This window comes from Phyllobates terribilis, unplaced genomic scaffold, assembly GCF_046119375.1.
Source record: "Phyllobates terribilis strain yellow unplaced genomic scaffold, ASM4611937v1 Scaffold_800__1_contigs__length_655948, whole genome shotgun sequence".
Lineage (NCBI taxonomy): Eukaryota > Metazoa > Chordata > Amphibia > Anura > Dendrobatidae > Phyllobates > Phyllobates terribilis.
Genome location: NW_027363560.1, coordinates 354,997 through 427,085, shown reverse-complemented (window position 1 = coordinate 427,085; position 72,089 = coordinate 354,997). Strand labels below are relative to the sequence as shown.

The 72,089-nt window shown below is 45.3% G+C and overlaps 1 protein-coding gene across 1 annotated transcript; it reads left to right on the top strand.

Annotated features, from left to right (window-relative positions):
- The first annotated feature begins 39,937 nt into the window (after positions 1-39,937).
- Positions 39,938-45,958, top strand: LOC141240133 (protein spinster homolog 1-like). The gene is made up of 12 exons (XM_073668605.1): positions 39,938-40,145; positions 40,318-40,383; positions 40,634-40,770; positions 41,119-41,270; positions 41,971-42,040; positions 42,658-42,797; positions 42,890-43,042; positions 43,216-43,405; positions 43,614-43,679; positions 44,357-44,455; positions 45,732-45,903; positions 45,948-45,958. The coding sequence occupies exons 1-12, from the start codon at positions 39,938-39,940 to the stop codon at positions 45,956-45,958; spliced, it is 1,464 nt and encodes a 487-aa protein (XP_073524706.1).
- The last annotated feature ends 26,131 nt before the right edge of the window (positions 45,959-72,089 follow it).

Below are 72,089 nucleotides of genomic sequence, written 5' to 3'. Positions count from 1 at the left end.
ACTGTAATGCCACAGCCATGGTGGTTGTGGCATTACAGTGATTGCCCAAATCGATGGGAACAGTGCTCACAGAGAAACATGAAAAGCCGGCAATTCAGCAGCGGCATACACCGGTACCGACAATTTAGAACAGAAAGAATAGAGCATCACACATAGATTAGATAGATAGAAACATGTCAGTCACATATATAATAAGTACAGTGACAGTGTTGGTTACTGTACTTGTTATTTAGTGTTAAAATAAAGGATTTATTAAAAAAAAAAATAATAGTGTTTTCATGCACCCGTCTCTTTAAAAAAGCCGGCCGGCAATTCTTCAGCGGCATACATCGGTACCCGACAATTTAGAACAGAAATAGAGCATCACACATAGATTAGATAGATAGAAACATGTCAGTCACATATATAATAAGTACAGTGACAGTGTTGGTTACTGTACTTGTCATTTAGTGTTAAAATAAAGGATTTATTAAAAAAAAAATTGGCATAGGGTTCCCTGTAATTTTAGTCTCTAGCGGAGGTTAAGCAGACGGCTGGGGCAGATGTCTGAAACCTGGGAAGGGGGTAATACCCACGGAGCTTCCCAGGCCACTAATATCAGCCCCCAGCTGAATACCTAGCCTTTACCAGCTATTAAAATGGGGGACCCCCCCCAAAAAGTGACGTGGGGTCCCCCCTATTTTAATAGCTGGCAAAGGCTAGGCAGACAGCTGGGGGCTGATATTAATAGCCCAGGAAGGGTGGCATGAATATTGGCCCCCTCCCAGGCTAGAAACACCAGCCGTCAGCCGCCCTATGAATGCGCCAATTCTGGCACTTATCCTCGCTCTTCCCACTGCCCTGTAGCGGTGGCAGTGGGGTAATAGGGCGGGCGTTGATGTCAGCTTATAATGCCGGCTGAGATCAAGCCCAGGTTAGTAATGGAGAGGCGTCTATAAGACACCCCCATTACTAACCCCATAGTCAAAGTTAAAAAAAAACACAAACACCCAGAATAAAGTCCTTTAATTGAAATAAACGCACAATTCTTTAATGTTCTAAATTAAACCATACTTACCATCACGCCCATTCCAGCTGAAGCCAATGTCTTCTGCAATAAAAGTAAAATAATAAACCAACCTCATCCTTACATTTCCATGGTTCCCAGGACGGCTCCAGCTCTGCTACATTCACATGACAGGCTGGATCGCAGCCGAAAGCTGAATTTCATGAAATAATAAAAAAAAAATTGACGTGGGGCTTCGCCCTATTTTTGTGTCCAGCCAGGTACAGCAGGCAGGAGCGGGCTGCCCCCAACCACCAGCTGCCAATTTGTACCTGGCCGGACACAACAATATAGGGAAGCCCTTTTTTTTCTTTATTATTTCATGAATTTCATGACATAATAAAAAAAAAAAATACATGGGGCTTCGCCCTATTTTTGTGTCCAGCCAGGTACAACTAGGCAGCTGGGGGCTGGAATCCGCAGCGCATGGAGGCCCAAGCTTTCTGCCCCCCCCCCCGCTGTAAATTGCAGTCCGCAGCCACCCCAGAAAATGGCGCGTTCATAGAAGCGCCATCTTCTGGTGCTGTACCCAACTCATCTAGGGCCCTGGTGCGGTGGCTCACTGGGTAATAAAGGGGTTAGGGTCAGCTTGGTATTATCAGCTGGCCCTAAGCCCGAAATTCATGGGGTCACGCCAATATTAGACATGACCGCCATGAATTTCTAGTAAAGTATTTAAAAAAAACACAACACCCAGAATAAAGTCGTTTAATTTAAATAAACGCACAATTCTTTAATGTTTTAAATTAAACCATACTTACCATCACGCCCATTCCAGCTGAAGCCTATGTCTTCTGCAATAAAAGTAAAATAATAAAGCAACCTCATCCTTGCCTTTCCATGGTTCCCAGGACGGCTTCAGCTCTGCTACATTCACATGACAGGCTGGATCGCTGCCGAAAGCTGCCATCCCGCTTGCCATGCCGCAGACTCTGAGAAGCGCAGGCATGCTTGCGCTCATCAGTGTATGGCTGTGACGGCATCCAGATGAGCCGAGTTCATGTCCAATGAACTCAGCTCACCTCATGCACGTCACTGACAGCGTGGGAAAATTCTCCTGCGCATGCGGTGAGCGTGAGAGAATTCTCCTGCGCTCACCGCAAGCGCAGGAGAATTTTCCCACGCTTGCGGTGAGCGCAGGAGAATTCTCTCACGCTCACCGCATGCGCAGGAGAATTTTCCCACGCTGTCAGTGACGTGCATGAGGTGAGCTGAGTTCATTGGACATTAACTCGGCTCATCTGGATGCCGTCACAGCCAGACACTGAGGAGCGCAAGCATACCTGCGCTTCTCAGTGTCTGCGGCATGGCAAGCTGGATGGCAGCTTTCGGCTGCGATCCAGCCTGTCATGTGAATGTAGCAGAGCTGGAGCCGGCCTGGGAACCATGGAAAGGTAAGGATGAGGTTGGTTTACTATTTTATTTTTATTGCAGGAGATCGTTGGCTTTAGCTGGAATGGGCGTGATGGTAAGTATGGTTTAATTTAGAACATTAAAGAATTGTGCGTTTATTTCAATTAAAGGACTCTATTCTGGGTGTTTGTGTTTTTTTTTAACTTTGACTATGGGGTTAGTAATGGGGGTGTCTTATAAACGCCTCTCCATTACTAACCTGGGCTTGATGTCAGCTGGCATTATAAGCTGACATCAACCCCAGCCCTATTACCCCACTGCCACCGCTACAGGGCAGTGGGAAGAGCGAGGCTAAGTGCCAGAATTGGCGCATCCTATGGGGTGGCTGACGGCTGGTGTTTCTAGCGTGGGAGGGGGCCAATATTCATGGCACCCTTCCTGTGCTTTTAATATCAGCCCCCAGCTGTCTGCCTAGCCTTTGCTAGCTATTAAAATAGGGGGGACCCCACGTCATTTTTTGGGGGGGTCCCCCATTTTAAGCCTTTACTAGCTAGGTATTCAGCCCCCAGCTGAATACCTAGCCTTTACTAGCTATTAAAATGGGGGACCCCAAAAAAAATGACGTGGGGTCCCCCATTTTAATAGCTAGCAAAGGCTAGGTATTCAGCTGGAGGCTGATATTAGTAGCCTGGGAAGCTCTGTGGGTATTACCCCCTTCCCAGGCTTCAAACATCTGCCCTAGCCGTCTGCTTAACCTCCGCTAGAGACTAAAATTACGGGGAACCCCACGCCAATTTTTTTAAATAAATCCTTTCTTTTAACACTAAATGACAAGTACAGTAATCAACACTATCACTGTACTTATTATATATGTGACTGACATGTTTCTATCTATCTAATCTATGTGTGATGCTCTATTCTTTCTGTTCTAAATTGTCTGGTACCGGTGTATGCTGCTGGTGATGAATTGCCGGCCGGCTTTTTTAAAGAGACAAAAACACTATTATTTTTTTTTAATAAATCCTTTATTTTAACACTAAATGACAAGTACAGTAACCAACACTATCACTGTACTTATTATATATGTGACTGTCATGTTTCTATCTATCTAATCTATGTGTGATGCTCTTTTCTTTCTGTTCTAAATTGTCAGGTACCGGTGTATGCCGCTGATGAATTGCCAGCCGGCTTTTTTAAAGAGACGGGTGCATGAAAATCGGAGGGCACTAGTGTGTTCCAATTGCCCTGCTATGTTTTTCACGCACCCTCCTATATACCTTGCCTGCCTGTCTGCCTATATATTCTGCCAGCCTGACGTTTAATTGAGCACTGTTCCCATCGATTTGGGCAATTTTTGACCTTCTGCAGACCGCCGGGGGGACCGCCAGAAAAATGCTCGAGTTTCCCATAGACTTACATTGGGCTCGTTGCTCGGGTCGAGCACCCGAGTATTCCAATTTGCTCAACCCGAGCTTCGAGCACCCGAGCCTTTTAGTGCTCGCTCATCACTAATAAACACTTGTTTCAAAACACACTGACACCTATGGGTTGGAAAAGGTAATTACACCTATGACATAAAAATGTTCTATCACATGAAGAACTTGATTAATAATGAATTACTATCTATTATTGTTTTATTATTCCAAACATAATTTATTTTAATATTTTGATAATAATTAGATGAACATTATTGATTGCTATGGTACCCTATGATATTATAGGTTAGGAAAGTTGCCAGATTTGGTATCAGATTAGCGAATGAAGACTTCAATCAAGACATTGCAATTATTAATTCTATCTTAATAAAGATTTTTCATGTTTATAAATTAAAGAGATTCTCAAAAGTTACAAGAAGAAGCAACCGATATACGGAAATCTCAGAAGGTAAAGATGTTGTGAATGCTGAGTGATAATAGACTGTGTCAATTACAATACATTCACACCACTGATAACCACGACTGCAGAGGACGATGATCCTATATGAACTGGGTTGTGTTCAAGTTTCATCATGTTCCAGTGGTTTCCTATCACCTGAAAGCTGGTGAATAATAACGGAGTGTCAGGATTCTGCCAGCCTGATATATGTGTTCTGTACATTAAGGATTAAGTACTGGTTATGGTGCTATATAGAGCAGGGAAGTGTCAAGTTAACCCTTGCTTTTCTGACCAAAGACGTCACACCTGTTCCAAAAGTGACAGGAGACCAGTGAGGATGACACGGAGGATTCCAGAATTATCCAAAGACAATCCAACGTAAGTCCAGGTGACACTGCACATATATTAAAGCTACATTTCATCCATGGACTTTGTTTTCTTATCAATTGACACACATGATCTTTCTAATAAAGAGTACAGTTTAAAGACTGAACAATAATGAACACAATTATGGACTGTACAATATCTACACGCTATAATTTATTTCAAAGGAATTTTCATCTAAAGACTGTGTTTTAAAAGAACCAAGAAGAAGACGAGACAAGAACCGATGACATCAGATGATGACGATTGGACCCGTGATTATTTCGATTTAGATTTAGGGAAGTATAATTATATATGTTAAATGAATAAACAGACTGCGACCCGCATAATAAATGACGTGGGTTAATGGTCCCCAGAAAAATTCCGACCCCGTCTCCACATAGCCCACTCAAGACTTATATAAAACTAGGAGAACAGCTGAGTGAAATCGCATGAAAAGACTTTATTGTAGACATAGTTCATTAAAAGACAATACATAGCATTAATAGTTATGACACAAAATTAAGACAAGCAGACAAATGGTCCCGCATATTTGTAAGTGGGTCTCTCCAGAGGTTCACCCCTAGAGTCAGAAGGGTGCATGCTTACACTAAAACAGGGAGAGGGACGCACAATCAGGGCAAGCAAAAAGGTCACTCCCATATGGACCATGCGGTCCAGAAAGACCCAAAGGTCATATTGTACCAAACTTACCCTAATGTAAGGGGCCCCAGACCTCTGGGAGACCACACAGGGACCAGATAGTGAATGAGAAAGGCCTCGACGCGCGTTTCGCCGGGTGTAGATCAGCTTTATCAAGAGGCGTGTGTGAGGGTGCTGCCAGGACCTTTAAATACGCCCAGAAGTGTCACATGATACATCATGTGGTCGTCCAAGATGGCCGCCAAGTACTGGATGATGGGCGGCGCATGCGCAACGGCCGTCACATATCCCGCGCACGCGCCCCAGCTGTCATGACGTCGGCGCGCAGACCGAAATGCAAATGAATGCTATTCCCGGCGGCGCGCCGAAGGCATAAAGACAGCCGAGCGCAGCACGGCACGGGACGGACCGGGCGCATGTGCACTACATCCATGTAGGAGGTGAGCTTGGGACTGAGTGCCAATAACAGAAATGAAACCACATAAAGGGAGCAACAATATCCCCACCAATCAAAACCCGGTAGCTATTCCAGCCAGCCAGCACAATACTAATGTTCTATAAAAGTTAATATCATGATACTAATAGTAGCAAATAATGCTGGTCATGGAAGTACAGCTCAATAGAAAGGTATGAAAGGAGGGGATGGTGCATTAGGTCAAAAAAAGAGGTACATATGTCTATACAATTAGCGTTATAACAGCATAAGTCCCCTTGCAAAAGGGGACATATAGTGCCAAAAAGTGCACAACTATAGATTTCTCAACATGGTTTCAATCAGTCACAAGTACCAGATATCAAACAGAATCCACAAGTAAAGTGTACATCCCGGTCAAGAATCAAGAGTGCAGTAGCAGTATCTGTATCAGAATCTCTTGTAGACATCAAAAGACGAAGGAGTTCAAAAGACAGATCGTCTGCCATAGATGTACATCAAAAAGAAGAGGTCCTGGGGCACAGTCACTGTCGGAGAAAATGTGAGTACAAAGAGAATAAAAGGGAAAATATAAAAATTAGAAAAGAATATAAAAACTAAAAACCTAAAGCCATGGTCCAGAAATAGACATATCATGGTCCACAGGGGAGCAGAAACACAGAACATATCATACAATCCGTCACTTCATTTCAGAGGAAGGACGAGAACCCCAAACTCTCATTGAGGCCCCGCGGAGCCATGGTGTCTAAAGTGACGATCCATCTGGCCTCCTTTTGGGCCAGAAGTTGCTTACCATTTCCACCCCGGGAGCCCAAATGTATGACATCAATGCCGCAAAACTTTAGTGTCCTCGGATCGCAATTGTGGACAGCCTTAAAGTGACGCGGCAATGTTTTGAGCTCCCTGGGGTCGGCCACCGTCCGAGCCGCGCCAATGTCCCGCACGTGTTCACAAACCCTGATCCTCAGCTCTCTCGTAGTGAGTCCTACATAAATTAATTGACAACCACATGTAGCATAATATATAACATGGGTTGTACCGCATGAGATGTAATTGCGGATTTTAAACTCACGAGAGCCATCAGAGAACGTGAACACCCAGCTGCGCAGGATATTGGCGCAGGCGGCACAGTGGCCACAGGGGAACGAGCCAAACGTGGGTCCGCGGGACACAAATGGATTCGTCAAGGGAGTTATATAGTGGCTGGATACCAGTATGTCACCCAGGTTATTGGCCCGCCGGGGGGTCATTTGTGGATAGCTTCCTAAAGATTCACGTAGGGAGGGCTCCGCGCTGAGCACACCCCAATGACGGGAAAGGATCCGCCGCATATTCCCCCACTCATGATTATATGTGGAGATGTAGCGGATTCTTTCCGTTGTCACCCGTTTGGATGAATTTGAGGAATAAATCAGATGGTTACGGAATGTGTTCCGTGCTCTCGAGTAGCCACGGCCGATGCAGTGGTTGCTATACCCACGTTGCCTGAAACGTTCTGCCAGATCCGAAGCCTGTCTCCTAAACTTGTAGTCGGTGGAACAGATCCGCCTCATCCTCAGGAATTGTCTGACCGGGATGGCACGAATTGTAGAGGGATCATGTGCAGAGGCAGCATGTATTAAGGAATTGACCGAGGTGGGTTTTCTAAAGACATCAGTCTGGATGGTGTGGTACTCACCCACCTCCAGACTGATGTCTAGAAAGTCAATCTGTTTATGATGGTATGTATAGGTAAGCCTAATGGAACGATTGTTTGAGTTAAGCTGCACCATGAAATCGTCAAGCTCCTCCACCGTCCCCCGCCACAGAAACAAAATATCATCGATGTATCTAAGCCATGACACGACGGGGTCGGCGCGGCGCACGCCCTCGTCGCCAAAAATGTCTCTCTCCCAGGACCTCAAGAAGAGATTGGCGTACGAGGGCGCACAAGACGCCCCCATCGCCGTGCCACGCCTTTGTAGATGCACCGTATCTTTGAATAAAAAATAATTGTGGTGGAGGACGAAGTGGAGGAGATCAAGGATAAAATTTCGTGAGAGGCCGTCCAGATTGGACGCCCCAAGGAAGAGGCGGACTGCAGAAAGGCCCAGATCATGGCTAATACATGTGTAGAGGCTCTCAACATCGGCCGTGACTAGCAGGATACCATCCGTCACAAGGACGCCATTAACGCGCCTTAAGACGTCCATCGTGTCCTGAATGTATGAAGGAAGTGTCTCCACTAATGGGCGAAGGTGGCTGTCAATATACTGGCAAATAGGACCACACAAATTACTTAGGCCTGACACGATTGGACGTCCCGGCGGGTTGAGGGCGTCCTTGCGAATTTTTGGAAGTAGGTAAAAAGTAGCAGTTTTAGGGAATCGAACAGGTAAAGCTTCAACTGTTTGCTTGTTAATAATTCCCTGATCACAGGCCCTGCCCAGGATCCCCTGGAGCGCGGCAGAGAAGGAGGCAGTAGGATTAAAGGGTAACCTCGAATATGTCTTGGTATCCCTTAGTTGGCGTAACGCCTCCCTCTCATATTTAGAACAGGGCCACAGTACAATGTTCCCTCCCTTGTCCGCTGGTTTAATAACCACATCACGAAGTGATTTCAACCGTTCTATCGCAGTACGCTGAGAATGAGTAAGATTGTCAAAGCGTCTGCGTGTGGAGAGATGTCTCAAATCCTCCGTCACTAGACGCACAAATATTTCAACTGCCGGACTCAGGGACAAGTGAGGGAACCTTGTGGATCTAGGATACCTCGACTGTGGTAACCCACCTGTATTTGGGGGTTGGTCCTGCTCCATCAAGAGGTCCTACAAATCCTTCAATGCCTCCATCTCTGTCGTGGTCACAGGGCCATCCTCACCATGTGGCCTGGAATGTAATTTTTTAAGAATAAGTTTACGTGCAAACAGGTGGAGGTCCTTCAGGGCAGTAAAAAAATGAAATGCATTAGTGGGTGCAAAAGATAGTCCCAGCCCCAGGACCTCCATCTGCTTGTCAGTTAGTACGTGGTTGGATAAGTTAACAATGCGGAGCCCCCCGCAAGCAGCACTAACCTGGTAAGGTGTGGCACGTGTTCTTCTATTATTGGGTCTTGTTTGAATCTTTGAAGATAGGAAGCCATCCACACCAGGGCGGCCACCTGGGTTGCCACCTGGGTTTTCTGACGGTGTTTGTTCGCCGTTAGAAGTAGTTGAAGCGACCAATGTAGTTAAATGAATATTAGTCACGGCTTACCATAACATGGATTCACATCATTATGCTATTGAATACATATAACAATAATCCGATATTGATATTATTATTATTATTATTAATATTGTTATGGACATTAAATGATATTGCCAAGGAAGAAGAAAAGAAAAATGATCCTATTATCCTAATGATGAACCTATCTACTTTGAGGATTTCAGTTGATGTCTGTCATCCTCAAAAGGGGGAATTGTTAAATATTAATTACGGATATTAATTTTATTCTGAATTCTGTACCATACATTGCATAAGATTGCATCAGCCATTGTGCTAGGGTTTCTAGGTAACATGCGCTATTTGTTTATTTTTAGTTAGTCCATTTCACAGGACACTGGACGACACATGGTGTCATCCTAACACACGTGCTGGACACAGACAGACGCAACCTACCATCCAGGATCCAAGGAAAAGATGAGTGAATCTCAACTATTAAGCTAATTATGGATAAATGGACAATCACTCTAACTATTTAACTATTTTATGTAACTATTGCAATCATTCTTTATAATGGACAATCCAAGAATAAATCGATATATTTTTTTATAAGAATATCGTGATATTGATACTTTGATCAATCGCATCTGATAAGAAGTCCTCAATAGAAAAATATACTGAAAGAAGTATTTTTTTTACACCTTCAGACATTTGTCCCATGGTTCACTCAAACCAACACTGTGGGACCATTTGGCTGCCAAAATATTATAGGGAGTCTGTTCCCAACCTGGTATCTCAATAGACTCAGTAACAACTATCTTTTTCTTAAATAAAGGCATGTGTGACATGCAGAAGGAATGCTGTTGCTTCAAAAGCATCCAGCAACTGTTACAAAATAACACAAGCACAGGAGACAGGAAGTGTTGTGCTCCAGAAGCATCCAGCAACTAGAGGGGTTAACACCGTCACAGGAGACAGGGAGTGTTTTAGCAGAGCCCCAGGGGGATTGTGGGGAACTTGTTATTGTAGTCTGGCTGAAGCCGAAGAGAAAGGTAGTGTGTTATCTGGATCTGACAGAAGGCAACTAAACAGGATTCAGATCACGAGAGAAAATAAACACATGTCAGATAAACTCCCTGAACTAACAGTGCAGAGTATTATCGGGCAGGAAGATAAGAACTGGAAGGAATTGTGTCACAGGGATCATCTCCCTCATCAAACCCTGCCCCCCTACATCTCCATGCAGGATACAGAATGCTGTTTACTATTGTGTCCTTGTGAAGGAAAAGCCTGTGGTTGTGTATGCATAGAAGTGTGCTGCTAAGAGATCTAATCTATGCTGAATTATGCTACTGAAGAGACTGTAATACTGTGCCTTGTGAAGAAACTACTGTATTGTTACTGGAGCCGGTTGCTCAAGAAACTCAGACTGTACTGTAATGAAGATTGTTGCTGTAATATCCCTGAATTGCACTGGCCGTGCTTCAGATTACATTCCACTGTTAAACTGTTAAAAAAGACTCTTGTTAGATGTGTCTGGTCAGCAATTGAATCTATCATGTGCCTGAGAGAAGCTTCTGCCTATGGTTGCCCTGAGTAACATTTCCCCGAGGATTCCAAAGAATTCATGAAACCGGTCTCGCCCTATCTGAACCTAGTGGCGTGCGTGTAACATTGGTGGCCCGTACAGGGAATCCTAAGTGGGAATTAGCATGTAGAGGGAGAAGAGGAAAAGTGTCTGGAAAACACAGCAGCAAAACACATCAATTCAACTCTGCTACACCAGTTAAAGGGGACCAGACCTAAAGAAAACTCACTAGCAGCAATGGATGTGGAAATACAAATGGACAGAATTAGTGAGCTGCTTCTTCAGTTAACCTGTGAAAAATTGAGAACAGTAGCAGAACATATAAAGATGTCAGAAGAACAGATTTCTAAAGCACACAACCGCAGGTAACTGTTAGCTGCCATTAATGCAAAAATGGATGAGCTGGGGAGAAAGAAGCTGAAGACGTCATGGGGACATTCCTCCAGGAGCTAACACAGTTTCTAACCTGGCTGAAGTTTGAGGATGGAGGGGTGGCACCAATTACCAAAAGCAGGAATCTCCATCCGCAGACAGAACTACAGGAATTTAAAGAACAATTCAAAGCCCTAACAACAGCCCTACAGGAATCAATCAAAACCTCTGAACGGGTGACAGACTCAGACACAACCTTTACCCTGCTCGGACTAGATAAATCAGAAAGACAGTCCTCTGTAACACCACAAATCACCATAAGGAAAGAATTCAAGATCCTGGGACAGATTTGAGAGTGTGAACAGAAAGAGAAACTGTCTTATATGAACTTGTTGCACCAGATCGATGCTGGCTTACAGAAAGGCTACAAGCCAGATGAGATCATTGAGGGGGTGGTGAAAGCGATCATCCCAGGACTGAACCTCCGTAGTATGCTAGAAATGAAGAGTCAATTGACCTTGCAACAGCTGAAGATGATTTTAAAAGGGCACTATAAAGAAGAGAGTACTTCAGAATTGTTCCACCGACTCATTAACCTCTCACAGAAAAATAATGAATCACCCCAAAGTTTCTTGTTCAGAGCAATTGAACTGAAGGAGAGACTGTTGTTTGCATCCAGAGATGTAGAAGCGGAGAAGAGGTTTGATGCTAGACTATTCCAGAAGAAGTTTTTGAGAACATTGGGAACGAGATTAATCAGCAAAGGCATCAAGTTGCAGCTGAAACAGTACCTAGAAGATCCTGGCATTCTGGACCAAGTCCTAATTGAAAAAATGAATGAGGCAACTTGTTTGGAGTCAGAGAGCGAACAGAAGTTACAGATAGGCTCTGCTCCTAAAATCACCAAAATGAGTCAGCTGAAGCTGGGGACCCCCGGTGGCCAGTCCGAAGATCATCATGGAGACCCTCCAGTGCCACCTCCGAGAGGGAACTTTAAATCACCAACAAAAGAGAGGACCGCCAACGCTGACTGGGAGGAAGTAATAGATCTGCGAGCCGAGTTGATTTCGGTAAAAAAGTTGATTCGTACCAGGCTGGAACCTGTATCCCTCAGACCCAGGAGTGGGTTCCAGAACAGAAGATACCCGACTTGTGAAGTGTGCCGTTCATCAAATCAGAGTACGGTGTGTGTCCACTGTCTAAGATGTGGTGAGGAAGGACATTTTGCCAAGGAATGCAACGGGTCAGAGATGGGTCGTTGAAGTAGCTGACTTCAATTCCAGCATCAAGTACAGGCCAGGAAAATGCAATGCGGATGCTGACGGATTGTCGAGAATGCCTCTAGAGCCTATGGAGTTCATGCAAAAATTCTCGGAGGAAGTCAGTCTGGAAGCAATTGAGAGCACTACCCAAGCAGTACAAGTTTATCAGGAGGAAGACACACCATTGTGGTGTCCGTTGACGGTGGAAACCACCATAAAAGCGGGAGAATAAGATCACCCCCTGTCTATTCAACAACTACCAAAAGAAAAAATCCATAGAGCACAACGGAAAGATCAGATAATTGGTAGAATACTACTTTATGTGGACCAAGATCGGTTTCCAAGTAAACGGGAGAGAGATAATGAATCACCAGCAGTATGTTTTAGTTAAAGAATGGACGAAGCTCTACCTCAGTGAAGACAGTATCCTGTATTGTAAAGGAGGACAAAACCGGCAGTTAGTACTACCCAGAGTATTCCGTAGGTTGATCTTCAAAGAACTCAATGAAAACATAGGACACCTAGGAGTGGAAAGGACCACCAACTTGATCCGTGAATATTTCTTCTGACCGTACATGCAGAGAGATATTGAGAGGTATGTGACCAGGGAGTGTGGGTGTCTGAAAGATAAACATCCCAACACATCAACCCAGGCACTTATGGGCAACTACAGTATGTATCCGTTTGAGATGGTCTCAATAGACTTTCTACATCTCGAGACGTGCAAGGGTGGCTACGAATACATATTGGTGGTGATGGACCATTTTACTCGATTTGCCCAAGCATATCCCACCACCAATAAAGCTGGTCAAACAGTGGCAGAGAAGTTCTTCAATGATTTTGCTTTGAGGTTTGGTTTCCCTACGAGGTTACACCACGACCAAGAAAAAGAAATTGAGAACCAGCTCGTAGACAAGCTAGGAAAATACTGTAGAATTCAGAGATCCCACACAACGCCCTATCACCTAGAGGGTAATGGACAAGTGGAACGTTTTAAGCGGACATTATTGTCGATGTTGCGCACTTTAAAGTGGTTGTCCACTACTTTTACATTGATGCCCAATTCGTAGGATAGGGCATCAATGTATGATCGGCCAGGGTCCCGCACGCGGCACCCCGGCCGATCAGCTGCTACTAGCGCCGGCGGCGGTGGCCGCAGGCCGGAAGTGATCACCAGCGGAGCTCCACCGTCAAATGGTAGTGGCCGCCGCGGTGTACTGCACATCCGCCTCCTATTCAATTGAATGGGAGGCGGATGTGCAGCACACCTCGGCGGCCACTACCACTTGACGGCGGAGCCCCACAGGTGAGCACTTCAGGCCGGTGGCCACCGCCGCCGGCACCGATAACAGCTGGTATGTGGGGGTGCCACGTGTGGGACCCTGGCCGATCATACATTGATGCCCTATCCTACGGATTGGACATAAATGTAAAAGTAGTGGACAACTTCTTGTCAGGACTCTGAAGAGGCAATTTGCATATTGTTTTCCTTTGGGACATTTCTGCCCTTTTTCAAGATGGCGTCTTCTGTATCATGTGCCCTTACCTCCTGCCCTTATTACTCCACCCCAGCCTCTAGTCTAGTGCTAGAGTATTTTGCCTGAGATCCTCCTTCTGGTGGCTTCCTGGCTTTCTGCATGCTCCCGAAATTCTGCTGGAATCATCTGTTCCCTGAGAGCCTGCTTCATACTCTAGTTTCCAGCATTTCTCGTGCCCCTGGCTGTTTTGTGCTGGTTCCTCTGCACCTCTGCCCTCCATCTGCTTTGGCTCTCAAGTAAGCTGCTCTGAGTTCTCAGTCTCCTTATTCGGATGGTTGCTGAGCATGGGACTGGTCTGCACTGTCCGAGACTTTACCCGGGCCTCTTTGATTGCTTCTGCATTGTATGGACTTGCTGATGTATAATGGTGAACTAACCTTGCAAAGACTCATTATTCTGTGAACTTAAGACTTTGAGATTTCTCTGCATTTTTGTGCAAAACACTGTGTGCTTTAATATAGACTTTTCACCTATAAACTGTGTACTGTTGTGTCTCGCTCCACGCAAACAGTCTCCTTAGTTATCCACTATAATTGTTACAGGATACTCTAGCCCCTTTAGGAGACTGCTGGAGCAATGACTGCAGAAAGCAAGTTAGAGCAGGTGTATGCCATAATTAGATCTCTGCAGAAAGATGTGGAAGGTGTGCAAAAGAGACTTGGAGGCCTTGAGCACAATCAACAAGTGTTTGGACAAACTTTACAGGACTTAAGTATCCGTATGGCGGCTCAGGAAAACAAACTTGCTGGCTTGGAGTCCCAATATGGACGGGCTTTCCAGGACTTAAACACGCAAATAGCGGCACAAGTGACTTTACCCTCTGGTAAACCGCCACTAGCCAGTCCACCTAAGTTGCCACCATTCAGGCTTAATGGTGATCGTGACAAATTTTGTGGTTTTGTGAACCAGTGTATGCTATATTTTGATGTGCATGTTGACCGTTTTCCTACTGATCGCTCTAAAGTATTGTGTGTAATTATGCTGCTGACCTCATGAGCGCTCGCCTGGGCGAATCCGATGATCGAGTCTCGTGATCCACGGTTAAATGATTTGGATGAGCTCTTGGCCGCTATGGCATTAATGTTTGATGACCCTAATCGCCGCGCAACTGCTGAGTCTGCTTTATTATCTGTACGCCAGGGTAAACGCTCTGTTATTGAATATGCGACTGAATTTAGGAGATTAGCGGTTGATACTAATTGGGACAGTTATGCACAATTGCCTATTTTTAAGAAAGGTCTGTCTAGCATTGTGAAGGATGAACTAGCCCGTTCAGAGTCACCACAAGAGTTAGAAACGTTTATACAGCATTGTGTACGCATAGACATTCGTCTTACTGAGCGTAGACAGGAGAAATTGGCTGTATTTAACCGTATGTCTAATTTTTCCTTTCCTCCAAAAGAGCCTTCAGGTAAATCATCTCGGGAGGTAGAGGAGGTGGCCATGCAGATTGATTCTGTGCAGAGGCGTGAGAGTAATGAGCGCCGAGAGCACCGTCTGCGAGAGAGGCTATGTTTCTACTGCAGTCAGTCAGACCACTTCCCAATTTACTGTCCTAAGCTGTCTGACAAGGTGCTAGCAGCGGTAGGGGAGTATGATAACTGTGACGATGAGTCTGACATCTCTGAATGTAGCCTGCCATTAAACGCTGTTTTCCATTCTGTCTCTCTGGCTACACCTCCCAGGGAGCTGCAGGAAAAGAACTCTCACTCTTCACTCCCTATTAAGATTCTGTGTACAGGGCAGTGGATTTCCAGTGCGGCTATGATTGACTCTGGCGCTGGGGGCAACTTTATGGACATTACATTCGCCAAGGAACATGGCATTGAGATACAGCGTAGAGCCTCACCAATTGCCATGGAAACAGTGGATGGGTCACCCTTAGTCTCTGGGCCTGTGGATCAGGAAACAGTACCCCTTGAAATTTTGTTGGAGCCTAATCATCAGGAGCAACTTTCTTTTCTATTAATTTCTTCTCCTCATTTTCCTGTGATTTTAGGCATCCCTTGGTTGCGTGCTTGAAACCAGATTGTCAACTGGGAGACCAAGGAGATTACCTTCCCAACAAGGAGCAACTCAGCGATTACAGAAGCCGTTCCTGAGTCCAGAGATAAAGAATCTCCTGCACAGGTTTTTTCTTTACCTTCTGTGTATAAAGATTTCTCTGATATTTGTGACCAGAAGAAAGCAGATCATCTTCTTCCACATAGGCATTATGACTATCCCATTGAGCTGCTTCCTGGGACAGCTATTCCTTTCAGTAATGTATACCCTTTGGCGGCACCTGAGCTTCAGGCCCTGAAGGAATATATTGATGAAAATCTGGCTAAAGGCTTCATACGCCCTTCTTCCTCACCAGCAGGGGCGCCTATATTTTTTGTGAAGAAAAAGGATGGGACCCTGAGACCCTGTATTGACTATAGGGAACTTAATAAGGTAACCATACGGAATCGCTATCCTTTGCTGTTGATTCCCGAATTATTGGACAGAGTTCATCATGTCAAGATATTCACTAAACTGGACCTTCGTGGGGCTTATAATCTGGTGCGTATTCGTTCCGGTGCTGAATGGAAGACAGCATTCAGATGTCGGTATGGACACTTTGAATACCTCGTGATGCCCTTTGGGCTTTGTAATGCCCCTGCGACGTTTCAACATCTTGCTAATGACATTTTTAGAGATCTATTAGATCAGTTTGTGGTGATCTATTTGGATGATATTCTATTTTTTTCTGACTCTCTGCAGGAACATGAGGAACATGTCAAATCTGTTTTGAAACGTCTGATAGAGAACCATCTGTATATCAAGCCGGAGAAATTTGAGTTCCATCGTTCTGAGATCCAGTTTTTAGGTTATATCATCTCTCCTCAGGGGCTGAACATGGAATCTGGTAAGATTGAGGCAATCCTTGACTGGCCGGTACCTAAGAACGTTAAAGAGGTCCAACGTTTTATCGGTTTTGCAAATTTCTATAGACGTTTTATTCAAAATTTTTCTGATATTGTTCGGCCCATCACTTCCTTGACCAAGAAAGAAAAGCCCTCTAAGTGGTCATCACAGGCTCAAGAAGCTTTTGATCGGCTTAAGACCCGTTTCACCTACGTACCGCTGTTGATCCACCCAGACCCAGCACAGCCTTTCATTGTGGAGGTGGACGCTTCTGATAATGCTTTGGGGGCTACTCTCTCCCAAAGAACTGGAGAGAAGAGTCTGCTACATCCTTGTGCTTGTGGGAGACAAGGAATTGCTGGCTATTATTGTAGCTTTCAAGGAATGGAGGCACCATCTGCAAGGAGCCACACAACAGATTGTAGTATTGACTGACCATCGGAATTTAGAGTTCCTTAGATCCGCTAGAGGTCTTTCTCCTCGGCAGGCTCGTTGGAATCTATTTTTAAATCAATTTAACTTTGTTATTTCGTACCACCCAGGTTCTCGTAATGGGAAGGCTGATGCTTTATCCCGATTCCATGCTGCGGATTCCGTACATGGAGCCCCGTCCAAGACCATTCTATCTGATGCCAACTTCATCGGAGTGATCCACAATCAAGACTTATGGAAGGAGTTCAAGGAGGCCTATGACAGTGATGTATTTCTGGCCAATCCTCCTGCTGATATCAATCTCGTTCTTAGGAGTGGCATGTGGTTCAGAGATCGACGTATCTACGTCCCTGAGGCCGTCCGTCAACAGATCCTCAAGTTGGTCCACGACTCCAAGTTGGCTGGTCCCAGGGGGGTACAGAAGACACGAGAATTCCTAAACAGATTTTTCTGGTGGCCGACTTGCCTGAAGGATACTAAGGACTATGTGCTCTCTTGCGAGGTATGTGCTCGTTACAAGACTCCTCGTGTGTCACCTACGGGTCTTCTTCAACCATTACCTGTTCCGTCTCGTCCATGGGGGTCTATCTCAATGGACTTCATCGTGGAGCTGCCTATGTGGCGCCCAGCTGCGCTTGGTACTACAGATCCTAGAGGGTTGCATAGAAGGATTTCTCCACAAGAGGCCCCCACAGCACACACACACCTCCACCTTCCACCTCAGACCACCAGAGGGAGCCCGTTAGAGATATAAATAGAGAAGGTGGAGCTAGGCAGCTCAGTGATTCAGCAGTTCCTGCTCAGACACAGAAGTAGTCAGTGCAGTCGAGCCAGAGCCTAGCAGTTCCTGCAGAAAGAGTTCAGTATAGTCTGTAGAGTGAGTCCAGACTAGAACTCACAGAGCTCAGGATAGAGAGCTAGTGTAACATACCTGGCGGCGTCCTTGCATGGTGGTCCATCTCCCACTGTGCAAGAGGGCGCACTTGATCTCCTGTCCAGGATGTCTCTCTGGCTTCCCTCCATGCTGTCTGTTTGTGTCTGTTTCTGCTGCTTAAGGGCGGCGCCCGATCACTTCCTGCCTTTTGTACCTGCTGTGGGTCACACCCCTTGTGCGTCCTCAGCCTATTGCTGTCTGTCACTTGGTATATAGCTCAGCAGCTCCCTTCTATCCCTGCCTGAGCATAGTGTTTCCTTCAGTGTGTGCTTGCACTCTGAAGGTGCCAGGTCCCGTTCTTTGTTTCCTTGTCTGCCTTTCCTGTAGGCTGTATTTCCAGGCCTGTCTGAACTGAGTCCTGTATGTCTTCTGCTTTTCGGTATCAGCTCCCGTGTCTGAACTGAGTCCTGTATGTCTTCTGCTTTGCGGTATCAGCTCCCGTGTCTGAACTGAGTCCTGTATGTCTCCTGCTTTTCGGTATCAGCTCCCGTGTCTGAACTGAGTCCTGTATGTCTCCTGCTTTTCGGTATTAGTTCCCATGTCTGAACTGAGTCCTTTCTGTGTTCTCTTGTCTGTCCTGTCTGAACACGCTCCTAGCCTGTTCCTCCTGCCTTCTAGGGGCCGATTACCTAGACCCGCTCCTGTATCTTGTCTGTCCTGTCTGAACTCGCTCCTTGCCTGTTCGTCCCGCCTCTCTGGGGGCAGTATTCCCAGACCCGCTCCTGTATCCCGCTGCAGTGTCGGTCTCCTCCGTACACTCAGTTCCAGTCTGAACTCTCTCCTATCCTTTACCTGTTTTTGCCTCTATGTCCGTTCCCTTCCTTTTTCTGCAGAGTCTGAACTCGTTCCTAACTCCTGCCAGTTGTCTCTGTACTCCCGTTTGTGAGTTTGTGGTCCACTCGCTACTTCACTGCTAGTACCCTGTGGGTGTCTGGCTTTGCCTTTCCCTTCCTGTCTGTTCCGTGTGAACAGAGCCCTGTCCTCCCTGCTCAGCCTTGTCTGCACTCTAGCCGTGCTTGCCTGTACCCCTTTGCCTGTATTGTTCCTGTGTCCCGGTGTGTACTGGGTCCTATCCCGCCTGTGTTCCTACCTGCTAGTGCCTCCCTGTCTGCACTCTAGCTGTGCTTGCCTTTACCCCCCTGCCTGCATACCCGCCTGCCTGCATACCAGTCGTGCCTGCCTATACCCACCAGTCTGTGTGCCAGCCTACCAGCCTGTTCCTGTATTCCCCTGTGTGGGTCAACAGCCGTGTCCGGGGTCTGTCCTGGAGTAGCACCTGGTCCCTCTGCTCGGTTCCTCCTTGGTGCACTGGCGTCGTATGCCGTCGTGCGACCCTGGTCGGATCGGGTGAATACCTAGTCACGCCCCTCCAGGCATTCACTCTCCGGCACGGTCCAGTGGAATCACTACAATCACACGCACACGCCGCTCAGCCCGGGCGTGTGCATAACAGCATGCTCAGGCCATGGTTCCCGTTGAGCCCCACGGCCTTCGCTCTTTGAGAAGTTTTTCCAGCGAATACATGCATTAAAATAAAATAAATAAATTTTTTCCCCCCTTTAGCTGAGTTCCAGGCGAATTACGCACCCGTCCAGATGGATCTATCAGCCCTCGTTCCTGCGGATCCGCCACGTTACTATGGGGATCCAAGACAGTGTCGTGCATTTGTGGAGCAATGCATGCTACACTTCAAGGCCTACCCTCTCTATTTTCCTTCCGATTGGGCTAAAGTGGCCTTTATGATTGACTACCTAGCGGGTGATGCCTTGAAATGGGTCACCCCCCTATGGGAAGCATGGGATCCTGTCATCCTTGACCTGCAGGCCTTCCTGGTGGCCTTTCGTATGGTCTTCGAGGACCCTAACTCTGAAGCCCCTGCTGAAGCTTCACTTCCCAATATCCCGGAGCAGCCCCGACGGGTAATGTGTGTGGGTAGCGCAATAGTCCTCCAGCCCAATGAGACTACTGCCCACCCAGAATCCTCACAGGGTGACTACGCTTTCCGGAATACTTCTCTCAACCTCAAGAGGCAGTCCAGACGTGCTAGACTTAGAGGCAAGCCGTCACGCCAGGGTCTGTCCTCCCTGAGACCTCCTGACCCCAACCTTGAAGTCCCTACTGAAGCTTCATCTCCCTGTATCCCGGAGAAACCCCAATGGGTAATGTGCGTGGGTAGTGCACCAGTTCTCCTGGCCGAAGAGACTTCTGCCCATCCAGACTCCACACAGGAGAACTTCCTGCACCCGGCATCAGATGCTTCTTTCTCTTTAACCGGTGTGCATGTCCAAGGATGCTCCAAAGCTGTGGTTACCTCAGAGTCTGTGCACCTCTACTACCTGGCGGAGGATCCCCTGTTGCCTCCTGAATCCTCCGGGATACCACTCGATGACAAATGGAGAGAGACTTCTCTACACCCGGTACTCAATACTTTGTCCGCTTCGTCCTGTGAGCCTGACAATGGGTACCCCAAAGTGGTAGTTACCTCCGAGTCTCTACACCCCTCCGACCAGGCGGAGGATCTCCAGTTGTCTCCTGAACCCTTCGGGGTGCTACCTGGTAGCGAAAGGACAGAGACTCTCCTATACTCTGTACCTGATACCTCGCTCGCTTCGTCCAGTGAGTCCAACCTAGTGTACTCCGAAGCAGAGGTTACTCCTGAGTCTCTACACCCCTCCGACCAGGCGGAGGACCTCCAGTTGTGTTCAGAATCCTTCGGGGTGCCACCTGGTGGTGAATGGACAGAGACTTTCCTATACTCTGTACCTGATACCTCGCTCGCTTCGTCCAGTGAGTCCAACCTAGTGTACTCCGAAGCAGAGGTTACTCCTGAGTCTCTACACCCCTCCGACCAGGCGGAGGACCTCCAGTTGTGTTCAGAATCCTTCGGGGTGCCACCTGGTGGTGAATGGACAGAGACTTTCCTATACTCGGTACCCGATACCAAGCCTGCTTCCTCCAGTGAGTCCAACCTAGTGTACTCCGAAGCAGAGGTTACTCCTGAGTCTCTACACCCCTCCGACCAGGCGGAGGACCTCCAGTTGTGTTCAGAATCCTTCGGGGTGCCACCTGGTGGTGAATGGACAGAGACTTTCCTATACTCGGTACCCGATACCTCGCCTGCTTCCTCCAGTGAGTCCGACCTAGTGTACTCTGAAGCAGTTGTTTTCTCTGAGCCTCTGCACTCTTCTGACCCGGCGGAGGACCTCCAGTTGTTTCCTGAATCCTCCGGGATACCACCAGATAACAAAGAGACAGTGACTTTTCCTCATTATGTACCTGATAACCCGTCTATTTCTTCCTGTGAGCTTGACAAGATGTACCTCGAAGCAGAGATTACCCTTAAGTCTCTGTCCCCCTCCAACCCAGTGAACGACTGGTCCTCGAATTCCCTGCGGAAGATTCTGGCAGGCCTGAAGAAGAGGGGGCGTAAGGGGGGAGGTACTGTAACATACCTGGCGGCGTCCTTGCATGGTGGTCCATCTCCCACTGTGCAAGAGGGCGCACTTGATCTCCTGTCCAGGATGTCTCTCTGGCTTCCCTCCATGCTGTCTGTTTGTGTCTGTTTCTGCTGCTTAAGGGCGGCGCCCGATCACTTCCTGCCTTTTGTACCTGCTGTGGGTCACACCCCTTGTGCGTCCTCAGCCTATTGCTGTCTGTCACTTGGTATATAGCTCAGCAGCTCCCTTCTATCCCTGCCTGAGCATAGTGTTTCCTTCAGTGTGTGCTTGCACTCTGAAGGTGCCAGGTCCCGTTCTTTGTTTCCTTGTCTGCCTTTCCTGTAGGCTGTATTTCCAGGCCTGTCTGAACTGAGTCCTGTATGTCTTCTGCTTTTCGGTATCAGCTCCCGTGTCTGAACTGAGTCCTGTATGTCTTCTGCTTTGCGGTATCAGCTCCCGTGTCTGAACTGAGTCCTGTATGTCTCCTGCTTTTCGGTATCAGCTCCCGTGTCTGAACTGAGTCCTGTATGTCTCCTGCTTTTCGGTATTAGTTCCCGTGTCTGAACTGAGTCCTTTCTGTGTTCTCTTGTCTGTCCTGTCTGAACACGCTCCTAGCCTGTTCCTCCTGCCTTCTAGGGGCCGATTACCTAGACCCGCTCCTGTATCTTGTCTGTCCTGTCTGAACTCGCTCCTTGCCTGTTCGTCCCGCCTCTCTGGGGGCAGTATTCCCAGACCCGCTCCTGTATCCCGCTGCAGTGTCGGTCTCCTCCGTACACTCAGTTCCAGTCTGAACTCTCTCCTATCCTTTACCTGTTTTTGCCTCTATGTCCGTTCCCTTCCTTTTTCTGCAGAGTCTGAACTCGTTCCTAACTCCTGCCAGTTGTCTCTGTACTCCCGTTTGTGAGTTTGTGGTCCACTCGCTACTTCACTGCTAGTACCCTGTGGGTGTCTGGCTCTGCCTTTCCCTTCCTGTCTGTTCCGTGTGAACAGAGCCCTGTCCTCCCTGCTCAGCCTTGTCTGCACTCTAGCCGTGCTTGCCTGTACCCCTTTGCCTGTATTGTTCCTGTGTCCCGGTGTGTACTGGGTCCTATCCCGCCTGTGTTCCTACCTGCTAGTGCCTCCCTGTCTGCACTCTAGCTGTGCTTGCCTTTACCCCCCTGCCTGCATACCCGCCTGCCTGCATACCAGTCGTGCCTGCCTATACCCACCAGTCTGTGTGCCAGCCTACCAGCCTGTTCCTGTATTCCCCTGTGTGGGTCAACAGCCGTGTCCGGGGTCTGTCCTGGAGTAGCACCTGGTCCCTCTGCTCGGTTCCTCCTTGGTGCACTGGCGTCGTATGCCGTCGTGCGACCCTGGTCGGATCGGGTGAATACCTAGTCACGCCCCTCCAGGCATTCACTCTCCGGCACGGTCCAGTGGAATCACTACAATCACACGCACACGCCGCTCAGCCCGGGCGTGTGCATAACAGCTAGGAGTGTGCCGACACTCTGAGAGCGGCGAAGAAGAGCAGCGTCCTGGCTGCAGTGTGTGTAGCCTAGTGAGGGGCTGAGCGGGGCCGAAGGCGAGTGGAAAGGGAGTAACATAGGGGGCAGAGAAGCTTAACCAGCTCACCCCGAAGCATATACCGGACACCGGGTCCGAGTCTACGTGGATCTTCATGACCAGTAGAAAACAACCGGAACCCCTGGCGAACTACATGTCCCAGGATCACCAAAAGCTGATACGTACCAGGGTCAGGAATCACGGAGACCCCAAAGAATAGGGAGAGTGATCTCCAACAGAAGGCCCTATCACCAAGTCAGCAGGTGCAGAGCAGAAACCAGGTTAGGTCTAGCTCCAGGCAGGTCAGAAACTTACTACAGAGAGGCAAGAGACAGGAGGCTCTACACCCGCTCACTGGGGAGGATCTTGATATGCACCCTTCACCCTACAGTGCTCCAGGATGTGCCTGAACTTCCATCAGTAAAAGGTACTGAAGTGACTTTCGTGTGTGCTCCTATTCTTGCTCTGACCCGGCTGGGTCCCCTCTGTCCTGCACCCCACCCCTCCTACGCTGCCCTGAGGCCCTGCTCCACCTGTGGGGAGCGATACCATCTAAGCTGCCACAACACCAGCCTCAGTGGACTGCTGCAGCCCTGGTGATCCTCACCAGACACCACAGGTGGCGTCACGAGCATTTACAAACCTATTATCCCAATAGACATTCCCCTCTTTTTCAGTTGTCCGCCCTGGGCCACGGACCGGGCCAGCCACCGTGATATCCCCCAAGCATCTGAGGGCCCGGCTGCCGAGTACCCCACGGCCCCGGGGGCGCGACAACTTCTGGCGTCACAAACAGGATTCCGTGCCCACTGCAACGACGGAGTGTTATGCCCGTTGCCACCTGGTACTGTGCGCCTTTAATTAAAAACTGTGTATGTTAAACTGTGGTGAAGATTGCCGCCATTGTTGGGCCGCCGAGCGAGAAGAAGGGCGTAACAGCAGGAAACTGAGGGGCGCACCTGCAAAAGCGCGCAAAGCCCCGGACACGCCCCATGCCTCGACGTCAAACCAGGAAATGCCAGGTCCTGGAAGGAGCGTCGCTGAACGCTCTGACGTAGGACGCAAGCGACGCAAGGTCCTGAAGAAGACTGTCACCTGGGGAGCTGTGGCCTACTGGAAGGAAAGGAAGGTAGGCCACGGTTCGCTAGGGGGGCACCAGAATGTCCGAGGAACAGCAAAACGCCGAAGCACCGGTTAATGGCCCTGATGTTCAACCCGAGCTCGGCGCCGAGCAGGCCGAGGCAGCCACTCCATCAGCAGGACCTGTAACCCCTGTCATACCCATGGCCCTGAATGTCCACAAGGTGGGGGAGGAGAGCAAACTCCCGCCATCTACGGCTGATGACCCGGCTGGGCCAGCCTATCATGGACAGGTGCTTCCCCGGAAGGAGCACCATTATTGAACTGCTGAAAATGTTTTATATGTTTATAATGTTTTTGTTATGCAACGTTTAAGAAATGTGCCTCCCATAAAGGGAAGATTGTTAATGTTTATTGTTTTATAAAATGTACTTCAGCCCGGAAGTGCTGAGCTTTGCTAGGGGGGAATGTGCCTCCCAGCTGCGCTTGGTACCGCAGATCGTAGAGGGTTGCATAGAAGGATTTCTCCACAAGAGGCCCCCACAGCACACACACACCTCCACCTTCCACCTCAGACCACCAGAGGGAACCCGTTAGGGATATAAATAGGGAAGGTGGAGCTAGGCAGCTCAGTGATTCAGCAGTTCCTGCTCAGACACAGAAGTATTCAGTGCAGTCAAGCCAGAGCCTAGCAGTTCCTGCAGAAAGAGTTCAGTATAGTCTGTAGAGTGAGTCCAGACTAGAACTCACAGAGCTCAGGATAGAGAGCTAGGAGTGTGCCAACACTCTGAGAGCAGCGAAGAAGAGCAGCATCCTGGCTGAAGTGTGTGTAGCCTAGTGAGGGCCTGAGCGGGGCCGAAGGCGAGTGGAAAGGGAGTAACATAGGGGGCAGAGGAGCTTAACCAGCTCACCCCGAAGCATATACCGGACACCGGGTCCGAGTCTACGTGGATCTTCATGACCAGTAGAAAACAACTGAAACCCCTGGCGAACTACATGTCCCAGGATCACCAAAAGCTGATACGTACAAGGGTCAGGAATCAAGGAGACCCCAAAGAATAGGGAGAGTGATCTCCAACAGAAGGCACTATCACCAAGTCAGCAGGTGCAGAACAGAAACCAGGTTAGGCCTAGCTCCAGGCAGGTCAGAAACTTACTACAGAGAGGTAAGAGACAGGAGGCCCTACACCCGCTCACTGGGGAGGATCTTGATATGCACCCTTCACCCTACAGTGCTCCGGGATGTGCCTGAACTTCCATCAGTAAAAGGTACTGAAGTGACTTTCGTGTGTGCTCCTATTCTTGCTCTGACCCGGCTGGGTCCCCTCTGTCCTGCATCCCCCTCCCTCCTACGCTGCCCTGAGGCCCTGCTCCACCTGTGGGGAGCAATACCATCTAAGCTGCCACAACACCGGCCTCAGTGGACTGCTGCAGCGCTGGTGATCCTCACCAGGCACCACAGGTGGCGTCACGAACATTTACAAACCTATTATCCCAATAGACATTCCCCTCTTTTCAGTTGTCCGCCCTGGGCCACGAACCGGGCCAGCCACCATGATATCCCCCAAACATCTGAGGGCCCGGCTGCCGAGTACCCCACGGCCCCGGGGGCGCGACAACTTCATCGGGTGGTATGAATACGATCCTGGTGATAGTTGATCGTCTGACCAAGGCTGCCCATTTTGTTCCTTGCACTGGCCTCCCCTCAGCTAAGGATACAGTGAAGTTGATTATACAAAATGTTTTTCGGCTGCATGGGGTCCTGGATGAGATCATCTCTGACCATGGAGTGCAGTTTACCTCAAGATTTTGGAAGGGGTTTTGCTCTGCACTCAATATTAATGTCTGTCTTTCTTCCGCTTATCACCCTCACACAAATGGCCAGACCGAGCGTACCAATCAGACTTTGGAACAATATCTAAGATGCTATATCAGCGATCTTCAGTATGATTGGTTGGAGCTTCTTCCATTAGCTGAATTCTCTTACAACAACTCTCAGAGTGCCTCCACTAAGTTAACACCTTTCTTTGCCAATTTGGATTTTCATCCGAGTATTTTTCCTAGGTCTCCGATTAATGCTCCTGTTCCAGCTGTAGAGGAAAGGCTGACTGCAATGAGGCAAAATTTGGAGGTTCTGAAGGAATCTCTGACCTCGGCTCAGGAACGTTACAAAAGATCGGCTGATAGATTCCGTAAACCAGCACCCATGTTTAAGGTAGGAGATTCCGTGTGGTTATCCACTAAAAATCTAAAGTTGAACTTTCCTTCACAGAAGCTTGGATAGAAGTTCATCGGTCCTTTCAAGATCAACGGTATTGTGAGCTCTGTGGCCTGCCATCTGAAGCTGCCTAGGAATATGAAGGTACATCCAGTTTTTCATGTTTCCTTACTGAAGCCTGTGTCTCCTAATACCTTCCAGGGACGTGTTGTGCCACCTCCACAGCCTGTAGTGATTGATGGGCAAGAGGAATTTGTGGTGGAGGAAGTGATTAACTCTAGGACTCGCAGGAATCGGCTTCAGTATTTGAAAAGATGTCAGGGGTATCACCCTGAAGAAGACTCTTGGGAACCTGTGGAAAACATCAATCCCCATAAAAAGATTTCTCGTTTCCATCAAAGATTCCCTGAGAAACCGGGTCCAGGATCATCCTCAGGCCGCTAGTAAGGAGGGAGTAATGTCAGGACTCTGAATGTTTCATTTTCTTTTGGGACATTTCTGCCCTTTTTCAAGATGGCATTTTCTGTATCATGTGCCCTTACCTCCTGCCCTTATAACTCCACCCCAGCCTCTAGTCCAGTGCTAGAGTATTTTGCCTGAGATCCTGGCTGTTTTGTGCAGGTTCCTCTGCACCTCTGCCCTCCATCTGCTTTGGCTCTCAAGTAAGCTGCTCTGAGTTCTCAGTCTCCTTATTCGGATGGTCGCTGAGCATGGGACTGGTCTGCACTGTCCGAGACTTTACCCGGGCCTCTTTGATTGCTTCTGCATTGTATGGACTTGCTGATATATAATGGTGAACTAACCTTGCAAAGACTCATTATTCTGTGAACTTAAGACTTTGAGATTTCTCTGCATTTTTGTGCAAAACACTGTGTGCTTTAATATAGACTTTTCACCTATAAACTGTGTACTGTTGTGTCTTGCTCCACGCAAACACTTTCCTTAGTTATCCACTATAATTGTGACACTTCTTTAACAGCTGACGAGAAGAAAGACTGGAAGAGTTCTCTGTCAAAAGTGGTACATGCTTATAACTGTGCAAAGAGTGATGCAACAGGTTACTCAACCTTCTTCCTATTAAATGGCCAAGACTGCCAATCGACATCATGTTCGATACTACTGTGTCAGAGACTTACAGAACGTATCCGGAGTACGTTCGGAAATGGAAGGAACGGATGGCAGAAGCATACAACATAGCGTCCAAAGTGGTTATGCAAGGACAGAGCAAGAGTAAGGAGTACTATCATCGAAAATGTTATGGAACAGAAATGGCACCAGTAAGCTGGGTGCTAGTCAAGAAGACAAGGTGTATGTGGTCGTAAAGAGGAAAGTCGATGACAGTCCAGTGTATGAAATCCGATTGGAAGGAGGGGACAATAAAACCAGAATAGTCTATCAGAATTTATTACTACCATGTCATTATCTCCCACCACAACAAGACTTCCCAGAAGCAGAGCGACATCGACCAAGATCGACTAAGAGACCACCACAGATTAAAGCTCCGGTGGGAGATAGTGACCTTGAAAGTTCCAATGAAGAAGAGCACACCGTTTTATTTCTCGGACCGGCAAGGAGAGGGATGTACCATCCTCAGGAGAGTGAACTAAGTCCAGAGGCTCCAGAGTTTGTACCAAGGAGTACAGATGAAGTCCAATTCAGATCTGATGATCGAACACCGGTCACTGGAGAGACCGATCGACACTCAGGAGAAGCAGAATTACCAGACCATGTAGAACCAAGCGATTCCAGAGAAGTGCAGGAACTTACAGAGGCAGTTCCAGGAGCATCTGAGGAAGCACGGGAAATGAGTGCGGCGGAAGAAACTCCTGTGACCGAAGAACCCGTGGTATCTGAGGAACAACCCTCCAGGAGGATGTCGACTCGAGAAGTGAAGAGGCCCGTGATGCTGATGTATGAGACACTTGGTGAACCGAGTCAAGTGCCAAGGACTGTCGACTGGAAACAGGTATCTTTGCCTACGGACCAGGTAAGCCCACTGGAGTGGTATTCACCACTGAGAGGCAGTATGGAAGATGTTGCCTGGTGGAAAGACTTGTTTTCATGCTTTGATTTTCCTTAAAAGACTTTGTAGAAATAAAGAACTGTTAAGGCCTAGTGAGAGAGACAGCTTGTTGAAGATGCACGAAAAGCTCCAGCTGAAGCTGAAGAGATTGTGTTAATTGTGTTAATTGTTTATTTCTTACAGGAGTACTACAAGAAAAAGGTTGTAGAATAGATTGTTATAAATGTTTATAAATGTTATGCCAATTTGTATATAAAGTTACTCAACTTTCACCACTGTCTCAGAATTGGTTAGATTGACCAATTAAGAAGAATGTTGAGGACGACATTCAAAAAGGAGGGAGAGTGTGACATGCAGAAGTAGTGCGGTTGCTTCAAAAGCATCCAGCAACTCCAAAGACATACTGATACAGAATCTAGATTGTGAGCCCCAATGGGGACAGTGCCCATAATGTCTGTAAATTGTCTGAATTGTAAAGCGCTGCGGAATATGTTGCCGCTATATAAATAAAAAGATTATTATTATTATAACTGTTACAAATAACACAAGCACAGGAGACAGGAAGTGTTGTGCTTCGGTAGCATCCAGCAATTAGAGGGGTTAACACAGTCACAGGAGCCAGGGAGTGTTTCAGCAGAGTCCCAGGGGGATTGTGGGGAACTTGTTATTGTAGTCCGAAGAGAAAGGTGGTGTGTTATCTGGATCTGACAGAAAGCAACTGAACAGGATTCAGATCAGGAAAGAAACTAAACACAGGTGAGATAAACTCCTTGAACTAACAGTGCAAAGTATTATCGGGCAGGAAGATAAGAACTGGAAGGAATTGTATCACAGAGATCATCTCCCTTATCAAATCCTCCCCCCCTCCATTTCCATGCAGGATAAATAATGCTGTGTACTATTGTGTCCTTGTGAAGGAAAAGCCTGTGGTTGTGTATGCATAGAAGTGTGCTGCTAAGAGATCTAATCTATGCTGAATTATGCTACTGAAGAGACTGTAATACTATGCCTTGTGAAGAAACTACTGTATTGTTACTGGAACCGGTTGCTCAAGAAACTCAGACTGTACTGTAATGAAGATTGTTGCTGTAATATCCCTGAATTGCACTGGCCATGCTTCAGATTAAATTCCACTGTTAAACTGTTGAAAAAGACTCTTGTCAGATGTGTCTGGTCAGCAATTGAATCTATCGTGTGCCTGAGAGAAGCTGCAGCCTATGGTCGCCCTGAGTAACGGTTCCCCGAGGATTCCAAAGAATTCATGAAACCTGTCTCGCCCTATCTGAACCTAGCAGCGTGCGTGTAACACATGTTTAACGCAATGTCACTCTATCACACCTTATCACACAGAGGCCTTATAAATTCTAGATGATTGGAATTTTGAACAAAAAGAACTTCTGAACCTTCTGCGTATCCTGCTGACTACGCCAAATGTTTTGCCAAGTTTTTTTTAACGCTAAGGTTCGGATATGGCTTTAAAGAAGGAAACCACTTGCGATGTTACGCAATTTTATTTATAATAGTTGATTTAAAAGATAAAATACATAATTAAAGGAATAGTATGATATGATGATATTGCGAACACTTTTGTATATGTTATAATACAAATGTTAAGTACATATATATACTCACTTCATCACCAAGGAGCTTTTAAACATCATCTGTCGGGAATATCAGAGAAGCAATTTCACCAAGACAGAGAACTCCTAGAAATCTTCATAACACTGCATGGACAGGTATCACAACACTACACACCAGTGCAGGTACAACTTATGGCTTCTGCTCAGTAATATTCTCTCTGGCCTTATATAGTAAATGTACACTACTAAGTCTAATTCACCTTTGCCCCGACAGTGGCTGGCTGTAGGAAGAAAGATAAATCAGATACAGGCTCTTACATAGACAATGGTACACAATTCAAAAAGCTCTTAGGGATCAAGTACCGTATTTTTCGGACTATAAGACGCACTTTTTTCCTACAAAATTTTGGAGGAAAATGGGCTTACGGAGCACTGAATATTCATGCTCCTTAATAGCGGCACACAGTGTATTCCCAGTGCGGCTCCTGCTGCTGCCGGGCGATCGCTTTTGCCCGCTGTCAAAGGGCATGGATATTCACTCCCTCTCCACACCCATGGGAGTACACAGTCCCAGCGTGAGGAGCAGTGACTTCCGGCAGCTGATCTCTCCCTGTGAGCTGCGCATGGCAGTGACCCCATGCGCGGCTCACATGGCAAGATCAGTGCGGGCAGACAGAACACAGCGCTGGGGGAGAGAGAAGAAAGGTGAGTAGGAGTGTTTATTTTTTTATGTGCAGTGTGATGGGGATTAGGGGGACCATGAATACCAGGATAAGGATGAGGGGGGCATACATAAAGGGATAAGGATGAGGGGGACCATGCGTGCCAGGATAAGGATGAGGGGGCCATACATACCAGGGTAAGGGGGCTATACATAACAGGATAAGGATGAAGGGGCCATGCATACCATGATAAGGATGAAGGGGCCATACTTACCAGGTTACGGATGAGGGGGTCATACATACCAGGATACGGATCAGGGGGCCATACATACCAGGATAAGGATGAGGGGGCCATACATACCAGGATAAGGATGAGGGGGATCATACATACCAGTATATGGATGAGGGGAATCATGCATACCAGGATAAGGATGATGGGTGCCATGCATACCAGGATAAGGATGATGGGTGCCATGCATACCAGGATAAGGATGAGGGAAGTCATGCATACCAGGACAAGGATGAGGGATGTCATAAATACCAGAATAGGGATGAGGGATGCCATACATACCAGGATAGGGATTAGGGGTGCCATGCATACCAGGATAGGGATTAGGGTGCCATGCATACCAGGTTAGGGATTCGGGGTGCCATGCATACCAGGATAGGGATTAGGGGTGCCATACATACCAGGATAGGGATGAGGGGTGCCATGCATACCAGGATAAGGATGAGGGGTGCCATGCATAACAGGATAGGGATTAGGGGTGCCATGGATACCAGGATAGGGATTAGGGGTGCCATGCATACCAGGTTAGGGATTAGGGGTGCCATAATACCAGGATAGGGATGAGGGGTGCCATGCATACCAGGATAAGGATGAGGGGTGCCATGCATACCAGGATAGGGATTAGGGGTTCCATGCATACCAAGATAGGGATTAGGGGTGCCATACATACCAGGATTGGGGTATGAGGCGTGCCATGCATACCAGGATAAGGATGAGGGGTGCCATGCACACCAGATTGGAGGGGTGCCATACATATCAGGATGGAGGAGTGCCATGCATATCAGGATGGAGGGGTGCCATGTGAAGCATCGGCGTCTCTGCCTCCTGGCGGATAGAGACGCTGTTCCCCTCACCGCCGCAGTCCAGGTCCGGCGTCCTCCGGCTCCCCTGCTACTGTGGCGTGCAGCCACCCGGGCACCGTGCTTAGGGCACGCGCGCGCTCCCTCCCTCTTAAATCTAGCCTACCTGGAGCACCAATCTCTTACCTGTCGTGCCCACCAGCTCGCCTACCCGGAGCAACAGTCTGGCTATCTGCCGAACCAGCCTGCTTATCTACCCGGACCACCCATCAGCCTTCCTGCTGTGCTCATCCGCTGTACCCATCTGACCCGTGGGAGTCACCTGCTCTCACACAAGGTCGGTCCTAGAGTGGCACCTGGTCCCCCTGCTCGGTCCCTCCCTGGTTCACGGAGTTGATTGAGCCGCCGTGCGACATTGGTCAGGCCGAGTAGGCACTTAGTCACGCCCCTCTGGTCCCTCCTTGCACCGAAGCACAGAGGTTCCACCACCCGGACTTGTAACACCATGCATATCAGGATGAAGGGGTGCCATGCATATCAGGATGGAGGGGTGCAGTGCATACCAGGATGGGGATTGGGGCCAGGTATAATAGGAAGGGGGGGGGGCATATATACCAGGATGGGGGATATTATCAGAATCGGGGGACATTACCCCTATAGCAGTGTCAGCAGCAGACCCCCTCCCCCTTAACAGGGCATCGTGACCACATTTTTTGCTTTAATTTTTTTTCTATTTTCCTCCTCTAAAACCTAGGTGCGTCTTATAGTCCGAAAAATACGGTAAGTAATTAAACACAAAAGGTTATGTAAATCTTCATGTTTTACAATAACCCTCCATAAACAGAAGACTATTGGTGATAGATGCTTCAGACAATGAATAAGCAGGTCCTAACATAGTCTTGTGTCTAAACTTCAAGTAAATACAAAGTAAATGAAAACAGAATGAGCCTTATCTATCTGTCAGTATATAACCAAACCAGAGCACATGCTGGTTTGATTTGAACACATTCTTTATATTTCATATTGGACCCAGAGTTCCATACATGTGTTCCTGAAATACTCGGTTTCACCATATCGCCCCTTATATTTATATAGTGCTGTCACACGTGCCACTTCTGAAGCTGCCAAAGGACAATTATACAGAAGCCCAAAACGTGACTTGTCTGAAATAAAAAAAAATTCTGTATGGCTCTATATGGTTTATTATATAGTTTCTGTATGGCACTATTATGTAGGTACTCACTGTAAGGCAGTATAATGTTGGTACAGTATAGCACTATTATGTAAGTATTGTATATGTATTATATATGATCCATACCAGCGCTCGGCCATATGGACACTCGGCATGCAATGCAAGTTATATACCTTGAACTACTTGGTCTCATCACTCCATTCGAACCCAATATCTTATGTCGCTAAACCATATTCAGAGACACAAATCTTCTGAATTCTGGGGGTAGGCGATGACCGTTATTAACAAATGATATAAAGCTCACACAAAAATACAGGAGGATCTTGCATTTTAGAATGGATGATGAAGAAGTCACCAGCCATCGCCACTGCTCCTGCGGAGGGCAAGTCTGGATCTGCCTGTTTACCATGTCGCTGCCAAGTGTCTTCTCATCTTCTCATGCAAGATTATCCATCCTCCAACAGTGACAATTATAAAGAAAGCAGAAGACATAATATCAATACATATTTTTTTATTTTACTCACTTATATAGCGCCATTAATTCCACAGCGCTTTACAGACATTATCATCACTGTCCCCATTGGGGCTCACAAGCTAGATTCATATAAAATGTAACAGTAATGTACATATGGTAACAACCCTAATAAGGATAAAAATAATAAATGTCATAATAATGTACTCAATAATGTGAGGGAGGGTGGGCCGTGACACTTGCAAAATCTTGATGGCTGAGAATACAGAAATAGCGTTTCAGGAGTATAAAGATCTCAATAAGAAATGTAAAAAAGTAATCAAACTAGTAAAGTTATCTACCAAAACACAAATCGCCAGTGACATTAAAATAAATTCCCCCAAATTTTTACAAATATATCAATGCCAAAAAGAAAAAAATGGATGGTATCGGCCCTTCAAAAGATCATAATAAAATAATTATAGAGGGCAAAGAAAAAGCTGAAATATTCAACAGGGATGCCCAAACTTTTACATGCCACTGTATATGTGTGTGTATGATTGTGTCCATGTGATTGCAACTGAAGTTTGTTTGTGAGACGCACAAGAGTTGTTTACATTAGAACAAGCTCACTGACAGATTCTCAGCTAACTCACTCTGCAGCCAGATGTGCAGGGTAATAAAGAGTCTGTAAAAGCCACACAGTGTAAAATTTGTAAGGAAATCCAATTTCAAGCAATATTTTTAGCTCTATTTACATGCATTAAAGAAGTTATCCACTACTTGGACAACTCCTGTTTATACCCCACGCTTGGCCCCCGTAAAATAATAAAACTTATACTCCCCTCCAGTGCTGGCGCCGTTTCCGTGGTGTCAGAATTCGCTGTCCCCGGGGCTCACATTGTCTTGTTGTTGTGACATGTGACACCGGTGACAATCAGCGCAGGCGTCAATGTCTCTGCGTTCAGACAAATGGGACATGAAAAGGAAGGCAGAGATCAGCCGCATCCAGGGTCTCCTCTTCATGTTCGATTTGTCCAAAGGCGGAGACAGTGACGCCAGCACTGATTGGTCACGAGTGTCACATGTCACAATAACTGCACGAGAACCCCGGGACCGCGAGTGTCGACAGCGTGGGAACGGCGCCAGCAAGGGAGGTGATATAGTTTATTTTATTTTATCATGGGAGGTGAGTAAGGCTGTGTGCCCACAATGCGTTTTTTAAGCGTTTCCGCAGCAGCAAAAACACTGCAGAAACGCATTAAAAACGCATGGTAGAAGGCCTGCCATGATCCCCAATGATAATCCGCGTGTGCTATGCACATGCTGCGGACATTTCTGCTGCGGATTATCATTGCGGAAAAAAACGCAGCACTATCAATTATTTTGCGGAAGCGCTGCATTTTCGCCGCCATTGACTTGCATTAGAATACGCCAATTCCGCAAGACTGCATCTGTACTTGCATAATTGGCGCGTTCTAATGTGCGGATGGTACCCGGGTGTAGAGGAGAAGAGAGTCTCATCCACACCCAGGTACCATTAAAAAAAAGCTGTAAAAAAAAGAATAAAATAAAAAATAAATATATACTTACCTTCCGGCGGCCCGCGCTGTGCTCCTCCTTACTTCCCGGCACTTCGCGATGGAATGAAGGACCTGCGCTGACGTCAGAGTCATGTGACAGGTCACGCGACGCTGACGCCGGCAGGTCCTTCAATCCACCGCTGCCGGCAGCCGGGACGGTGAAGCAAGACAGCGCGGGCCGTAAATATACGAGGGCGATCCAAAAGTAATGATAATCAATACTAAACACAATGAATATAGTCAAAATTTTTTTTTATTTTTCTACATAGTCTCCTAACAAGTCTATACATTTAGTCCATCTCTTTTCTCAACTTAGAATTCCCTTCGAAAAAAATTCTTGATCTTGACCCTCAAAAAAATCCCCAACAGCTGTTATCACGTCGCTATTGTCGTCAAATTTCTTGCCCCGGAGGTGTTCCTTGAGTCAAGGAAAGAGAAAGAAGTCACTGGGGGCTAGATCTGGTGAATAGGGGGGGGGGTTGTTCCACCAGTTCAAAGCCCGCTTCTTGTATGGTAGCCATGGCAACTGCAACTTTGTGAGCCGGCGCGTTATCTTGGTGAAACAGCACTCCAGCCTGCCGTTTGCCGCGCCTTTTCTCCTTGATAGCCTCCCGCAATCTTCTTATTTGTTCTGTGTAGTAGGAGCCCGTAATAGTGGCTCCCTTCTCCAAATAGTCCACCATAATAATTCCTTCAGCGTCCCAAAAAACGGACGCCATAACCTTCCCTGCTGAGCTTGACACTTTGAGTTTCTTCGGTGTCAGTTCGTTGGCTCGTTTCCATGTCATCGATTGTTGTTTCGTTTCGGGATCAAAGTGGTGGATCCAGGTCTTGTCCATGGTCAAAAAACGTGACAAAAAATTCTCCTTGTCTGCTTGGAACTTTTCGAGACGTGCTCTTGAAATGTTAACTCGTTTCTTCTTTTGCTCGTCGGTTAACATTTTTGGCACCCAACGCGCCGAGACCTTTCTCATATGCAATTCTTTTGCAAGGATTCTTTGAATACTGCCATATGAGATCCCCGTGACCTCCGCTACATGCTTGATAGTCACTCTTCGATCGGCCAATACAACTTCTTCAACTTTTTTCATGTTTTCTTCATTGAGGGACGTGGATGGGCGTCCTTCACGATGTTCATCTTCCGTCGATGTTCTTCCCAGCCTAAATTCCTTGGCCCAGCGTGCAACTGTGGAATATGGAAGAGAAAAGACCCCAACGTTTCCACCAAGTCGCTGTGTATGTCTTTGGTAGTAATTTTTTTCAAGCAGAGGTATTTGATGACAGCTCTGAGCTCGTTTTTTTCCATTTTGATGTTCACTCCTCGGCAGTTCCTACTCAAATGAATGTAGCTCCCGTGAATCGTGGCCTATTTAAGTGATTTTTTTTTCCTGGACTAGTGGGTACCTAAGAGAGAAGAAAACATTTTATTTTAATTTCTGTGTGCAATAGAAATAACCGATTATCATTACTTTTGGATCGCCCCTCGTATATTTATTTTTTTATTTTTTGACATTCTCTCGGTCACACTATATAAATTCATGCCGGTTGCATGGATTTATATAGTGTGACCAAGTTGTCAAGCATTTTCCAAGTGATGCTAAAATCACAACCCGCATGCGGAAATGCAAGTGAAGAACGCTTCACATCCGCATGTCCCTGGCAGGAAAAACGCATGTACAATCCGCATGTACAATCCGCATGTACAATCCGCATGCGTTTTTTTCTGCCAGGGAGATGCAGAAACGCTCAGGAAAAAATCCTGAGCATTTCTGCATCGTGGGCACATAGCCTATAGGTTGTTTTTTTTTTATCTTATCAGGGTTCAACATTTTCAAATGAAAAGATTCATTAGGTGACTCTTTGTATCAAAGTACACTGAGTGTATATGCATGCACCGCACGATGACATCACAATGGCTTAGAACCTCCAGCGACCGGCTGATGATGTCACAATCGGCCCCTGCGTATAAGTATGGGCGCCGGCCGGATCCCAGTCACTCACTATTGTGTGTTGCAAAATTTGCTATAGAAAGTGATATTTATTTGTTATTATCAGCGCCCTCCGGTGGGAAGAGAGAAAGGTAAGTCTGAACTTCATCTAATGAGTAATGGGAGTCTGTCCCAGGGGGAGACACAACCTGTAGATGATTATAGGGGGGACATATATAGATTTCCCTATAAAATTATCCCCAATAACAGTATAGACACGGTTTTGTAAATTGTCATTAACCCTTTTAGAACATGGCCAATATTTCCTCCTCTTCTTATTCTTCATTTTTCCAATCACTTAGTCAGGTGAAAGCTTGTTTTTTTCTTTTTGTGAGACGAGTTGTTGCTGAAAAATGGGGAAACAATTACGAGTGCGGTGAAATGGTGAAAAGCAAAATAATTTTGCAACAGTTTTTTGTGCTTCCTTTTCACCGCATTCATTTTTTGGTAAGATTGATCTGGAAATATGATTCAGGGTCAGCGTGATTACAGCAATATCAAACATATTGCTTTTTTATTATCATTATCATTAGTATTATTATTATAGTGGTTACAACAATTTCAGAACTTTGTAAAAAAAAAAGTTTTTTTCACCATTTTATGAGCCTCTGCTCTTGTTTTTTTTCCATGGCGAGTTGTCATTATTATTGACACCATTTTTGGGAACATACAAAGATTTGATGACATTTTATTGCATTTTTTGGGGGGAAGATGCTGCGATAGAAAAAAAAAGGCAATTCTGGCGTTTTGATGGTTTTTCTTACTTTTATGGATACATTGATGCACAATATGTATATTTTTATCTCTTTAGTTTTTAATTAGGAACAGGAGTTAATTGAACTTTTTATATTTTATATATATTTTTTTAAATTTTTGTTGATATTTATTTTTATTTTTTTACTCCCCCTGGTAGACTTGAACCTATGATTGTTTGATTGTTTATACTATATACAGCAATAGCACAGTATTGTGGTATATATTGAAATTTATGTTCTTATTGTGCTGTAGTACCACAATTCTCAGCATGCACTTCTAGAAAAGTATAGGACTACAGGTGTCAGCATGCCCTGTCATCAGAGTCCTTATCATTCTGTAGTACTACAACACCCAGTATATACATCTGGAAAAGTATAGAACTAGCAAGATCCATCCTCAAGTCTTTCATTGTGCTTTGGTCTATAATGAAATTGATGTTCCTCTTGATGGATGGATGGATGGATGGATGGATGGATGGATGGATTCAGTAGTACTACAAAACTCAGCATGTCCATCCATCCATCCAGAGGGACATGAATTTCAATATAGACCACAGCACAATGAAAAACGTGAGGGTGGAGCATGCTAGTTCTATACTTTTCCAGACGTACATACTGGGTGTTGTAGTACTACAGAATCCATGGATGGACGGATGATTAGATAGATCGATGACATCACAATGGCTTAGAACCCCCAGTGACCGGCTGATGATGTCACAATCGGCCCCTGTGTATAACTATGGGCGCCGGCCGGATCCCAGCCACTCACTATTGTGTGTTGTACTCACGATTTCTGTGTTGCAAAATTTGCTATAGAAAGTGATATTTATTTGTTATTATCAGCGCCCTCCGGTGGAAAGAGAGAAAGGTAAGTCTGAACTTCATCTAATGAGTAATGGGAGCCTTTCCCAGGGGGAGACAACCTGTAGATGATTATAGGGGGACATATATAGATTTCCCTATAGAATTATCCCCAATAACAGTATAGACACGTTTTTTGTAAATTGTCATTAACCCTTTCAAAGCACGGCCAATATTTCCTCCACTTTTTTATTTTTCTGATCACATAGTCAGGTGAAAGCTTGTTTTTTTTTTTTGTGAGACGAGTTGTTGCTTAGAAGAACAGCATTCATTTAACGTTATATTATACTGAAAAATGGGGAAAAAAATAATAACTATGGTGAAATGGTGAAAAAAAAACAGAAAAACAAAACTGTTTTTTGTGCTTTTTACCACGTTCATTTTGTGGTACGATTGATCTGGAAAGATGATTCAGGGTTCATATTGTTTTATTATTATTATTATTGTTATTACTTACCGTAAGTGGTTACAACAATAGTTTTAGAATTTAAAAAAAAAATTGATTTGTTTCACCATTTTATGGCAAGTTGATGTTTTTATTGACACCATTTTGGGGAACATACACAGTTTGGGTGACTTTTTATTGCATTTTTCGGGGAAGGTGCCGTAATAAAAAAAAAAACAAGGGAAAAAAAGGCCATTCTGGCGTTTTGATTGTTTCTCTTACTTTTATGGATATATTGATGCCAGAGACTGTATTTTGCAGATTAGAAGATGCGCCCCAAATTTTGGGGAGGAAAATGGGAAAAAAATGAAATTAATAAAATAGTGCGTCTTATAATCCCCTTTTACGATAGCTTACCCGGGGGTGGTCGAGGGGGCTGCGGTGAAGCGGGATCCCAGGAGGCAGGGTCGCTGCTGCAGAAAGCTTTCAACGGTGGCAGGAGTGGGGCGATGCTGCAGGGCCCGGGCTGGAAGGTTGGGGTGCTCAGCAGTGCGAGACTGCTCTGGGCCACGGGCTTTCAGAAAATATCAAACAAGTCCCCACACTGCCCATCGTTTGCATCGTTTTCACTGCAGTGGACTTTGGGAAAATGGCGCATGTTTAGATTGAGATCTCCGCTCCCAAGATCGAGATCTCGGGAGCCGAGATCTACACATGCTCCGCTGGAGGCGTCCATTTTCCCGAAGTCCACCGCAGTGAAAACGATGGGCAGTGCGGGGGCTCCACTGACATTTTCTGGAAGCCTGGTGCCCGAAGCAGCCTCGCATCGCTGACCACCCCCACCTCCCAGTCTGGGGCCCACAGCATCGCCCCACCACCTTCAACTTCCTGCAGCAGTGACCCTGACTCCTGGGACCCTGCTCCACCGCAGATACCCCCCCAGCCCGGTAAGCTACAATTGGATTATAAATCGCACCCCCATTTTCCCCCCAAATTTGGGAGAACAAAAAGTGAGTCTTATAATCTGAAAAATACATATATATATATATATATATATGCTTGTTTTTTTTCTCTTTATTTTTGAAATCTTTACTGAGACTAATGCAATATTTTTACCGTCTTGTGTTTTTCTCCAGTGTTTGCAGGGCTCTGTTGAACATGGCATCTCTCTTCAATTCCACCCCAAAAATGCCACTTCTATTAGAAGATGTGGAAAAAGGAAAAGACCAGCAAGATGAGGATGAAAACTGCGAAGAACAGGACCTGCACGCCCGGACTGGAGTCTCCATAGTCCGCTCTTTCATTATTGTAGGCGTTCTAACCTTCATCAATCTGGTCACCTTCATAGCTGCCTTCACTTTCGTAGGTAAGTAGGCGTAAACCGGCTTATGTCGGGGGCAAGGTGTATAAGGCCCAAAACTGGAAAAAAAGAAGAAAATCTTCATGGCCAACGAGAAGGCTCGTTAGCTGCTGTGATGTCTATTCCTGCACTTCTCTAATTACAATAATCATTCGTGTTCTTCTTTTTGTTCTGGCAGGAGCGATTTCTTACCTACAAAGCGCATTTAAAATGGACGACAGCAAATCCGGCCTTATAAGCTTAGGTAAACTTTTAACATAAAATCCTATTCTATAGGTCACTTGTGAGGACGGCTGGAATCTCGTGACATCATAAGGTTCCAATTTTGTAACGTTCACATGATGGCCGCCTTTATAGTTACCAAAAATGCAAACAGTGATGAGGACGGGAGAAGTGTTTTCAGTGCAACAGTTTAAATAATCCTCAAATATAAATAAATATATGTTAAAGAAATCATTTCTATTAACTGTGACCTCTTGTTTTTCCCCTTCTAGTATTCACGATCAGCAGTGTCCTGTTTGGTCAAATCTATGGATACCTGGGTGACCGCTGGAACAGAAAATACATCATGTGTGCAGGGATGTCCTTCTGGTCGGCCATCATTCTCTGCAAGTCCTACGTTCCCAATGAGGTAACTGATCTAATTGGTAGAAGCATAAAGACTTAAGGCTCATGCAGACGTCTGTGGATCTCGGTGCCATCATGGACAATAATGCACGGACTGGCCGCGGGTCTTCCGACCCGAGCATCGCTATCACGCTGTCAGAGATCGGACCGGGATCCACCGACGTCTGCATGAGCCCTAAAGCCTCTCACTTGTTTGTATGTAGATCAGTATTTTGCATTAGTATTTGCAAGACAAAAGTGAGAGCGGGTCCAAAATTAGGAAAAGTTTATAATTTTTCCATTACCGTATTTCTTTAGGTGTCTTAGAAAACTTTCATAAATGGTCACTGAATATTTTTTTGTGTTTTCACAGTATTTTACAGTTTTTCTCCTAATTAATGGACTGTCTGGAGCTGCAGAGGCAAGTTTTAAAATAACTGCCCCCTCCATCATTGCCGACGTCTTCGTGGGAGATCGGCGCAGCCGCGCGCTTAACTTGTATTACTTAGCAGCACCCTTTGGCTGGTGAGTGTAGATCTATTTATTGTTTTAAGGAGGGAATCATAGCCAAACTGTCTAAGAGTAAGTCCGACAAGGCGGATTTGCTGTGGACTTTTTTCGGTACGGATTTTGCTCTACAGATGCATGTACAATACATATGGATGGCGTTTCAAAAACCCCTCCGCAAGTAATGATCATGGTGTCGCAACACGTAGGGGGAGGATCAGCAGTGAACCAGCAAACATTTCTGGAATTGCTGCAGATTTCTAGGAAATTGATTCAAGACTCTAAATGGAAATATTTTTTCAGCAATGTCAAGACTTTCCCTAAGAGAAAACTGCACTGATTGCTATGGGCAAAAAAGTTTTCTGCTAGACAGTTTGACTTTTAGCACTTATGACAAGAGCTCCTCAAAGAATGTGAAGACTCAGAATGATCTTACACTTTTTATTGTTTTTTTATAAATCATTTAAATGGACATAGGAAATGTTGTAATATATCTTATCAGGAAATATACTTATTTCCCTTCATTAATTCACTGATAAAAATCCATCTTCAGTGACAAGACAGATTGTAGCTTTATGCGGCATGGGGTAACAGTTGCTGCTCATAGAAGTCTATGGAGGGGGTGGAGTAGGAAGGAGGAGCCGGAAAAAGGCACTCAAAAATGTATATGTTTATATGTGTGCAGAAATTATGACAACTTTGTTTTTGTTTTTTACAGTGGCCTTGGTTACATCATTGGGTCTAAAGTGACAAGTGCATTTGGTGGCGCCTGGCAATGGGCCTTCCGGGTAAGTAATAGGTCTGAGGGATCTTGTGGACAAACTGTGAATCTTAATTATAATTCCTGAATCGTATTAAAGGGAATCTGGCAGTATGTTTTTCCATTTGATCTGAGAGCAGGGGCCCTGTAGGGGCAGAGCACCTGATTCCAGCGATGTGTCACTTACTGCTCCTTGTAGATGCTTTAAAAAAAAAAATCACTGTTTTATTAGCAGGAGATTATGACGAGGGGACTAGTTGTCTCGTGCCATGTAGTCCTCCTGTTCTGTGTAACCCCGACCCCACCACTGATTGGTGGCTTTCTGCCTATGTACAGTGTGCACAGAAAAATCTACCAATCAGTGGTGTAGGCAGGGTATACAGAGCTCAGCATTCAGAGTACTGCTAGATCTGCAGCAGAGAAAACTGGGATTTTATCAATACTTCACCAAGCACACCAGCAAGTGACACATCGCTGGAATCGGGGTCTCTGTCCCTGCATTATGCTGCTCTCAGATGCGCAGCAAACACCTCGTCGCAGATCCCCTTTAATGGAACCAGTTCCACAACAGTCTGTGCTCATGTCCTTTTTGTGATGAAACCTCTGTATATGTGATATGTGATGTCTCCTTCTTCATCTACACAGATCATCTCTGCTCTGGGCCTGGTAGGAGTCCTGCTCATGGCTGCATTTGTAAAAGAACCGTCCAGAGGAGCTGCAGAGGAAAAGAACAAACCACTGAGCTTCAAAGGATGGCTTATGGATGCCAACCAACTGCGTAAAAAGTAGGTGTCTTCTGTGCATTGATTTATGTCACTGATCTCCCCCGTGACTTCTGCGTCATTTACAAGTTTTTTACCCTTTTCTCTCTCTGCAGCCGAAGTCTTCTGTTTTCTACTCTTGGGACTATTATGGTAAAATTTGTGGCAGCTGCATTCGGCTTCTGGGCTGTTACTTTCCTGAAGCGTGCCCGGGCTCTCATGCTACAGAAGGCGCCATATCAGACTCAACTATCCAACTATGATGACAGGTACAAGTTTAGCAAACTTTAATTTGACATTCACTGGTGGGAATTTAATTCCCCCTATGACCGTTTTCTCTCTAAAAAAAAATATTTATATTTCAAATTATTATTATATCAAATTATTTATATTTCATTTCTTCAAGCTACTTTACTAATCTCTTTACCGCTTTTCTTTGCAGTCTGATTTTCGGAGGACTTACGGTCATCTCTGGCATCCTTGGAGTTGGAACAGGGGCGGAGATAGCCAAGAGATGCAGGAAGTACAACCCTCGTGCTGACCCTATAGTTTGTGCGGTTGGATTGCTGGGCTCCGCCATTTTCCTGCTGTTGGCTATTATTCTTGCAGACATCAGCCTTGTGGCCACTTATGTAAGTACCTGGAGTACAGATTGCTTTCATCCCCTTACTGGGTCTCGGCTATAGGACCGAGCAGTAGAAATCATAGACTATGGCGGGGGCTGTCTATGAATGTACGGAGACTGGGGTGGATGAATGGATTATAAAGACAAAACCTATGGGGGATAGGAAAGCGTGCAAGACACAAATGTTTATATGTATTGTTCTTTACTCTCTGCAGGTGTTTATATTCATCGGGACCATATTTCTGAGCCTGAACTTTTCAGTTTCAACTGATATCCGCCTGGTGAGTGGAGAAAAGCGCTAAACTTATCATAGCTATAATTATATGTATGTAGTCAGTCTCTATGTTCTGTTTTTACCCATCAAATGCCCCATAATCCTGGCTGTGCCCAAGCGTCTGTTGGGTAATTCCCAACTAAAAATAAACCTGGCGCAAGATGATTAAAAACTTCTTTAGTAAAATCTCAGTCCACAACATGTCTGGGCTTCTTATCTATCCTGGCTGATTGTGCATTTAAAGGGGTTGTCCACTACTTTCACATTGATGCCCTACCCGTAGGATATGGCATCAATGTAGGATGGCCGGGGTCCCGCACGCGGCACCCCCGGCGATCAGCAGTTATTGGTATCTGCAGCGGCTGCCACCGGCCGGAGGGGCTTACCTGCGGTGTTTGGCCGTCAAGTTATAGTGGTCACCGCGGTGTACTGCACATCCACCTCCTATTCAATTGACTTGAATAGGTAAGGACTTCCGGCTGGTGGCAGCCGCCGCCGGCACCGATAACTGCTGATCGGAAGGGATGCCGCATGCGGGACCCCGGCCGATCATACATTGATGCCCTATCCATAGTGGACAACTTCTTTAACTTAGGCTTCAAGTATGTTCACTTTGTCCATGTTCTCTTGTCTCGTTGGGTTCAGTGACTCCTTCTGCTCATTCAGAATATTCTCTTGTTTCAGTATGTGGTTTCTCCCGCAAGGCGATCAACAGCACAGGCGTTATCGATGGCGGGGTCCCACCTGCTGGGGGAAGCTGGAAGCTCCTATTTCATCGGGCTAGTAAGTAGCTGTTACATATTCTCACATCACTTTAGGGCTACATTCACACATCTGTTTCCATTTGTACATTGTCGCAAAACAGACCATTTTTCTCTTGTGTCATCTGTTTTTTTAAAAAGTGAAGGTGGTAGACTGTCCAAACTTTATTTATCCATTGACTCTTAATAATGGATCAATGAAAAATGGATGAAACACAGATGGAAAACTGAAGTACAAAGTATATCATCCTTTCTCCATCCATTTTTAACAGATTCCTATAGACTAGAAATAGTAACCCCAGTTTTAATTTTTATTTCATAAATCAATAGTACAGTACACATGAAAATAAGAAACGTTGGAATATATCTTTTCAGAGAAATCTGCTTCTTTCTCCTCTCGAACTGATCGTTTATTCTCAAAGTTCTCACTGTATTCAGTGAAGCATTACTGGGATAGGAGATGACAGTTGGTGCTTATAACATTCTATGGAGAGGAAAGAGGGAGGAGCTAGAGGCAGGCTCCCCCCATGTACATAGAATCTGATCAACAGCAATTGTCATCTCCTATCTCAGTAATGTAAAAATCTGTCTTCACTGATTACAGGTTTTATCTGTGAATTAAGAATGTTATAAATTAATGGAGGAAAAATAAGCAGATTTATCTGATAAGATCTACCACAAAGTTGCTTATTTTCACGTGTACTGTATTGATTTTATAACGACAGTTACTCTTTACTGGCCAAGTCTGATCCGCAGAACGGATGAGAATAGGACATGCTCTGTCACAGAGGAGTTTTTAAAACTCGCTGTAGCCTATTCATAACATACTTAAAAGGGTTCACCGGGACTATTTGATTTTTTTTACTATGGGCTAACAGGCAAGTCGTTGCTAAATACCTGCCTGTAGTGCCCGGGACCGATCTCTGCCAACACCCGCGATTCAGTGGCCTCCCCTGATATCACGTTGACAGAGCAGCATCTTCTCTTCCGCTCTGTTGACGGGGTGGCAGAACTCCAAAGACAAGATGTCCTGGAGTTACGTCACAGATTATCTGCTGAAGAAGGATGTCACAAGTGTCCTGTTCCCAGACAATGTGTAGTACTGGAGCTGCGGATACTGGAAGCATTGCTGTTCATAGTTTGGAGGAGCCGCTATCTGCAGTGAGGCACCTTCTCTTTCTATGATCACCAGATTTCATTGGTATCCATTGACTGCTGTCAGCATAAACGTGTCCAGTCAATTATGTTTTTTTACTTTCATTAACCATACATAATTATTTATCTCGTCTCATCTTCAGATATCCGACCGCATCAAAAGTTACAATCCAGACTCGGCTCTTTCGAACTTCCGCAGTCTGCAGTACGCCCTCATGGTTTGCCCCTTTGTGCTGGTTTTCGGAGGAGGATTCTTTTTCGCATGCGCCCTCTTTGTTGAAAATGATCGTAAGAAGGCAGAGACAGAGTCTGAAGGTACGTGCAGAAATAAGTTAATTATCCGATCATATCTCTTACAGAATTGGATTAGCATTAGCTCCATAATTAGTAAATGTAATACCCAGCATCTGTATAATACATCAATCCCCATAACAAAGCTCCATAACATAACATTAACAAAGCTGCATAACATAACATTAACAAAGCTGCAATTAACTTATTATTATGATATAAATAGTTTTATCCTAAGGCTATGTGCCCACGATGCAGAAATGCTCAGGATTTTTCCTGAGCGTTTCTGCATCTCCCCTGGCAGAAAAAACGCATGCGGATTGTACATGCGGATTGTACATGCGGATTGTACATGCGTTTTTCTGCCAGGGACATGCGGATGTGAAGCGTTCTTCACATGCATTTCCGCATGCGGGTTGATAAGCGCTTTCCAAGCGATTTTAGCATCACTTGGAAAGTGCTTGACAACTTGGTCACACTATATAAATCCATGCAAACGGCATGGATTTATATAGTGTGACCCCAAAGAATGGTTAAAAATAAAAAAATAAATATATACTTACCTTCCGATGGCCCCGGCAGTCTTGCTTCACTCCGTCCTGGCTGCCGGCAGATCGCGGTACACTGAAGGACCTGCCAACGTCAGCATCGCGTGACCCGTCACATGGCTATGACGTCAGCGCAGGTCCTTCAGTCCACCGCGATCTGCCGGCATGGGAGGACGAGCGCACCGCGGCCCGCCGGAAGGTAAGTATAACATATATTTTTTATTTTATTCTTTTTTTTACAGGTACTATGGCACCTGGGTGTGGATGTCTCCTCTCCTCCACACCCGGGTACCATCCCCACAATGGAACGCATACATCTACATATACAGTGATGCGGAGTCCATGCGGTCTAATGCAAGTCAATGGCGGAGAAAACTCAGCGCTTCCGCAAAATAATTGGTAGTGCTGCTTTTTTTACGCAATGATAATCCGCAGCGGAAATTTCTGCAGCATGTGCACAGCACATACGGATTATCATTGGGGAACATGGCAGACCTTCTACCATGCATTTTTTAAGCGTTTCTGCAGCGTTTTTGCCGCTGCGGAAACGCTTAAAAAACGCATCGTGGGCACACAGCCTAAGTGTGACCCTACCCTACTGATATGGGGCTGATTATATGACATAAATTGTATTTGAAAAAATCTGCTATGTCTTTTTGGTGGAATCTACTTTTAAGATAACCTGTCACTCGCCATAAATATACATTTATTTTAACCCGGTATAAATGCTGCTATTCTCCTGAATACGGCATTGTTTGTCTCTTGTTCTCAAATCTCCTTGTTCCTGATAGGTCTCCCTGCTCCCTATACATTTATCCACTATTTTAGCCAACTGGCCGTTGTCATCAAGATGTTTCTCAAAAAGAGAAGTTTTTGAGGGTCACGCCCACTTGGCAAAAATAAATACAAATACTAGATTTACATAAAGGGAAAAGGGGGCAATTTCTCAGGAAATTAGAATCTTGAGGAACAAAGGATGAACAATGCCAGATTCAGGAGAACAACAGGATTTACAACGGGTAAAAAATGGTAAATGTCGGATCATCTCGTTCAATTGTTTTTACTTAACATTTACAAAAAAAATAACATTAAGAAGGAATATAAATTGGGGAGGGGAAAAAGGAGTAATGGGGTAACAATGGGAAGTTACAGGAGAGAAAGTAAAGGCAAGGCTAGTCATTATTATTAGTAATAAACAACTATTATAACTTTGACCATAATATGTGTAAACAATTAGTTTGGTATATATCCAGTATTGTTTGTTTATACAACTATTTTAGTTTTTAAGTTTTGGGTTTAGCCTGAGTAAAAAAAACTCTTCCACTATGGCATTCATCTAACTAAATATCAGCTACAACATTTTTTCACTAATCGCAAAGTTGAACTTTAATATTGTGCGTTGATGCCTTTCCATTACTTCTAATATTGATGGAGGAATTATTTGCTTCCATTTTGTTGCGATTAAATGTTTAATCACCAAAAAGATATGACAAGAGATATGTTGAAATTTGGGTGGGATTTCTTCTAGACCTTGTGATAATAATATTAATTGTGGTGTAAGTGGAATATTGGGTTTAGAAATTCATAGGAGTAAGTTCAAAGTTTCTTTCCATAATTCCTTTATGGACAACTCCAAAATATGTGTAAAATGTCTCCCGGTTTAGCACAACCTCTCCAGCATAGAGGAGGTTGGGAAGGAAATGCTCTGCGGGGTCTCATTGGAGTAAAGGAGCACCGCAGCATAATGTTATAGTGCGTCTCTTGGAAACACGTAGTGGCACAATATGTCAGGTTTAATGCTTTACTGTACATGTAGATAATCCTTCTGTATCATTTTATATCAAATAATTTAATTTTATTTCATCTTTATAGACTTTGTCCTGAAGGAGGTAATATCTACAGCTCCATAAATTAGAACTTTTTAAAGCTGGACCTGAGGAAAAATGAAAGGTAAGATAAGATGGGAATAGTCAACTTTAACTTTTTTAATTTTTGGTAATGAGAATATATAATTTGAGAATATAATTTGAGTGGGTTTTCAGATCCTATTATTTCAGAGTTAGAATTTTTAGTTTCTTTCCAGGCCAGGTATCTCTTCTTAGAACTATTCAATCCTTTTACAAGAGGAGATAAAATATTAAGTACCAATTTTATTTTTTTAAGGGGATGAGTGATAATACCAGATGGGAAATATATTAGTTATACAACCATATAAATCATCGTATAAAACTGTGCACTTGTTAAACTACGTTTTGCTTCTTTTGTTGGAGACAGTGGCTCCAGCTTTGCGGCACGAATCATCACGTTGTACATTCAATGTCCGTTCCGGCTATGACAACTTGCTGGAGGTCCTAGATTCATTGGGGATCTGCAGGGGTTTGTCTGACATCTTTAAGTTCCTGGATGTCTTTTAATGTTTTAGAAATACTTGATCTTTTACTAAAGCTAAAATAGTGGGGAGAAGATCCTTTACAGTAAAAATAGTTCTATTTAGATCTAGCTTTATTAACGCTACATAATCAATAATTTATTTTTTAATTTAAATTTATAGATTTAAAAAATTGCACTCATGTACTTCTTAGATATCCATGAAATGCTTAGTGCCGGCCAATATGAAACATTCTGGGTTTAGGAGTCCAGTGGGTGGTCTCAGATCTCACATAGTGATTGTCAGCCCCCTCTATATGAATGGGGGGTACAGTCCTAAACTAAGAATAAGCCAATATCACTTATCTTAAATCTTTTCTCACAAGGCTAGAAATCAGTAACCAGGAGTACATTGCCTGCCGTTTATATATGATATCCAGTTGTTTCATCTTCAGTCATATTTATTATTTCTACAGATCACTATTCCGGAGAGAGGCCTGATTGTGATCCGTCAATGAACAAAGAATCCAGCCGGATGTGACGACTCTTCCACAAGGCGAAAACAAGTCAGAAAAAAGAGACAGATTCCGGGCTCGGTCTCTGTTCTCGCATACGACATTTACTGGACTTTCCGCAGTCAGATGAACTCACGGAATAAAGTGAGGTTCCTGCTGCATCAAGAGGCAGATTCCGGGCTCGGTCTCTGTTCTCACTTCTGGATACGACATTTACTGGACTTTCCGCAGTCAGATGAACTCACGGAATAAAGTGAGCTTCCTGCTGCATAAGGAGACAGATTCCGGGCTCGGTCTCTGTTCTCGTCCTATCATGATTAGTGCCACATTGAAGACTATTGGGCAACACGGTGGCTCAGTGGTTAGCACTGTTGCTTTGCAGCGTTCGGGTCCAAACCCAACCAAAGAGAACAACTGCATGGAGTTTGTATGCTCTCCCCGTGTTCGCGTGGGTTTCCTCCGGGTTCTCCGGTTTCCTCCCACACTCCAAAGACATACTGATAGGAAATTGATAAATAAATAATTAAATATTATTTCAACTATTATTGAAAATTCTTATATTTGACTCCTTGAATGAAGCTAATAGTCAGTGTATGATAACATATCTGAGCCTCTGTATGGGTCTTCACAGTGCTTAATAGAGGCAACTGGGGGTCAACCCAACAAATCATAGGAGCCTCAGGTCTGGTCAATGATTCCTCCCCAGGTCCACACATTGCATTCCATGTCCTGAGCTCACGTATGTGATCAGTCCTCCATTATGGTAAATGGAAAATATAGAAACAACCAATCAAAAGTCTAACACCTTACTGCCCTATGACATACTATTACATCATGGGCACATGGGATTAAACATGAACTGTGCTATTTTCATGGTAGTCGTGCTGTGCAGGCTTAGCAGCTGAGCCCGCACTTCAAGGAGAGTTGGCTGCAACTGCCGACTTTGGTGTTAGCACCTATCCCGACAGTTTAACCCTTTAGATGATGCGGTCAATAGCGACCACCGCATCAATATGGTGGACAGAAGGAAGGGGCCCCCTCTGTACCTTCATTATTACCCCCATGTTACAATCACGGTGTATCGATGGTTATCATGGCAAGCTGAGACCTAACAACAGCCTCTGGGTCTATCAGCAATGGAAGCTTGTTGAAAAAAAGAAGGATCGCTTCACTGTACCAAACTTTTAGGGTGCTCTGAAGAAATAGGTAGTATAGATATCAAAAAAGAACTTCGGCACTCCAATATGGATGCAAAAAATTGGTTTTTATTAGCAGAATTCCCCTTAAATGAAAAGCAGGCCAACGTTTCGACCTAACATGGTCTTTCTCAGGGCCTATGCTAAACATCAAAAGAATATATCCCATCAACATTTGTATATAAACAGAAAATAAGGAAAAACAAAATATACACATACATCTACTTATAAATGATGTGGAATAACCCACAAAAGATTGTGAAATAAATTTGTAAGGTACAGTAGAATATGCAAATAGCGTGCGTTTTTTAAAAAAAATGTTTATATATGTATATAAATTCAAGAATAATGATATAGTAGGAGACCTCATGCTGCCACAAGAATATAAAGTATATATATATATATTTATATATATATATATATATATATATATATATATATACAGTACAGACCAAAAGTTTGGACACACCTTCTCATTTAAAGATTGTTCTGTATTTTCATGACTATGAAAATTGTACATTCACACTGAAGGCATCAAAACTATGAATTAACACATGTGGAATTATATACTTAACAAAAAAGTATGAAACAACTGAAAATATGTCTTATATTCTAGGTTCTTCAAAGTAGCCACCTTTTACTCTTGGCATTCTATTGATGAGCTTCAAGAGGTAGTCACCGGAAATGGTTTTCACTTCACAGGTGTGCCCTGTCAGGTTTAATAAGTGGGATTTCTTGCCTTATAAATGGGGTTGGGACCATCAGTTGTGTTGTGCAGAAGTCAGGTGGATACACAGCTCATAGTCCTACTGAATAGTCCTAAATAATCAGTAACATGAAATATATTCAATTATTATAAAATGACAAACAATCTAGTCACCCATACTGAAAGCCCAGTGAATGACCCACAACTTAAAACTTTAATCAGTAGCATAGAATTATCCGCTAAACCCTGGTTTATTATCCTATCCAATAGACACTGGACAGAGTGAGTTTTATGTCATATAGGTAGAGGGATTTTTGGGGGGGATATAGGAATTTTTTATTCATATTGTGCTTCATACTCCCTATTAAGTCCTTTCGGAGTGAGGATCTGTAGCGTATGTATCTAGTATAGCTCACGTTTTTTGAGGTTTTGAATCCGGTTGCCCCCCCCCGTCTATTTGGCGGAATGTGATCAATTACTTGATACCTTAGTTGTGAAATGTTGTGGGACATAGCTAGAAAATGTGCTGGTATAGGTAACATCATGCGTCCACAACGAATTGTTGATTTGTGTTGTGAAATGCGGTCTCGGATATGTTGGGTGGTCTCACCAACATAAGCGAGACCGCATGGACACTTAATTAGATACACCACATACGTGGAATCACAAGAGAAATATTCTTTAATAGAATAACGTTTGCCAGAATGAGGATGTGTAAAAGTGTCATCCTTAGTAATATTTGAACACTGTAAACATCCTAGACACGGGAAAGTTCCCCTCCGGGGGGTGGCCAAGGTGCGTTGGATTGGTCCCTTATTTGTGGATCCCATGTCAGCTCTAACCAAATGGTCGCGAATGTTTCGGGATCTTTTATGACATAGTAGGGGGACATCAGTAAATTCCTCTATATCCGGATAAGATTGCTCTAACAGGGACCAATATTTTTTAATGCACTTGAATATCTGTCCCCCAAAGGGGTGATAGGTGTTCACGAAAGTCAGTTGTGAGTTATTATTCCGTCGTGAAGTAGGTTGGGTGACCTGGTTCAAGATATGTGATGGGTAAAGACCATGTTAGGTGGAAACGGACTGCTTTTCATTTATGGGGAATTCTGCTAATAAAAACCAATTTTTTGCATCCATATTGGAGTGCCGAAGTTCTTTTTTGATATCTATACTACCTATTTCTTCAGAGCACCCTAAAAGTTTGATACAGTGAAGCGATCCTTCTTTTTTTCAATTGACTGTTTCTTGAGATTACGCTCCTGTGGCTTCAATGTCGTTCACAACCTTTGCCTTTAATCAGGAAGAAGCAAGTGGAATACTTGCACATGTCACAACTCCCGTTACATTTCTCCACACCCCCACTGAGGAAGTACGCATAAGGGACCTAGAGAAGGAACAAAGGAGGTATACCGCTTTGGATCTACACTGCGTTACTCTCGCAGAATATCACAAAACACAACGAATTCCACGAGGATTAAGAGTCAACCTACATCCTACTCTATTTAATGATAACTCTGATTATTGCAGTAAGTTCGAGGGGATCCTCAACAAATGCTCAATGGACATTATTGTGTTGACAATTGATTTTCTCCAGAAGGAAATAACCAATCTACATACTAGGATTGCCTCTACTGAGCAACAATTGAGTAATACGATTTCATCTGAAGAATTTACAACACTGAAAAACAAAGTGGACAAAACCATTTCTGAATATCGCAACGAACTCCAGATCCAGAAAAAATCTAAATTTCTATGTGACGCTGAAAACTACCTCAATAATCAAGTGTATAGATGGCGCTCTTCAGATCAAGGCAGAAGCAGCAGATCATACAGGCGAGGATACAACTCTTCTCCAGGCCGACACTCCTCTACAGACAGCAAACGAGGTACCTATCAACCAAATTATTTTTTGGATCAACGCAGAAACCGTCCACCAAGAATAAGACGAGGCGGGGGAGGTGATCGACAGACAGACAACGCTCGGATGACAACTCGTTCTCGGGTAGGACTAACATCGTGTATAACATCTTCTCACAATCCTTAGCACCGGCCGAATTAGACCTATTGCAAAAAGGTCTTTCATTTAGCCCTACACCTGCCTTTGATACATTCCAACTGGAGCAAGAACTACAACGCTTTTATAGAACCTTAAGATTGAAAGTCCATTTTTCCTCTGGTAGGGGGCTTACTACTGATCCTCCAGGTGCCTCTCAGAGCAGCTAGAATGATGGAATGTTCTCTTTACATGGCTTGAAACTGCGTATTCCTAGCCATTTCCAACCGCCTTGTACATATTATCATGTAGAGACATATATTGACTTGGTCCAGAAAGACATTAATGAAGTCCTACAAGCCATAAAGAGAGGCGATCTGCATAACAAAAATAACCTCAACCCTGAGGAAAGTATGGCCCTCTCCTCATTGAAAAAAAGGAAAGAACTTATTGTAAAACCAGCTGATAAGGGGGGAGCAATTGTTATTATGGACCGGTCTTATTATATATCAGAGATATACACTCAATTGAATGATACTGAAACGTATCTACCTATAACACGTAACCACACCACAGAGGTAGCTAATTTAATTAAAAATTTAGTCTCACATCATTCTCAGAGAGGCACAATCGATTCCAAACTGTCAGAATTTTTGGTCAATCCAAAACCAATAATGCCGGTATTTTATACCTTACCCAAAATACACAAGAATCTATGGGCACCACCCGGGAGACCTATTGTAGCCTCTACAGATTCTATTTTGTCACCCTTGGCTATTACATTAGAAAAAATTTTAACACCCCATATTCAGAAGATTACCTCATACCTTAAGGACACTACCCATTTTTTGACATGCATAAGAGAATTAGGACCAATCCCTACTAACAGCATCCTAACAACAATGGATGTCAACAGTCTCTATACTAGTATCAATCACCAGTAGGGCATTTGTGCCACAATAAAATTTGTAAGAGCCCATACTACATTCTCAGCCGATCAGATTGACTTTTGCAGTGATTTATTAACTTTGATCCTCACCAAAAATTTTTTCATGTTTGAAGATCGTTTTTTCTTTCAAAAGAGGGGTACGGCGATGGGCTCCAATGTGGCACCCCCCTATGCCAATATCTTCATGGGGAATTTTGAGATAGATCATGTATATACTCACCCTCTGTTTGAAAAGCATGTGCTATGCTGGAGACGTTTTATTGACGATATTTTCTTTATTTGGACTGGCACAAGACAAAACTTAAAAACTTTTTTTGATGACCTTAACAGCAAAGTTACTAATCTGACATTTACCATACACCAAGACCCACATTCCATACGTTTTTTGGACACACGGATTACACTCGTTGACACAGGATATCTAGTCAGTGACTTATACACAAAACCAACAGATAAAAACAGTCTATTGTTGTGTTCCAGTTCTCACCCGGGCCATATTAAAAGGTCATTACCAAAATCACAACATAATAGGGTGGATCGAATAGTGTCTACTGCAGATTCTAAAAAAATTAGACATGAGGAGATGAACGACAAATTTCGACAGAGGGGTTACCCATCACATATCTTGAACCAGGTCACCCAACCTACTTCACGACGGAATAATAACTCACGACTGACTTTCGTGAACACCTATCACCCCTTTGGGGGACAGATATTCAAGTGCATTAAAAATATTGGTCCCTGTTACGGCAATCTTATCCGGATATAGAGAAATTTACCGATGTCCCCCTACTATGTCATAAAAGATCCCGAAACATTCGCGACCATTTGGTTAGAGCCGACGTGGGATCTACAAATAAGGGACCAATCCAACGCACCTTGGCCACCCCCCGGAGGGGAACTTTCCCGTGTCTAGGATGTTTACAGTGTTCAAATATTACTAAGGGTGACACTGGAAGTGCATTGCGGTGAAGGGTGCATTGCTGGAAAAGGGAAAAAAAAAAAAAACTCTTTAAATATCTTAGTTTGCGAGTGTGAACGAGCTGCGTGAGTCCGGAGCGTAAGTGCGAACGAAAGTAAGTGTGTGACTTGTTTTTCAGTGACTTTGTATTCAGGGAGTTTGGAAGGGAGGACTTTGGACTGAATTGCTGACTGTATTTCATTAATTCTTTACTTTACTTTTTACTTAACATTCTGTATATTGCAATCCCCATTAGGAAATGAGCTCCATTATTGACAATGCTATCCAGTGTACATCTTGCCACATGTATGTATTCCTTGAACAGCAGGTCGAGGTTGCTTACTGCTGCGCGAGATGTGTGCACGTTGTGCGTTTGGAAGCCCAGATACTGGATCTAAATGAGCAGCTGGCAACACTGAGATCCATTGACAACATGGAAAGGAGTCTGCTGCTCACTGAGCAGCAGCTTACTGGGGTAGATGTGGGGGAGGGTGGTAGTCGGGAGCTGCAGGACAGTGAGGTCGCTAGTTGGGTGACAGTTAGAAGGGGTGGTAGAGGGAAGAGTGCCAGGGAGGCTAGTCCTGATCTGGCACACCCCAATAAGTTTGCAAAGTTGGCAGATGAGGGGAGTGATGGTACAGGGGTAGCACTACTGCAGCAAGGCATCTCCGGCTTTCAGGGGACGAGTGTCAGCTCCAGTAAAGAGGGAAATAGGAGAGTAGGGCAGGCTAGGCAGGTGCTGGTAGTGGGGGACTCAATTATTAGAGGAAAAGATAGGGCAATCTGTCACAAAGACAGGGATCGTCGAACAGTGTGCTGCCTACCTGGCGCTCGAGTCCGGCACATCGCTGATCGGGTTGACAGATTACTGGGAGGGGCTGGTGAGGACCCAGCGGTCATGCTGCACATTGGCACAAATGACAAAGTTAGAGGTAGGTGGAAGGTCCTTAAAGATGATTTTAGGGAATTAGGCTGCAAGCTGAAAGCAAGGACCTCCAAGGTGGTATTCTCTGAAATACTACCGGTACCACGTGCCACGCCAGAGAGGCAACGGGAGATTTGGGAGATAAATAAGTGGCTCAAGAACTGGTGTAGGAAAGAGGGATTTGGGTTCCTGGAGAACTGGGCCGACTTCTCAGTTGGCTACAGACTCTACGCTAGGGACCGGCTGCACCTTAATGGGGAGGGTGCAGCTGTGCTGGGGGAGAAAATGGCTAGAAGGTTGGAGGAGTGTTTAAACTAGGGATTGGGGGGGAGGGTATTCATTTTATAGGTGGGGAAGATAGTGCAGATAGTGACCTGGCCACAAATAAAGAAATTGGGGGTGGGGTTAGAACAGTCAATAAAGTAAGATGGAATAGAGGTACAGAGAGATACATAAAATGCATGTACACTAATGCCAGAAGCCTCACCAACAAAATGGAGGAATTAGAATTAATTTTGTTGGAAAATAATTATGACATGGTAGGGATATCTGCGACATGGCTGGACGAGAGCCATGACTGGGCAGTTAATTTACAGGGCTATAGTCTGTTCAGAAATGACCGTACAAACAAGCGAGGGGGGGTGTGAGTTTATATGTAAAATCATCCTTAAAACCTGTCTTGCGGGAGGATATATGTGAATCTAATGAAAATGTAGAGTCCCTGTGGGTGGAGATAAGGGGAGGGGGAAAAAATAATAAATTACTGATAGGGGTTTGTTATAAGTCTCCAAAAATAATGGAAGTAGCGGAGAATATCCTCGTAAAGCAGATAGATGAAGCAGCGACTCAAGGAGAAGTCATTATTATGGGAGACTTCAACTACCCTGAAATACATTGGGGGACAGAAACATGTAGTTCAAGCAAAGGAAATAGGTTTTTGACTACTATGAGAGACAATTACCTTTCACAACTGGTTCAGGACCCAACAAGAAGGGGGGCACTGCTAGACCTAATATTAACCAATAGGCCAGACCGCATATCAAATATATTAGTTGGGGGTCACTTGGGTAATAGTGATCACAAAATAATACGTTTTCATGTAACCTTTAATAAGATGTGTAGTAGCGGGGTTACAAGGACACTAAACTTCAGGAAGGCAAATTTCCAACGGTTAAGAGATCATCTTAGTGCAATAAACTGGGACGATATCCTGAGACATAAAGCTACACAAAGCAAATGGGAGACATTTATTAACATCCTGAATAGGACCTGTGCACAATATATACCCCTTGGGAATAAACATGCTAGAAATAGGAGGAAACCACTATGGCTAAATAGAGCTGTAAGGGGCGCAATAAGTGACAAAAAGAAAGCATTTAGAGAACTAAAGCAAGTAGGTAGTGATGAGGCATTAAATAAATATAGAAAATTAAATAAATTATGTAAAAAACAAATCAAGGCAGCAAAGATTTAGGCAGAGAGAATTATTGCCAGAGAAAGTAAAAATAACCCCAAAATATTCTTTAACTATATAAATAGTAAAAAACTAAAAAATGATAGTGTTGGCCCCCTTAAAAATAGTCTGGGTGAAATGGTGGATGAGGATGAGGAAAAAGCCAATATGCTAAATGATTTTTTTTCAACCGTATTTACACAAGAAAATCGCATGACAGAAAACATGATTAGTGATAACAAAAATTCTCCAGTAAATGTCACTTGCTTAACCCAGCAGGAAGTATGGCGGCATCTAAAAATCACTAAAGTTGACAAATCACCGGGCCCGGATGGGATACACCCGCGAGTACTGCAGGAATTAAGTAACGTCATAGATAGACCATTATTTTTAATCTTTAAAGATTCCATAATAACAGGGTCTGTACCACAGGACTGGCGTATAGCAAATGTGGTGCCAATATTCAAAAAGGGGACAAAAACTGAACTTGGAAATTATAGGCCGGTAAGCTTAACCTCTACTGTGGGTAAAATCCTGGAGGGTTTCCTAAGAGATGCTATAATAGAGTATCTGAAGAAGAATAACCTCATGACCCAATATCAACATGGGTTTACGAGGGACCGTTCCTGTCAAACTAATCTGATCAGTTTTTATGAGGAGGCAAGTTCCGGACTGGACCAAGGAAATGCAGTGGATGTTGTGTATATGGACTTTTCAAAAGCTTTTGATACGGTTCCACACAAAAGGTTGATACACAAAATGAGAACAATGGGGATAGGGGAAAATATATGTATGTGGGTTAAGAATTGGCTCAGTGATAGGAAACAAAGGGTGGCTATTAATGGAAAACACTCAAACCGGGTCTCAGTTAACAGTGGGGTACCACAGGGGTCAGTATTGGGCCCACTTCTTTTTAACATATTTATTAATGACACTAAACTCTGCAGGGTAATCAATACAGAGGAGGACAATTTTATATTACAGGAGGATCTATGTAAACTAGAAGCTTGGGCTGATAAATGGCAAATGAGCTTTAATGGGGATAAATGTAAGGTAATGCACTTGGGCAGAGGAAATAAAATGTATAATTATAAGCTTAATTGTAAAACACATGGCAAAACTGTTACTGAAAAAGACCTGGGTGTATTGGTGGACGACAAGCTCAGTGTAGTGGCCAGTGTCAGGCTGCTTCTGCAAAGGCAAATAAAATAATGGGATGCATTAAAAGAGGCATAGATGCTCATGAGGAGAACATAATTTTACCTCTATACAAGTCATTAGTGTGACCACACTTAGAATACTGTGTACAGTTCTGGTCTCCGGTGTATAAGAAAGACATAGCTGAACTAGAGCGGGGCAGAGAAGAGTGACCAAGGTTATTAGAGGACTGGGGGTCTGCAATACCAAGACAGGTTATTACACTTGGGGTTATTTACTGTGGAAAAAAGAAGGCTTAGGGGTGATCTTATTACTATGTACAAGTATATGAGGGGACAGTACAAAGAGCTTTCTACTGATCTTTTTACTCTGAGGCCTGAGACGGGGACAAGGGGGCATCTTCTACGTCTAGAGGAAAGAAGGTTTAATCATAATCACAGACGGGGATTCTTTACTGTAAGAGCAGTGAGACTATGGAACTCTCTGCCGCATGATGTTGTAATGAGTGATTCACTGTTAAAATTTAAGAAGGGCATGGATGCCTTTCTTGAAAAGTATAATATTACAGGTTATAAATACTAGATTCCTTGATAGGGCGTTGATCCAGGGAACTAGTCTGATTGTCGTATGGAGTCAGGAAGGATTTTTTTTCCCCAATGTGGAGCTTAGTGTTTACCACATGTTTTTTTTTTGCCTTCCTCTGGATCAACATGTTAGGCTATGGGTTGAACTAGATGGACTTAGTCTTCCTTCAACCTTAAAAACTATGTTACTTTTACACATCCTCATTTTGGCAAACGTTATTCTATTAAAGAATATTTCTCTTGTGATTCCACGTATGTGGTGTATCTAATTAAGTGTCCATGCGGTCTCGCATATGTTGGTGAGACCACCCAACATATCCGAGACCGTATTTCACAACACAAATCGACAATTCGTTGTGGACGCACGATGTTACCTATACCAGCACATTTTCTAGCTATGTCCCACAACATTTCACAACTAAGGTATCAAGTAATTGATCACATTCCGCCAAATAGACAGGGGAGCAACCGGATTCAAAACCTCAAAAAACGTGAGCTATACTGGATACATACGCTACAGATCCTCACTCCGAAAGGACTTAATAGGGAGTATGACGCACAAGATGAATAAAAAATTCCTATATCGCCCCCAAAAATCCCTCTACCTATATGACATAAAACTCACTCTGTCCAGTGTCTATTGGATAGGATAATAAACCAGGGTTTAGCGGATAATTCTATGCTACTGATTAAAGTTTTAAGTTGTGGGTCATTCACTGGGCTTTCAGTATGGATGACTAGATTGTTTGCCATTTTATAATAATTGAATATATTTCATGTTACTGATTATTTTTCTTTGTCTTGTAGGTTACTAATTAAGGTTCCCAGGGACCTCCGTAACGAATCCCATGCATTTTTTTCTTTGACTCTTCAGGATCCCCCTCCTTATTTTGCAATTTAATATAATATAATCTGTTTTTCAAGTATTCATCTCCTATAGCTCCTCCTAAGGTTGGCTCACCCTGCGTTATTCTGCTCTTGATTGAGTATAACCTCTTTCCACTGATTTACACCTTAAGTAAAGTCTATCCACTTACTTCCAGTGTAGCGTATATACTGCGCATGTCCGGAAGTGACTTGCGTTCCACTGTCTCCCTTTGCGTTCCAGCGCGCGCACCGGAAGTCAGTATGGCCATACTGCGCATGACCGGATATACACCGGCGTTCTTTCACCGCTTCCACCAACGCACTAGTCCTATATAATATATATATAGTCCTATATATATAGTCCTTTATATAGTCCTTCCTTCTTTCCACCACACGGCGCTTTTTCGCGGTTCCTAGTCCATGCACTATTCCCTTCACGCCAGGTATGTAATCCTTCAGTGTTCCCTACGCCATTTTTGCTATTTGAACCGTTTGTTCTGTGTCTAATTGTTCCTACTTACCTGTAATAGAGTTTCTTTGCTGCTACTCCTCTTGTAACTAACTCTATGACGGACCATGACACCATATGGGATCAGTGACTCCATGAGCTTACATTGATATTCCCATTAGAAGCCTTATGATGAATATATTGCATGTTACCTACACTCTTTAATATAAATTGTACCCTTTTTCCTCATTGTAAATCATCTGACAACGTTTGTCCTTCAAGCATATATGTGAATATACAGTACAGACCAAAAGTTTGGACACACCTTCTCATTTAAAGATTTTTCTGTATTTTCATGACTTTGAAAATTGTACATTCACACTGAAGGCATCAAAACTATGAATTAACACATGTGGAATTATATACTTAACAAAAAAGTGTAAAACAACTGAAAATATGTCTTATATTCTTGGTTCTTCAAAGTAGCCACCTTTTGCTTTGATGACTGCTTTGCACACTCTTGGCATTCTCTTGATGAGCTTCAAGAGGTAGTCACCGGAAATGGTCTTCCAACAATCTTGAAGGAGTTCCCAGAGATGCTTAGCACTTGTTGGCCCTTTTGCCTTCAATCTGCGGTCCAGCTCACCCCAAACCATCTCGATTGGGTTCAGGTCTTGTTACTGTGGAGGCCAGGTCATCTGGCGTAGCACCCCATCTCTCTCCTTATTGGTCAAAAAGCCCTCACAAAGCCTGGAGGTGTGTTTGGGGTCATTGTCCTGTTGAAAAATAAATGATGGTCCAACTAAACACAAACCGGATGGAATAGCATGGCGCTGCAAGATGCTGTGGTAGCCATGCTGGTTCAGTATGCCTTCAATTTTGAATAAATCCCCAACAGTGTCACCAGCAAAGCACCCCCACACCATCACACCTCCTCCTCCATGCTTCACGGTGGGAACCATGCATGCAGAGTCCATCCGTTCACCTCTTCTGCGTCGCACAAAGACGTGTGTTCTTTAGCCCATACAAGAGTCTTCTGCTTGTTGCCTGTCCTTAGCAGTGGTTTCCTAGCAGCTATTTTACCATGAAGGCCTGCTGCTCAAAGTCTCCTCTTAACAGTTGTTGAAGAGATGTGTCCGCTGCTAGAACTCTGTGTGGCAGTGGCCTGGTCTCTAATCTGAGCTGCTGTTAACCTGCGATTTCTGAGGCTGGTGACTCGGATAAGCTTATCCTCAGAAGCAGAGGTGACTCTTGGTCTTCCTTTCCTGGGGCAGTCCTCATGTGAGCCAGTTTCTATGTAGCGCTTGATGGTTTTTGCAACTGCACTTGGGGACACTTTCAAAGTTTGCCCAATTTTTCGGACTGACTGACCTTCATTTCTTAAAGTAATGATGGCCACTCGTTTTTCTTTACTTAGCTGCTTTTTTCTTGCCATAATACAAATTCTAACAGTCTATTCAATAGGACTATCAGCTGTGTATCCACCTGACTTATGCACAACACAACTGATGGTCCCAACCCCATTTATAAGGCAAGAAATCCCATGTATTAAACCTGACAGGGCACACCTGTGAAGTGAAAACCATTTCCGGTGACTACCTCTTGAAGCTCATCAAGAGAATGCCAAGAGTGTGCAAAGCAGTCATCAAAGCAAAAGGTGGCTACTTTGAAGAACCTAAAATATAAGACATATTTTCAGTTGTTTCACACTTTTTTGTTAAGTATATAATTCCACATGTGTTAATTCATAGTTTTGATGCCTTCAGTGTGAATGTACAATTTTCATAGTCATGAAAATACAGAAAAATCTTTAAATGAGAAGGTGCACACTTTGCTCCAGTACCGGCTGTGTCTCTTGTCTGATTGCTTAGGGCGGCGGCCCGGCTACTGCCTGATTCTTATAGTTACTGTGTGCGCACTCCTAATGCCTCCCCAGCCTATTGCTGTGAGTCACTGGATACTTAAACCTCCTCCAGACAGTAGGGGGTGCCTGAGCAACACTTTGATTCAGTGTGTTCTGTGCAACTGAGTTGCCAGGTCCTGTCCTGTATCTTGTCTGTTTCCGCCCCTGGGGGCTGTATACCCAGGCCTGTTACCTGTATCTGTGACTTCTAGTCTGTCTCCGCCACCATGAGGGCTGAGTTCCCAGGCTCGTTCCTATGTCTTATTACTGGTTCAGCTCCTGTCTGAACTGTGTCATAGCCCGTTACCTGTTTCTCTCTATGTCCGAACCTTCCCTTTTCCTGCAGTGTCTGAACCTGCACCTAACTCCAACTCGTTGTCTCTGAACTTCTGTTTGTGAGTTTTGTGTACACTCGCTACTTCATTGTAAGTACCTTGTGTGTATCTAGTTCTGCTTGTTCACCGCACCTGCGGTTTTGCTCTGCCCTGCTTGTTCACCGCACCTGCAGTTTCGCTCTGATCTGCTTGTCCACCGCACCTGTGGTTTTGCTCTGCTCTGCTTGTCTACCGCATCTGCAGGTTTTGCTCTGCTTTGCTTGTCTACCGCATCTGCAGGTTTTGCTCTGCTCTGCTTGTCTACCGCACCTGTGGCTCCGTTCCTGTGTCTGTATTGGTCCCTATCCTGCCTGCGTTCCTACCTGCCAGTACCCGCCTGTCTGCATGCCAGCCGTGCCTGCCAGTGCCCACCTGTCTGCATGCCAGCCGTGCCTGCCATTGCCCACCTGTCTGCATACCAGCCGTGCCTGCCAATACCCACCTGTCTGCATACCAGCCATGCCTGCCAGTACCCACCTGTCTGTATGCCAGCCTAACCTGCCTGTTCCTGCATTCCCCGGTGTGGGTCAACAGCTGTGACCAGGGTCTGACCTGGAGTAGCACCTGGTCCCTCTGCTCGGTTCCTCCCTGGTTCACGGAGTCGACTGAGCCGCCATGTGACCTTGGTCGGTCCGAGTTGATACTTAGTTACACCCCTCCAGGCACTCCTCGTTTCATGGTCCAATGGGATCACTAATCATGCTCACGCCAGTCAGTCCGGGCGTGTGCATAACACAGCAAAGCACCCCCACACCATCACACCTCCTCCTCCATGCTTCACGGTGGGAACCAGGCATGTAGAGTCCATCCGTTCAACTTTTCTGCGTCGCACAAAGACACGGTGGTTGGAACCAAAGATCTCAAATTTGGACTCATCAGACCAAAGCACAGATTTCCACTGGTCTAATGTCCATTCCTTGTGTTCTTTAGCCCAAACAAGTCTCTTCTGCTTGTTGCCTGTCCTTAGCAGTGGTTTCCTAGCAGCTATTTTACCATGAAGGCCTGCTGCACAAAGTCTCCTCTTAACAGTTGTTGTAGAGATGTGTCTGCTGCTAGAACTCTGTGTGGCATTGACCTGGTCTCTAATCTGAGCTGCTGATAACCTGCGATTTCCGAGGCTGGTGACTCGGATAAACTTATCCTCAGAAGTGTAGTATCGGCGTCTATGCCCCCTGAGAGGCAGAGACGCCGTCCCTCTTACCGCCGCGCTCCCGGCCCGGCGTCTTCCGGCTCTCCTGCTGCTGCTGCCGGCGCGCTCAGCTTCCCGGGCACTGTGCTTAGGCCGGGGACTCTTTAGGATGGCGCGCGCGGCCCCTTTAAGAGTGGGGGAGCGCGCGCGCGCCGTCCTAAGTAGTCCCCGGCCGATAGCCGGAGGACCTCTCATATAAATGGCACCTCCAAAATGGAGGTGCCCGTGCAAGGTTGTTGTTATGATCTGCAACAAGAACTAAGGAAAGATAGGGGAAAGCTGTCCCTACAGTAAGACTAAGCTGAATCCCTACGATGTAGCGGGCTGCCTGTTCCTAGTGAACAGACCCGCCTTCGTCCTCGGCTAGTCTGAACGAAGACCTATAGAATTAAGGGAGGGGTCCCTAAAAGAACTAAGGACTGGGACAAAAATGGGACACCCCCTAAACAGAAATTGTTGTAGAACACAAAAGACAAACTGACAAAAAGTATGAGAGGTCCAAGAGGACCAAGCAAACTGACAGAGATAGGCACCGAAGCACCAGGCTAGCAAAACAGTCAAACAACACTGAAGTCCAGCAAAGCCAGAAGGGTGGAGCTGGAATATATAGGCAGATGGTCATGTGACCGCAAAACACAAGATAGAAAAAACTAACAGGAGGGTTCTAACAGTACCCCCTCTTTTATGAGGATCCTCCGGATTCTCCAGGCCCAGGCCTATCCGGAAACCTACTGTGGAAAGCTTTAACAAGCCTAGGAGCAGAGACATCATGCGTTCTTACCCAGGAGTTGTCTTCGGGACCGAAACCCTTCCAGGAGACAAGATACTGTAATCTCCCTCTATGCCATCTAGAATTCAAGATACGAGAAATTTCATATTCGCCGTCTTCCACCACAGGAGGAACTGTGACAGTGACGACCATATCAGATACGTCAGCCTTTTTCAACAAGGAAACATGAAACACAGGATTAATCTTCCAGGAAGTAGGGACATCCAACCTAACAGCAGACTGGTTAACAACCTGAAGCACTTTAAATGGACCCACAAACTTAGGACCCAGTTTTTTAGAAGGAAACCTCAACCGCAGGTTCTTCGAGGACAACCGAACCATGTCACCCACAGTAAACAAAACCTCTTTACGTTTCCTGTCAAAATACTTCTTGGACTTTTTGTTAGCCTCTTGAAGGTTACAACGTACATTAGTCCAAACTTTCTCCAAATCACCGGAAAAATTCTCCTCCTCCTGCACCGCCGACCCCAATTTGGAGAACGAACCAAAAGATGGATGTCTCCCAGTACAGCAAAAAAAAGGAGAACACCCAGCAGAGGAGGATGTATAATAGTTAAGAGCAAATTCTGCGAGAGGCAGAAACTCCGACCACACCTCTTGATTGTCCGCCACAAAACAATGCAAAAACTGCTCAACATCCTGGTTCTTTCTTTCAGTCTGTCCATTAGACTCAGGATGATAACCAGACGAAAATGACAAATGGACTCCCAACCTGTCACAAAAAGCACGCCAAAAGCGAGCCACAAACTGAGGTCCTCTATCAGAAACAATATCCGTGGGAACGCCATGGAGCTTGACAATCTCCTTAACAAACGCCTTAGCGAGTGTCTTGGCGCAGGGCAACTTAATGAATGGAACCAAATGACACATCTTACTAAAACGGTCCACGACCACCCAGATGACAGTAAAACCCTCGGACACAGGAAGATCAGTAATAAAATCCATAGTGAGATGCGTCCAAGGCGCACTAGGAACCTCCAGAGGGCAAAGCAACCCCGCAGCAGGAGTATGTGAAGCCTTTGACCTAGCGCACAAAGTACACTGACACACCCACTTGATGACTTCCTTCTGCCACCAGGCCAGCAAAAACTGCGACTGATCAATCTCTTAGTCTTCGAAATTCCTGGATGGCCTGCCAACAGAGACTCATGACACTCCACAAACAAATCTCTCCTAAAGGCTCTAGGCACGAACAACCTCCCATTGGGAGTGTTAGATGGAGCATCATCTTGAGCTTTCAGAATCCCATTCTCCAAAACGGAGTCCAAAGCCGCCACCACAACTCCTTTCTGTAAAATGCTCTCCTCCTCCTCAGCACCGACCGTAGGAGAGAAGCTGCGAGATAAAGCATCGGCTTTAACATTCTTAGTACCAGGGATATAGGTAACAGAAAAATGAAACCGAGAAAAAAAAAGTGCCCACCTAGCTTGACGGGCATTCAAGCGCTTGGCAGCCTCCAGATAGATCAAATTCTTATGATCTGTGAAAACCTGAATAGGAAATCTAGCGCCTTCCAAAAAATGACGCCAATGTTCAAACGCGAGTTTAATAGCCAACAACTCCCGATTTCCAACATCATAATTCAGTTCGGTTTCCGAAATTTTTTTCGAAAAGAAGTCACAAGGATGTCTCTCCTGAGACAAAACTGCTCCGACCCCCACCGATGAAGCATCGACCTCGACCAAAAAAGGCTTGGTCTCATCAGGCTGCATAAGGGGCAGAACTGAACCTCTCTTTGAGATACTCAAACACTTCAATGACCTCAGTAGTCCACTGGGCCGTATTCGCACCTTTCCTGGTGAGATCGGTTAGAGGTTTAACAATTACAGAAAAATTCTTAATGAATTTCCTGTAATAATTGGCAAAACCCAAAAATCTCTGTATAGATTTCAAACCAATAGGCCTAGGCCATTCCTGCACAGCCTGAAACTTCACAGGGTCCATCTCAAAGCCCTCGCTGGAGACAATGTAGCCCAAAAAACTAATTTTCTGCACAGCGAACTCACATTTCTCCAGCTTAGCAAAGAGTGAATTATCACCCAATAACTGCAAAACTTCACGTACACTCTGCCAATGGGACTCCAGATCTGGTGAATAAATCAAAATGTCATCCAAATACATAACCACATTCTTACCAGTCAGAGGTCTCAGGATGTCATTAATAAGGTTCTGAAAAAATGCAGGTGCATTGGTAAGACCAAAAGGCATCACCAAATTCTCAAAATGACCTACCGGAGTGTTAAAAGCAGTTTTCCATTCATCACCCTCCTTCACATGTAACAAATTGTATGCCCCCCAGAGATCAATTTTGGAGAACCACTTGGCTCCCACTAACTGGTTAAACAAGTCAGGAATTAACGGTAATGGGTAGGAATTGCTTACGGTAATCTTATTAATTTCACGAAAATCCAGACATGGACGTAAACCGCCGTCCTTTTTTTTAACAAAGAAGAATCCAACTGCCACAGGTGACTTAGAAGGTCTAATGTGACCAGCAGCCAGGCTAGTCTGTATGTACTCCTCCAAGGCCTTTCTTTCAGGGATAGTCAGATTAAACAAGCGACTCTTGGGAAGAGTAGCTCCTGGAACAAACTCAATGGCGCAATCATAATCCCTATGAGGAGGTAAAACTTGTGACTCCTCCTCCAAAAAAACCCTCCAAAAATCTTGAATAGGTACAGGTAATTCCACTTTTTCCACAGCCGCAATGCGACTATTACAACATTTATCATAGCACTTCGGACTCCAAGACTTAATCACATTAGTAGACCAGTCCAATAAAGGATTGTGCAGTTTTAACCAAGGCAATCCTAGAACAACTGGAGAGGGTAAATTATCCAAAACAACCAAATCCAAAATTTCTTGGTGAACTCCATTGATAGTGAGAGGAAATGCAGCAGTCTTGTGAGTAATACATTTCAAAGGAGTGTTATCAATTGCAACCACAGAAATAGGTGATGACAAAGGTTTGGATTTCAATTTAATGTTTTCCAAAAACCCTTTATCAATCACATTAAGTGTTGAACCACAATCCACAAATACCTAAAATTCTATAAAATCTCCCTGCAGAGTAGTACTCCCAGAAAGAAATACTCCTGCAGAGCGTAAACAAGCTATACAGGCGTAACTGACCTTTTTTTTTCTTTACTTAAACTACGCTCACAATACTTAATCAAATGGTCACCTTTACCACAATAAAGACACAATCCCTCGGCGAATCTCCGGTCTTTTTCCTGAGAGCGGAGTGACATCGCCCCCACCTCCACTGGTTCTCCGCTGTCAGAGCAGATTTTCTGGGAACTAGGACCTGACGTTACAGGAGTTTTTACATCATTCACCCTAGACCTCAGTCTCCTGTCCACACGAACAGCTAACTGCATAGCTTCCTGCAGAGTCTCAGGTGCAGGGAATGCAATTAGCAAATCCTTAACCCTTTCACTCAGACCAGCAAGAAATAAACATCTCAGCGCAGAATCATTCCATTTAACTTCTGAGGCCCATCTCCTGAAGTGTGTGCAATAATTTTCAACATCATCTGACCCCTGATTCAAACGCCTAGGTTCTGATTCAGCAGATGAGATTCAATCAGGATCGTCATATAATAGCCCCATAGCAGAAAAAAATTCTTCAACAGAACTTAAACACGGATCATTAGGCTGGAGAGAAAAGGCCCACCCCTGTGGTTCGTTGCGCAAAAGTGACATAATAAAACCAATGCGCTGTGATTCATTCCCAGAGGATCTTGGTCTCAAACAAAAATATAACAAACAAGCATTTTTAAAGAAAAAAAAATCTTGCTGTTTACCATAAAAAAACATCAGGCAGTCCTACCTTGGGTTCGACAAAATGCGCTCCAGGACAGCTACTCACATGTTGCTGAAGCTCAACCACCTCCAGAGACAATCCCTGCAGGCGTTGAGCCAAGTCCTGGATGGAAACCATACTGATCCCCGAATTTCTTTCCTTTTAGTCTTTTTTGGGCTGGACTTACTGTTATGATCTGCAACAAGAACTAAGGAAAGATAGGGGAAAGCTATCCCTACAGTAAGACTAAGCTGAATCCCTACGATGTAGCAGGCTGCCTGTTCCTAGTGAACAGACCCGCCTTCATCCTCGGCTAGTCTGAACGAAGACCTATAGAATTAAGGGAGGGGTCCCTAAAAGAACTAAGGACTGGGACAAAAATGGGACACCTCCTAAAAAGAAATTGTTGTAGAACACAAAAGACAAACTGACAAAAAGTACTAGAGGTCCAAGAGGACCAAGCAAACTGACAGAGATAGGCACCAAAGCACCAGGCTAGCAAAACAGTCAAACAACACTGAAGTCCAGCAAAGCCAGAAGGGCGGAGCTGGAATATATAGGCAGATGGTCACGTGACCGCAAAACACAAGATAGAAAAAACTAACAGGAGTGTTCTAACAGTTGTAGCTTTGTGTCCTAAACTCTGCTTCAGCCCTCAGGTCCCTCTGCTAGTCTGACTACCAGTCCAGTCCGCCAGCCTGACTACCAGTCCAGTCCGCCAGCCTGACTACCAGTCCAGTCCGCCAGTCTGACTACCAGTCCTGTCCGCCAGCCTGACTACCAGTCCAGTCCGCGAGCCTGACTACCAGTCCTGTCTGCCAGCCTGACTACCTGTTTCCGCCAGCCAAGTGTACTCTCCAGCCCGACGGTCTGCCTACGATCCAAACCCGCCAGTCTGTCTATGGGCCTGGCTTGCCTGCCTACCCGGAGATCGTACCAGTTACCTGCCATGCCTATCAGCCAGCCTACCTGGAGGCTCCTACCAGTTACCTGCTGTGCCTATCAGTCAGCCTACCTTCTAGTTACCTGCCGTGCTTACCCGGAGGCTCCTGCCAGTTACCCTTAGGAGTCACCTGCTCTCATACAAGGACAGGCCCAGAGTAGCACCTGGTCCCTCTGCTCGGTCCTTCCCTGGTTCACGGAGTCGACTGAGCCGCCGTGTGACCTTGGTCAGTCCGAGTTGATACCTAGTTACCCCCCTCTGGTCCCACTTTGCTCCGCAGCACAGAGGTTCCACCACCCGGATCCGTAACAGTTTGCATGGGCCATGAAACCCGGTGGCCCCCAGGCTCCTTCGCTTGCTGACCTGTACCAGGAGGTTTCTCGTCAGAGATCCCAACAGGAAACCATCCTGACCTACCTGCGGTCTGTCAACTCTTGCCTGGACACGCTGTCTGTCCCACCTGTGCCCGCCTCGAGCCGAGCGACACCCGCTCCGGCGACGCCGCTGCCTACCAATACCACGGCATCCAGCCTAGGACCCCGGCTTTCTGCGCCTCCTCGTTTTGGGGGTGACCCCGTATTATGTCGGGGTTTTCTGAACCAGTGCACACTGCACTTTGAACTTCTGGCACATCAGTCTCCCTCCGACCGGGCCAAGGTGGCGTTCATCATGTCTCACCTCACCGGGGAAGCATTGGCATGGCTAAAACACTCTATGGGAGAGAGGGGATTCCCTGGTGTCCGATCTTCCGGCTTTCCTCACTGCCTTCTGGAGGGTCTTCGATGAGCCCGGACGAAGGATTTCTACTGCCTCCTCATTGCTTCGTCTCCGCCAAAGGAATTTCACCGTGGGCCAGTATGTCATACAGTTCCGTACCCTCGCTTCTGAGCTTGCCTGGGACAACAAGGCCCTGGTGTCCACCTTCCGGGAGGGTCTTTCCGGTCGGATTAAGGACGAGCTAGCCGGCCGGGACATTCCTACCACCCTGGATGACCTGGTGTCACTGGCTACCCAGATTGACATCCGTTTCCTAGAACGTGCTAAGGAGACTACCCGGGAGAGAAGATTTCCTCATCTTGCTCCGGTTTTCCAGAAACCTGCTTCCCAACCAGCAACTCCCCGGGCACGCTCGCCCGAACCTATGCAGATCGACCAGACCAAGATGGTCAAGTCTCGACAAGAAACACGCCGACCCGAAGGGAGCTGTTTCTACTGTGGTAGTAAGGAGCACCTGATCCGTTCCTGTCCGGTGAAGCCGGGAAACTCCAGTGTCTAGGACCGCTCGGAGAGGTCGTCCTAGGCAAGAGTAAATCCTCTCGGTTCTTGACTTTAACCGTCTCTATTTCCTGTGGAGAGAACCGCTTCTTTGAAACCGCCCATCTGGATTCCAGAGCCGCTGGGAATCTCATTTCCCAGTCCCTTGTAGAGAAGTATCAGATTCCTACCAAACCTCTGGCTGAACTATTGGCAGTCGCTTCCGTGGATGGAAGACTCCTTCCGGTGACCATCTTGCTCGTCACTGAGCCCGTAACCCTTCAGGTGGGAATGCTGCACTCAGAGAGGATCTCCTTCCATGTGCTTTCCAGACTCTCTCACTCCCTTTTGCTAGGTCTACCCTGGCTACAGAGACATGAACCCGTTCTGAATTGACAATCCGGTGAGGTGCTCCGTTGGGGGCAGGATTGCCATGAGACCTGCCTGGTCCCGGTTCCCCCGGCTCGACCTCCGGCTACTCCGGCTAATTTACCTGGTCTACCGGCACCTTACTGGTCCTATGCAGATGTCTTCGACAAGAAGGAAGCAGAGACACTGCCACCTCATAGGCCATATGATTGCCCTATCGACCTGGCACCCGGTGCCACTCCACCCCGTGGGCGTATTTACCCGTTGTCGTTGGCCGAAACCCGGGCCTTTCGGAGTACATCGAAGAAAATCTGGCTAGGGGATTCATCCAGAAATCTACCTCCCCGGCTGGAGCCAGATTCTTCTTCGTAAAAAAGAAAGACGGTTCACTATGCCCCTGTATCGATTATAGAGTGTAGCGTCGGCGTCCCTGCCTCCTGCTAGGCAGGGACGCCGTTCCCCTCACCTCTCCGCTCCGTGCCCGGCGGCTTCCTCCCGCTCTGCTGGCAGCGCGCGCTGCTTCCCGGCCTCTGTGCTTAGGGCGCGCGCGCGCGCGCTCCCCCTCTCTTAAAGGGGCCACGCGCGCCGTCCTAAGGAGTCCCCGGCCAATGGCCGGAGGACCTCACCATATATAAGGCACCTCCTCCAAAATGGAGGTGCCTGAGCAATGTTGTTGCAAAGCCTTTCAACTCTGCTTCAGCCCTCAGGTCCCGTTACCAGTTACCTGCCAGTTACCTGCCAGTCACCTGCCAGTCACCTGCCAGATTCCTGCCTGTTACTTATCTATCTGCGGTCCGACAGTCTGCCTACCAGCCCTGCCAGTCTGTCTATGGATCAGTCTGCCCGCTCACCTGGGAGCGCTCACCTGCTACCTGCCTGCTAGCCTACCTGGAGGCTCCGCCGTCACGT

Bases quoted from the DNA above. Each gene is read 5' to 3' on its own strand.
- LOC141240133 (XM_073668605.1), top strand. From the start codon at position 39,938: ATGGCATCTCTCTTCAATTCCACCCCAAAAATGCCACTTCTATTAGAA. The intron at 41,271-41,970 runs GTGAGTGTAGAT...TGTTTTTTACAG, and splicing joins TTAGCAGCACCCTTTGGCTG to TGGCCTTGGTTACATCATTG. The intron at 43,406-43,613 runs GTAAGTACCTGG...TACTCTCTGCAG, and splicing joins TCAGCCTTGTGGCCACTTAT to GTGTTTATATTCATCGGGAC.